At 40.3% G+C, this 72089-nt stretch overlaps 1 long non-coding RNA gene across 1 annotated transcript; it reads left to right on the top strand.

The window, feature by feature from the left end:
• Positions 1–17386: 17386 nt before the first annotated feature.
• Positions 17387–42992, top strand: LOC120514974. Its single transcript, XR_005630560.1, has 3 exons — positions 17387–17555; positions 38063–38118; positions 42978–42992. It is a non-coding gene; the product is annotated as an uncharacterized LOC120514974 (long non-coding RNA).
• Positions 42993–72089: the final 29097 nt, after the last annotated feature.

Below are 72089 nucleotides of genomic sequence, written 5' to 3'. Positions count from 1 at the left end.
CCAGTACGTATTTAAGGGGACAGTTGTCAACAGCAAATAACAGTGGTTGATATCTATGGAGAACTGTTTCTTCCCTGAGCTTCACTAAACTTCCTCTTTTCATTTCAGAACATAACCATGTCTCTTTTTTCTGTCCGGGACACCACCCCACCTTCAGTCATCTATCCACCCATTCGACATTTTTGAGATTTTGAAGCTTTTTTTTTTCTTCTATTAAATTCCTATTAAAATGTCCTTTCTTAGCAGATACCTACTGATCTGGATGTACCATCCTGCCAAATTTCAGCCTTTTAACTAAATGGGAAATAGTGTTTTTGTGGATGAGTGAGTGAGTTAATGAATGAGTCAATTAACATGGCACTCTGCATGGAGTAAGAGATGGATTTTGTATGAACGTGCTCCGAAATGGACTGAATACTGTCCAGCCTAGTACATGAAGCTACTTGGTCAAATTGAAGGCTCCTTGAAACACTGAAAAACATTTGGATAAATGATACATTTAAAGTTTATAAAATCAAATCAAAATCAAATAATATTCACATTCATCAATCTGTGTGGCAGGAAATTGATTGGGTAATTCTATTTCACATGAAAAATCAAAGACCGCTTGGCAGCTCATCCAAAGCAGTCCTAATCTGGGCTCCTTGTAGTGCCAGCCACAGGTAAGTTTACAGTTACATACAAGCTCTTCTACTTTCTTCCTCTTTATATCAGGAAATATTTAGTTTGCATTCATGCATATGGAACGCCATGTTCTTGTTTTTCTTGTCATTGATTGCTGTATCACTTGGTTCATTTACTTCCCATAATAACTGATTTAAGAAACAAAAATCCATTCATTTGTGATAATAGATTATGAAAACTTCCAAAGTTCACACGGCAGGATGGCTCCACTGGTGAGGAATGTGTGGGTTTGTTTGTGCCATGCAGCAGAAGGAAATATCTTATTTTAGAAGAGCTCATAGAGCGCTTGAAATTAAATGACTAAGTGTACATTTTAATACTGTTGATATGCGCCATTTCCCTCTATATTTTTTTGGAAAAAAATAAATAAAGCAGCTCCAAGAATGTATTTGGTGAAATGATTCAATCACACTGACACATCTCCTCCCTTCTCAAGAGCTGAATAACTCAGCAGGCTTTCTCATTAATAACTATTTTATAAGATGCAAATCTACATTGTGTGACTTAATAGTAAAGGAGTCAGACTGGCATCCACTAGCTTACAGGTTCAATCCTTACCTATGGCTTACTTTGTGAACTTGGGAAAGTCACTCATCCTATCTGCTCTCCAAGGAAAATAAATGAAAAAAAAATGTTACTACAGACAGGAATTGTCTTCGAATAGACTTCAGTATGACATATGCTATATGAAACTGTAAGCATTTGTCATCATCCGTTCCCCATGTTACATGCTTTATATCCTATCCTGAAATCCTGGATTAATCAATAAGCTTTTTTCCTAAACATAGTAGTAGTAGTAGCATTGTCACGGGTATCAAGTACTTCTGAGCACCGCGCCATGCAGCAGCCTTTTTACAGAAGGTCTGTTTTTTAGTTAACTTGGTGAACTTTTCTTTTTTTACATTTTTTTACAATCATTCATGTTATTAAATAACAATTTTAAGATTTAGTCTCTGGGTTGTTACTACAAGTTATTATATATTTTTTAATGAAATTTTAAATTGAGGGTATGCTTTGGCCCTTCTCAACTGCCTTTCAAACAAGCTGTGAACTTGAGAGATGCCATAGAATGAGCATAAATGGTCTAAAGGGTACCTTACATCTCCAACATCTGTGAATGTAAGAGACACTGAGGAACGTAATGTGCGATATATTAAATATTCCCATACTTAGCTGGTTGCACACCTTATCTGAGGCACAGCTTGTTTGAAGATGACAAGGGAGGAGATCTGGAGTAAGGATAAAGGTAAGGTGGAAAGGATTTAAAACTGGCTAACCTCCATATAATAAGGAATGTTCAATCCCTCTTTAAGTTGAAAGAACTGTCACATCAAATGGAGTTATGGCAAGTTGTGGTGCTGTGACTTTTTTGTTACCGTGATAAACTCTCTTAAACCTGATCTGGAGATTTATGTGAATGTGAAATATAAGAAGTGAGTACATTACAGTTTTGAAAGCTTTGATATGCAGTCTGAATTCATCTGCTTTACTGACTAGGAAGTGGTTGCATCATTCTGTTGATAAGTATTTTTAAACTCAGCTCATAAATGATTCACTCTGTTACCAATACTGTAAAGATGAGTTGTTCTGAATGCTAATTGTTAAAAAAACTGGCAAAACATTGGAAATCTCCTTGATACTGTACATGGAAATATCTTTAGACACTCATCTGTTTTTGAAATAGCACATTTTGCACTAGAGTGTCTACTACAGTAGCAATGTCAGTGCGCTATGTTTAATCTTGAGTGATATCCTGTAATTTTAAAACTCATGTTTTCCCCGTGTCTTCATGGGTTTCCTCCGGGTACCCCGGTTTCCTCCCACAGTCCAAAGACATGCAGGTTAGGTGCATTGGCGATTCTAAATTGTCCCTAGTGTGTGCTTGGTGTGTGTGTGTGTGTGTGCCCTCTGGTGGGCTGGTGCCCTGCCCGGGGTTTGTTTCCTGCCTTGCGCCCTGTGATGGCTGGGATTGGCTGCAGCAGACTCCTGTGACCCTGTAGTTAGGATACAGTGGGGTTGGATAATGGATGGATGGATGGATGGATGCCTATGTCAACACACTTACAGTTCAGTGTTAAACGTATTCTAACTTCTGGTAATTTTTCAGGTATTTTTTGTTGATATTTATGGTTTACAAAGCCTTAAATAATCTCGCTCCATCTTATATATCAGAATGTCTGACACCTTATATTCCAAATTGTAACCTTAGATCCTCAAATGAGTGTCTGCTTAGAATTCCAAGAGCTAAACTTAAAAGAAGTGGTGAGGCAGCCTTCTGCTGTTATGCACCTAAAATATGGAATCGCTTGCCAATAGGATTTTGCCAGGCTAATACAGTAGAGCACTTTGAAAAACTGTTAAAAACTCATTACTTTAACATGGCCTTCTCATAACTTCATTTTAATTTAAACCTGATACTCTGTATATTCAATTTATTATAATAACTATTCATGGTGGCTCTAAAATCTGTACTAACCCCTACTCTCTCCTGTTTTTTTCCTGGTTTTCTGTGGTGGCAAACTGCGCCACCACCACCTAATCAAAGCACCATGATGTTCCTACATTGATGGATTAAAAGCCAGAAGTCTACATGACCATCATCATCAAGTTCTTCCATGAGAACCCAAAATACAAAGAGGACTGTTTCATTTATGTTAGGTAGAATGCCCAGAGGGGGCTGGGTGGTCTCATGGTCTGGAACCCCTGCAGATTTTATTTTTTCTCTCCAGCAGTCTGAAGTTTTTTTGTTTTTTCTGTCCTCCCTGGCCATCAGACCTTACTTTTATTCTATGTTAATTAGTGTTGTCTTATTTTAATTCTTACTTTGTCTTTTATTTTTCTTTTCTTCATCATGTAAAGCACTTTGAGCTACATTATTTGTATGAAAATGTGCTATATAAATAAATGTTGTTGTTGTTGTATTTAGAATCATTTTATTATTTTGGGACCGTTACTTAAGTTTACATATGTTTGCCATCATTGAGGGCACCCGTTGTTAGGGCACATGCAGTTGTCATGCGGGTGTCCTTGAAGGTTATAACCCTGATTTATTCTTTTACGGTTTTCTGAGGTGGCGACCTGTACCACCACAACCTGATCAAGGCACTGTGATGTCCCTACATTGATGGATTAAAGGCCAGAAGTCCACATGACCATCTTCACAAAGTTCTTCCATGAGAATCCTGAATACCATGAGGACTGATTGAGGTCATTTATGTTAGGTAGAATGCCTAGAGGGGGCTGGGTGGTCTCGTGGCCTGGACCCCCTGCAGATTTTATTTTTTTCTCCAGCTGTCTGGAGTTTTTTTTTGTTTTGTTTTTTCTGTCCTCCCTGGCCATCAGACCTTACTTTTATTCTATGTTAATTAGTGTTCCCTTATTTTTATTCTTATTTGTTTTGTCTTTTTTCTCTTTCTTCATCATCTAAAGCACTTTGAGCTACATTGTTTGTATGAAAACGTGCTATAGAAATAAATGTTGTTGTTGTTGTTCCAAGCCGCGGATAAAATCCTTTTTGAATCGTGCTATGGAAAATTCTATGCGCATGCTAAATCCCTTGTGTATTGACCTTTGCTATCTCATTTTAACTCTGAGTTAGTCTTTTATTTTGGCTTGTTACGTGGCTTTTACTGACCTTTCTGGTTTAGAATCCTTTCCTGTTTTTCTCCTGGACACTCTCAAATACCATCCACTTTGCAGTCATAGCATTCAGAATGCTTTAGTCATGTATGCACCGCACCCTGTAAAATATTACTTCAAGTACAAAATACAGTTTTAACCAGTTAACAACTCAGAACGAAACTTTTAAAATTCTGTTTTTGAAAACAAGTGGAGAGCTGTCAGACATTCTGTCATAAGTATTGAGTGGCTTTGATATAAGTTGTTTTTAATTAGAAAATAAACTGATAGGGGGGAGATCAAAAACTGCAAACAGGGTGGGCATTTGTAGTAATGAACCAGTCATGTAGTTATTGCCATATCACCAAACCTACTCGTTATTAAAGCATTTTATCTGTGTGTTCTACACATGCATGGCTACACATGACTCTAACATTATTGTCAAGTTTGCTAACGACACAACAATGAGACTGCGGTGGGCTGGCGGCCTGCCCAGGGTTTGTTTCCTGCCTTGCTCTCTGTGTTGGCTGGGATTTGCTCCAGCAAACCCCCGTGACCCTGTAGTTGGGATATACCGGGTTGGATAATGGATGGATGGATGGACAACAATGAGAAGGCTTAGGTGGATGAAGTGGAGTTCTGTCACAGTGGTGTCAGGAGTAAGGTCTTTATCTGAATATCTTCAAGACAAAGGAGCTGATTGTGGACTTTGGGAGAAGACAGTAGAGGGACTACCAGCCCATCAGTATTAACAGCACTCTGGTGGAGAGGGTGGACAATTTCAGATACCCTGGTGTCCACATCACTGAGGACATAACCTGGTCCAAAACACACTGACACCTTGGTAAAAGAGGCATGATAACATCTTTAGCATCTCAGACGCCACAGGGTTTTCAGGTTCCTCTTCCAATTACTACAGAACATTTACACAGCCACCAATTAAAGTATTCTGCCTGGTTTGGGAACAGCATGCAACAGGACGGCAAGGCTCTAAAGGGAATGATCAGTGATCAGCTGAAAACATCACTGGATGTGCACTACCAAATTCTGATGATATCCACACCAAGCGATGTCAGACCAGGGCAAAGAAAATTATCAGAAACACCAAACATCCCAGCAATGGCCTCTTTTCCATGCCGAGGTCAGCTAAACGATGCTGCTGCCAAGAGAGAAACTGAGGAGGAGCTTTTTTGCACCTCCAATATGCCTAGAGCTACACAATACTTTATTGTTAACTCTCTTACATTAAGTTATTTATTCAGTTATTATCTATCACATATTTAAAAATCTATTTTTTTTTATACTTATAAAGTTGTGTTATTGTTATTGTCCTTTTATATTCTTCTTAAAAGCACAGTCTCTAGAGTTGAGCAACTAAGCATTTCACTACATAATGTACTGTATGCATCATTTTTATGTGACAAATAAAATTTGATTTGAGAAGTCAGAATCCAAAGAAAATAGAAAATTGTATCAATCAACATGTTTCATATTGAAAATCCTTAACAACTACAGGCTCCCACAAGCAAAATCAATAGCCCAAGATGCACATTCAGAAGAGGCCAGCATCATACAAGCATTTACTAGCTGATATGGAAGCTGTCAGACTACAGCAAGCTATGTCATGCAAAGCCATCCATCCATTTTCCAACCCGCTGAATCCAAAATCAGGGTCACGGGGGTCTGCTGGAGCCAAACCCAGGGCACGAACCAATCCTGGGCAGGGTGCCAACCCACCGCAGGGCACACACAAACACCAAGCACACACTAGGGCCAATTTAGAATCGCCAATCCACCTAACCTGCATGTCTTTGGACTGTGGGAGGAAATCCACGCAGACACGGGGAGAACATGCAAACTCCACGCAGGGAGGACCCGGGAAGCGAGCCCAGGTCTCCTAACTGCGAGGCAGCAGCGCTACCGCTGTGCCACTGTGCCGCCCTGCAAAGCAAATGATACACCAATTCTGCACAGTGGAAAGCACACAAAATAGAATAAGAACAGCAGAAGTACTTTTGTATTTTGTAAAATGGTGACTGTACTGAAAATAATACAGTATGTGAAGTGAAGCAAATTAAGCAACAGCTTGCAGCTAATAATAATAAAAATAATAATGGCAAAAATGCAAACTGCAACAAAACAGACTAATCTTTAGCCTAGCATAAATAAACACCAGTTTGTATTGTTATTTTTTTGTTTTTCCTTTATCCTTTTGGAGTATTATCTAATTTGCTTTGTTCCATTTGTCGCACAGTGATACCCTTATTTACTTCAATAGTGCATTGTCTTGTAATAACTGTTCTTTATCTAGCTCCTCTTGAACGAGAGTACAGCTTTATTTTCAAAAATGGACATTTTACCAACACTGAGGACGTTGTGCTTCCAAAAGGGTCAGGAATCTACAGAGTCTAAAGCCCCTACATTAAGTCACAGGCCCTTCCAGAGACTGGTGAATTTTGGGTTATCTGCCACCTTTTCACCTTGAGGTTTTAAGGACTGCTGAGTGCTGCTCTTCGTGCTTCGTAACACCAACAGGGTAGAGTAAATGAAAAATAGTAAATAAATCTCAATGAAAGAAACCAAATCTCCAAGCAAAATAACAATAATAATAGCAATTCAAAGATAATCACAGGGAGCAAATCTCCATAAGTGTAAAAGGAAAAAAAGCAGTATTAACAGAGGTAAACACAGATATATAGTATGCACCCTAAAATAAACTGTAGCAGTGAATTATTACATATGAAAAAAATATGATAACCTGATTTGTCTGGAGAATTTGGTCATTCCCACAAACTGAAATTGACAACACAAGACTTCAATTATAGACCCCCAACCCTGCACTCCAGATTCCAGTTGTTTAATGGCAGGACCTCTTCACCAGTTCTTGGTGTCCCCAGTCCTCTGATCCATTTTACAAAAAATTAATTTACAAGCAGCAGTTCCCTGTGACCCCAAATTAGGTAAGTGGCCTTGATTTAGAAATTGAATTTATGGAGTTTTACAGAAATCCTGTACAGAGGAGACTTTGCTGAGCCACTCTGCTTTAGGTAGAACAGCAAATCACCGGCCTACATACAGTATGTGTGGAACAATATGTTATGTCAGGTCAGGCAAAACAAGTAGCAGTTCAACAAATGTTATTGTATTCAGATGTGCTTAAAGTTTAAAATCAGACAATAATCTAATCTTTGCCTTCAGGTAATAAGATCGTCCCTGATATGAAGTGGCATCTTTTCTATACTGTAATCAGACATGAGCCTGCAGTAACTACCATAGATGGTCATCAGTCACATACTGAATTAACTAATGAAGAGAATACACAACACCGAATAGCATTGAACTGGAAAATTAGACTTGAAATGGTAAGTAAATTAATAAACCTGAGAAGAAAACTACTAATGCAAACAAAAACTTTCAAACACGAGCTAGAAAAATAAAACAGTAAACTAAGAACATTTGACTCATTTGTGCGCAGTTTCTCAGTTTAAAGTGTTTGCCAATTTCTCCAGACATTTTTAACTTAACAGAATTAAATGTCTGCACTCAATGTGAATTTACCATTGCTGTTTCAAGATTTTCTATTTTGATAACTAATTAATAAATCTAATTTATGACTTTGCAAACTGTAAATTCAGCATTCTTATTTGATTCCTCCTACAAAGGATGCCTAAGAATTCTAATTACATTAAATGTATTCGCATGTTAAGATACTTGTAGTGATTTTAATGAAGAAAGACACTTAAAGCGGCCTCAAAATAATTTATTACTAGAAATCATTAAATTATTAAACATGTGAATTAGCTGCTATTTTTACTGAAATTGCAGCACATTTGAACTTTAGCTACTTTAAAAATCTGCATCTTTGATTTTTTCAGACTTAGTTTGCTGATTATTTAGAAAAATGATACAGACTTAAAAGTTAAAAAGCAGCAGAAATATACTGATTATGTATACTTTGAACAAATATCCAGTTCTTTAGATTTTTGTAATAGTTATTCTACATTCCATACTTCCGCAATAGAAAAGAATAATTCTACAGTGTCACTTTTCTTTTCTTTAAGATTTCCTTTTTAAAATTTTAGTGAGACCAAAGAGTTTCATAGTTTGTTGCATTTGACCTGCCGTTGTTTGTTCTACAGTGTATGCCTCCATCTTCATTGATTTTTAAAGAAATCCTCACAGTACTTTATCCCTTGCTGTCCCTCACACTATCTTGAATTGATGCTGGAATTTATTATAAATTATACACCATAGGTTATCACGGTTCAGGGAACTACAACACATTGAAGGCATCATGCAGCCTGAAACTTGACAATATGTATAATTCATATGTTCAAAACAGAAACTGATTTCTTTCAATAAAGATGAGGAAAGACAAGCAGGAAAAGGAATTTTTTTAATGTTCAGATAATACCTTAAGAGTCCTTAAATATTCATGTATATTTTTTTCTGTTTTTTAATTTTGGGGTGACTATTATGATTGAATCTGGTAGGACTGATCCAAAAATTGGTAATTTCAAACCCAAAAGAACAAATTAGTGCAAACTCTTCTCTAATAGATCCACTCTAATCTCTGTTCTACCAAGACTGTTCACCTGTTTGGAAAGAACATTCCAGAACATGCTGTTTTATTACCACCAAAAACACATTGGCATGACACAGTGATGAAGGGTACACTTTCACTCCAATTGTGAGGATCACAGAAGGAAGAAATAGACGACTGCACACAGACTAACACTCCTCTTGATGGCCATCCCACACTGCGCACCTTGTCTATCTACAGGAAACGCAATCCGCCTCAACCAAGTAATCTCATTAGGTTATTTCATGAATGCATTATTTTAAGAAAGGAATGCTTTAAATTTGAATTCATTAGATTAACTATTTTGTTCTTTTCTTCAGTGTTTATGCCTATTTTTGGGCCTATGTTGTCCTCATTTTGTAGCACACTATATATAAATGATCTGGAGAAGAATATAATCAATGAGCTGGTTAAGTATACCGATAATACCAAGGTAGGTGGAAGGCAAGATCATGTAGAATCAGCTAAGTTCTTACAGTAATGGAATATAGGCTTGGGCAGATTTGTGGCAGATGAATTTTAATTTAAATAAATGTAAAAATAGTGTAGGACGTAGAAATGTTAAATTTGAGTATACAATGGCAGGTCTGAAATTTGAGAAGAACCCAGGAATCATAGTGGACCTATCATTATCTAGACACTATATAGACAGTGTACAGAAGGAGATCAAGAAGACTAATAGTAAGTTGGGTTATTTATCACCATGTATTGAGTACAAGTCAAGGGAGGTTATGCATAAGTTTTTCACACACTAGAGAGGCCTCACCTGGAGTACTTTGGTCATCATGTTACAAAAAAGACATCGCAACACTAGAGAAAGTCCACAGCAGAATGACCAGACTAACGCTGAGACTTGAAGGGATGAACTATGAGGAGAAACAGAAGAAGATTACTCTTTTTCATTTAAGCAAACAGGGATTGAGAGGTGATATCATCTTAAGTGTTTAAAGTTATGAAGGGAATTAATACTGTGAATCCCTGTTGTTGTTTTAATATAAATTTTTCAACAAGATCACAGTTTGCACACATGGAATATTACCAAGTAGTGTGGTGGAGAGTAGAACTTCAGGGGTCTTCAAATTTCAACTTGATGCTATTTTGTGGAATCTTGGTGAACAGTACCTGCTCTCATCGGTCTAATGATAAGTGATCCTCATCTGTGCGTGACAGCCTTTTAGCCAGTTGCAGCAAGGTTATGGGAACGCGTTTTTAAAAATGGACAGAGCTACACACTGAAAGGCACCAAAACTACAGTTACAATACAACTTTAACATTAATTGATGTGTCTTTATTCAGAAATATCAATAAGAAACTGAAATCAAAAATTTCCTGGAATTGTAAGAAGCAAGCAAAAATGACCAGGAGATAGAAAAAAAAAAAAAAAGCTGATCGTAAAGGAGAAAACGCTGAACCAAAGGTGTACATAGAAAACAAAAATAAATCTTAGCTCAGTCTCATTCTCCTTAAGGCATCACATACTGTGATCTCTGATTTTCAAAAATGTATTGTGCAAATTCTAGCAGTGTTTGTGTTTAAATATTAAACATAGACACTGAGATTCCAAATGTAACATTTATTTTTGTGTTTTTTGCACCTTAACAAAGTTTAAAATGTATTTACTCTTCACTGTGACGCCATTTTGTCTTTTCTCTCAGGTGCCACCATTTTGTGGATCCTGTTGCCATGGTGCGACCTCCGGTTGCTAGGGGTGTGTTCACAAAGGTCATGACTCTGACCTCATTAGGTCAAGGGTTTAAAGGTCAGCTCAAGCTACCATGTTCAGATAAGCCTGGAATTGCATTGTGAAAGACTGTTGGGGGTTTTCTCTTAGTTAACAATTCCTTTCTTTTGGTGTTTTTGATAAAAGATATTTTTTAGATTCTTCCTGGTTTCTGTTTTTTTGTTCTAAGTTCTGACCTTTGATTTTTTTGTAAAGTTAAGACTGACTTTTATTTTTGACTTGACTTCTCCCACTCCTTACATGAGAACATTGTATTTTCTTCCTGTATAATGGTACATCACTCTGACTAGAAGCAGTTGATATTCATTTGTGAATCTGAGGTTTCGAAGTCTGAAACTGCTTGAATTTATCTTAAAAATGCAGGGTGTGTTGACATGTGGCTTCTGACAGAAGGTCAAAAGCTTAGTAACTGCTGCCATGTGCATGGAAACGCACTAGTCAAATCCTCTGTCATCTGTGCTTATCTTCAGTGCTTGTGATGGCATCGTCTGTATGTATTATTTTATTTTAATGTTATACTTCACTATATATATATATTTGCAGTGAAAAGTAACTCTTTACTAGTTTATTAATAATACATGTGTAAGGCACAGTAATATACTTTTAGAGGATATGTTTGTTGTTAATATAAAGCCACTTAGCGTTTGTATCCTTTTTCTCTGTTTTAGTTTCACCCTTTTTAATTCCAATAAACCTGTGGATAAAGAAACGAAGTCTATAGAGTTTTGGATATGGAAAGGTGTTTATCTGCCTGTCAAAACACGTAGTCTGTGTAGAGGACAGAACAGTGAAAAGACGTGGTTTACAGCAAGAAGCTAGTACTGTATATTTGAACAAAGCGATGGAGGAAAAGAAGTCAGATACACTAAAAACCAGGTCCTATGCTGCAGGTTCCACAAGACGCTCGAACAGTTCCACTGAAGCAGCTGCTGTTATAGCTAGAGCCGAGCAGAAGCAGCCAAAGCACGCTTGGCTTATGCAGAAAAGGAAGCAAAAATAAAATTAGAGAAAGCTCAATTAGAGGCTGAAATGGACATGCTTGTGTTAGAAATAGAAGCTGCAGATGCTGCCAAGCAGACACTTTAGAGGCTGTTATTGATGGTAGTGAACACGTAGCTATAAACTTAAAATTGACACACCCCTCTTGACCCAGTACAGCGAACACGAGAATATGTGATTGAGCAGTCCAAGAAATTTGATGACGTGCAGTTAGCACCTGAAGCAAGTCTACTCACTCAGGACAAAATCAGACAGACTTACACAGCGGCAGCGCTTTCTTACTCTGTACCAGTCCTCCATCATAACGTAGACATGGCTGACCCCCACGTGACACTGCCAGTAACAGTAACAGCTCAGGAACCACAGTGCACACAATGCGCACCTTCCTTCTCCTTGAATATGGAAATGAATCCACGTGCACATGAAGCACTGCCTGTTGCTCACAATCCTTCACCTCCCTCAGTGCTCAGTCATGCCACTCCATACTCCCGACACGATGATCCAAATATAAGTGACTTTGTGAGATACCTTGCCCGTCGCGAACTGGTCACCACTGGTCTCATTCAATTCAATGACCAACCAGAGAGCTTTAGAGCTTGGCAGCGGTCATTCAGGAACACAGTTAGAGATCTAGGCTTGACAGCCAGTGAGGAAATGGATCTCTTGGTTAAGTGGTTGGGAAAAGAGTCAGCTGAGCATGCTAGACGAATCAGGGCTGTCCATGTTAATCAGCCAGAAAGGGGGCTCCGAGTAATATGGCAAAGACTAGAAGAGTGTTTTGGTGCACCTGAAGTAATTGAAAATGCTCTTTTTCGACGTATTGATAATTTCCCAAGAATTTCAAACAAAGATTATTCTAAATTACGCGAACTAAGTGATTTGCTTATGGAACTGGAATCCGCCAAAGCAGATGGAGGCCTTCCGGGTCTGTCTTATCTCGATACAGCGCGAGGCATCAGTCCAATAGTTCAAAAGCTACCTTATAACCTCCAAGAGAAGTGGTTGTCCTTTGGATCTAACTACAAACAGCAGTGTAATGTTCTGTTTCCTCCCTTTGGAGTTTTTGTGGACTTCATTGCTCGACAAGCTAGGATCAGGAATGATCCTAGCTTCAGTCTTTTGGGTCAAACGTATTCTGTTTGTAAAACAGACAACACTTCTTGGAAGTCAAACAAGCAGAAAGACATTTCAGTTCATAAAACCAATGTGTCTCCCATGTTGGCTCTCACCCCAAATGAACAGGATATTAAAAACAAGGATTATAATAAACAGTGTCCTCTCCATAAGAAGCCCCATTTACTCAGGAAATGTCGTGCCTTTCGAGAGAAGCCATTAGAGGAACGTAAGGCTTTCCTAAAGAGAATGGGATCTGCTTTAAATGTTGCATGTCAACAACACACACAGCTAAAACTGTAAGTACTCGAACACATGTTCAGAGTGTGAGAGCGACAAGCACATTTCTGCACTTCACCCAGGACCAGCACCTTGGACTCATAAACCAGACCTCTCGCCAGACTATGGCGGGAGGAAAACACCATACAACCTTCAGAAGTCACCTCTCGCTGCACTCAAGTCTGTAGGGTGGTCTCAGTGACAGATCCTGCTCTAAGATCTGCTTAGTCAAAGTCTATCCAACAAACCATCGTGACAGAGCCTTGAAAGTCTATGCTATCCTTGATGAGCAGAGCAACAGATCGCTGGCCCGTTCAGAGTTCTTTGATGCCTTCAACATCCATGGTCCCACCTCTGCATATTCTCTTAGGACTTGTTCTGGGGTTTCAGAAGTTTCGGGAGAATAGCCTTTGGCTACCAAATTGAGTCGCTGGATGGGAAAGTCAGTCTTCCTCTTCCTAGTCTTTTAGAGTGTAATGACATCCCAAACAACCGGTCAGAGATTCCGACACCTGAAGTTGCTCAGTTTCAACCACACCTGAAGTCAGTGGCTCACCTTATTCCAGAACTTGAAACAAGGCTTCTATTATGCTCCTACTTGGACGGATATCATTAGGGTCCACAAGGTTCGAAACAAGTGAATGGCCCACATGACGCACCTTACGCCCAGAAGCTCGACCTGGGATGGGTTATAGTTGGCAATGTTTGTTTGGGCAATGTTCATGTGCCCACGAGTGTGAACGTATTGTACACTAGCTTGACAAAGCAAGAATGCCCATCTATCTTTGAGCCATGCCCGAATGTCTTCCATGTAAAGGAGAAATATAGCCACTCTCAGCTTTACAATATTCCCCCGGCACTCTCTACAGGTAAACTTAAAGGCAATCAAGAAAACAAGCAGTTGGGCTCCACAGTGTTCCAACAGACAAGCGGCGACAACAAAGTGGCCCCTTCTATCCAAGACATTTTATTTCTGCGAATAATGCAACAAGGTCTCAAACGAGATGACAGCAACAGCTGGGTAGCCCCACTACCATTCAAGACACCTAGACAGCGCTTGCCTGATAACAAAGTTCAGGCTACAATCGCCTCTTGTCACTAAAACGCAACTTGGACAGAAAGTCAGAAATGAGACAGCATTTCCTCACGTTCATGGAGAAAATGTTTAAGAATGGTCATGCTGAAGTAGCACCTTCACTTAGAAAAGGAAAAGAGCGATGGTTTCTGCCTATTTTTGGTGTTTATCATCCAAGGAAGCCTGATAACATCCGTGTAGTGTTCGACTCCAGTGCCCAATTCAATGGAGTGTCGCTCAACAATATTCTGCTAACAGGACCCGATCTGAACAATACTCTTCTTGGAGTCCTCATCCGTTTCCGGAAAGAAGCTGTGGCCATAACAGCAGATATTGAACAAATGTTTCACTGTTTCCTCGTAAAAGAAGAAGATCGCGATTTTTTGAGATTCTTGTGGTTTCAGGACAATGACCTGTCCAAAGACATTATCGAGTACCGTATGAGGGTTCACGTCTTTGGGAATAGTCCCTCTCCGCAGTTGCCATCTACTGTCTTAAGCAGTCTGTAAAGGAGGGCGATCCTGAAGTAAAGCATTTTGTGAACCGTGACTTCTATGTAGATGATGGTCTGAAGTCTCTCCCTACAGTGGAAGCAGCAATAAACCTTCTTAAAAAGACACAAGACACACTCTCTGAGTCTAACTTGAGACTACATAAAATTGCCTCAAATAAGAGAGAAGTCATGGATGCATTCCCATCACAAGACCATGCTGCTGATCTGAAAGATTTGGATTTGAATCTGACCTTCACTCCTTACAACGCACCTTAGGTCTTAACTGGGACCTTAAGTCTGATACCTTTAACTTTGGGGTGGCCAGCGAAGAAAAGCCCTTCACTCGTCGGGGTATCTTATCAACTGTGAACAGCATCTATGACCCACTGGGTTTCATTGCTCCAGTCACAATTCAAGGAAAAGCCATTCTTAGAGAGCTTATGCAGCAGAATAGCGATTGGGACTCCCTCCCTGAAGAAAAGAAGAGATGTGGCGCACATGGAGGCACTCACTAAAGGATCTGAGCAGCTTTAGGATTTCAAGGCCTTACACGAAAATTTCCCCTTTAGATGCAACTCATCGTGAGTTGTGTGTTTTCTCTGATGCATCGATTAAAGCAATTGCTGCAGTTGCTTACCTCAAACTGACTGACATGGATAGAACCAGCCATGTTGGCTTTATCATGGGAAAAGCAAAGCTCACCCCACGTCTTGAACATACAGTGCCCAGGCTAGAGTTATGCGCTGCAGTCCTAGCAGTTGAACTAGCAGAGCTCATCTCCTCAGAGATTGACATCCACCTAGATACTACTACTTTCTACACGGACAGCAAAGTAGTACTGGGATATATTTATAATGAAACTAGGCGCTTTTATGTCTATGTTAGTAATCGAGTCCTGCGAATACGAAGATACTCTCATCCAGAACAATGGCAATACGTACCTACGGATCAAAACCCGGCAGATATTGCTACGAGGTTTGTCACTCCAGCCCACATTCTAGACACCAGCTGGCTACCTGGACCAAAGTTCTTAAAGCACCCTTCTCAAGGAACTTTCAAATCGAAGAACTTTCAACTTGTTAATCCTTCATTGGATACAGAAATCCGCCCTCAGGTTCTTACTCTGGATACGAGTGTGATGAGCGGACAACTTGGATCCCAGCGTTTTTCCAAATTCTCTAGCTGGAGATCACTAACTCGTGCCATTGCTCGACTTATTCATATTGCTCGGCTCTTTCACAAGAATCCTGAAGCCATGCCCAGCAGCTGCAGAGGCTGGCACTACTGTGATGCAGTATGCTCAGTTGAAGATCTCTCACAATCTAAGAGGATCATAATACGTTCAGTTCAAGAGACAGTGTATGCTCAAGAGTATACCAGTTTACAAAGAAAGGAGAAGCTTCCGAGGGGCAGTCCTCTTAAAACTTTAGACCCTATCATTGATGCACACGGCCTCATCAGAGTAGGAGGCCGACTCATTGCAGCAGAGCTTCCATATGATGAAAAAAGACCCCTCATTATTCCAGGGAAGCACCATGTAGCAAACCTTTTGGTCAGACATTACCATGAAAAATTCAGCATCAAGGTCGGCTATTTACAGAAGGTGCCATACGTACTGCTGGACTCTGGATAGTTGGTGGCAAGAGGCGCGTGAGCAGCTTAATTCATGGATGTGTTACGTGCGCAAGCTTCATGGGTCACCTCAGATACAAAAGATGTCCAACCTTCCAGCAGATCGTCTTTCCATAGAACCTCCATTTACAAATGTTGGCCTGGATGTTTTTGGTCCATGGACTGTGACTTCGTCGCACAAGAGGTGGACTTGCTCAAAGTAAACGATGGGCTGTGATATTTACCTGCTTAAGTGTGAGAGCTGTACATATTGAGGTTATTGAAACTCTTGACACTTCAAGTTTTATCAATGCTCTTAGACGTTTTCTTGCCATCAGAGGTCCAGTGAAACTTATCCGTTCTGATTTGGAACTAATTTCATCAGTGCTTGTAAAGAGTTGAAGATTTCCAGTAACATTGATAATCACACTATTGATAAGTTCCTTCAGGATGAGGGCTGTGTTTGGAAATTTAATCCTCCCCATGCCTCTCACATGGGAGGCTCTTGGGAAAGGATGATTGGGATAGCAAAAAAGATCTTAAATTCTATGATCCACCAACTTGGTCCTTGAAGTTGACTAATGAAGTACTTACCACCTTACTGTCAGAAGTAGCAGCTATTATCAACTCTAGACCTCTTGTTCCAGTATCTACTGATCCAACTGACCCTATGATTCTTACACCAGCAACTCTTCTCACCCAGAAAGTCAATCCTCTTTCTCTCCCTGCTGGCGATTTTGGGTTCAAAGACCTGCACAGACATCAGTGGCCAAGTACAGCACCTGGCTCAAACTTTTTGGGACAGATGGAAAAAACAATACCTTTGTTTACTCCAACCTCGTAAGAAATGGCAGTCTCCCCAACCAGACATTGAGCCTGGTAGTGTCGTGCTACTTAAAAATGATCATCTCAAAAGAAATGAATGGCCCCTAGGAATGGTCACGCAAGTTTTTCCCAGCGAAGATGGTAAAGTCCGTAAGGTGGAGATTAAAGTCTTTAAGAAAGAGGGGACAAAGTTTTTTATTCGGCCTGTCACTGAGATTATCCTCCTCCTTGCTCCTTCCGAAAGACCAATATAAATATGTTATAATTATTGACTGTTCAGTAGTGGCGTTTAATCACGCCAGACGGGGAGTGTTCTGTTACAATCCTTTAAAACTGTTTTGTATTAAGATTTGCAGTTTAGCTCCATCTAGTGGGTGTAGCTGGTATTTCTCCTCCCCTCCCTTGCTTTCTGTCATGTGAGGTAATCAGGAAGTTAATTTAAGAATCAGGAAGGCTGCTGCCATGTGCATGGAAACGCACTAGTCAAATCCTCTGTCATCTGTGCTTATCTTCAGTGCTTGTGATGGCATCGTCTGTATGTATTATTTTATTTTAATGTTATACTTCACTATATATATATATTTGCAGTGAAAAGTAACTCTTTACTAGTTTATTAATAATACATGTGTAAGGCACAGTAATATACTTTTAGAGGATATGTTTGTTGTTAATATAAAGCCACTTAGCGTTTGTATCCTTTTTTCTCTGTTTTAGTTTCACCCTTTTTAATTCCAATAAACCTGTGGATAAAGAAACGAAGTCTATAGAGTTTTGGATATGGAAAGGTGTTTATCTGCCTGTCAAAACACGTAGTCTGTGTAGAGGACAGAACAGTAACATTAAACAGCAAGACCACAGCCAGGCAAGGAAAGACACACAATGGTGGCAACTAGCCCAAAAAACAAAATATGCAAACTGGAGTGGGGGTAAAGAAAAGGTGTTCACAAAATACTGTACAGCATAAATTTACACAGGCACAGATACAAACAGAAGTGATAAAAGTTAGACAGTTCTAAAGTTACCAAATGGATCAGATTGGTCATATGGCCATCATAGCGTAGCTTTATTGCAGGTGTCAATAACAGTAGGTACAGGCAAATTTGTAGAAATCTGCCATTGAGTTACTACTTTTTAAATAGCATCAGGGGAACTGGAACGCTGAGGCCAGCATGTGGCGGAAAAGCCCAGGCAGCATCCATAACCAGCTGGGAAAGGAGAGCTAAAGGACAGAACTTTGCTTGCAAAAGCTGGCACAGTCAGCATGGCTACCTGCCTGTTTTAATTAACCCTTAATAAGTATCAACAGCACCACACTAAAAAAGGCAAACAGGAGAGAAGAAAGAAAATGTGTTCAGTAATTACTGAACAGAGTAAATGTGTGCAAGGCACACATGGAAACAGTAATATAAACTTTTAAAGCGAATAATTCCCAAAAACAGGATCTGTCCAAAATAAAAAAGAAGAAAAGTTCCGGTTATATAGAATTCTAAACTGGCCATCCAGGCCATGTCTCTGGTATCCCATGTTCACTGATGCAGGATCTGTGAAGTAGCAGCAGCATAAGCCACTGGGCCATACCCTGCCTTTAATATACTGTACACGGAGAGAATTGTCATGAAGAAGGTTTCTGTCTTTCCAGAGTGAATTCATTTTAACGTTTGCATTTGTATTCATGTTATTGTTATTACAAGAACATCACAGCAGTGTCATAGTGTGGTCTGTTTTTTTTTTTTTGTTTTTTTTTTGTTATATAGTGCCACCTTTTTGCGTAACCAGAGCCATTTGCTTGTGACTGTCATGTGAAATTAAGATCAAATGATGCCCTCAGTTACAACTCCCTGCCTATTTAGGATGGCGGTGCACATCTGTTGTTATCTTGGTCTTGCATAAATCCTGAAAAATAAACTGCTTGTTAGTATAATAAAAGAACCCCAAGGTGGTGTTTGGGCTTGAAGCCAAAAGTCCTACTTAGTTTTTGAATTGAATTACTGTTTTTGTGCTCCTGTTTTGGTCTCTCCTACCTGTACCCTGACTACAAATTTTGTCATTCCCAAAACAGAACCTTCCATCTCCTGGTATTTTCGATTTAGCAGAAAGCATCTCAGCCTTCCAGGTATTTACAACATTAATAGTGATGAAAAGGTACCATACAAAAAATATGTGCTTCTAGTTTACTGTAGTAGAGAAGTCTATCTTTGCTGCCTGTTTATTGTGGTCTTTTAATTTTCAAATGATTTTGGCAAATCGAACAAAGGCAGGGGAATCCAGGGAAATGCTGCAAGTCGAATGATAGGAAATTCTACATACAGCAACACTTTTTTAATATTCCAATATATAATAATACATCAGTTTTGGTATGATGAGATATGTAACGATTAAGTCATGAGCAGATGGCCTTAAACACTTTTTAGGAGGCTACATATTTAAGAAAGTGTTTGTGGGTCACATTGACTTGGATTAAATCTGACACTTGATGGCTCTTGACTGGTTCTTGTCTTTTATTGTTGATACACACAATATAGAAGTGACATCTTGCTGGAATACATTCCCAAGCTCACTGTTGTGCTAGAAGATGGTCAAGACTGCCATTTAAGGATGAGACAAGGATAAGATAAAGTGCCCATAAAGACAGAGTAACTCTATGGATGGTATTTTGGTAAAAGCAAAAGAAAAGAGGGGGAAAGGGTCAATCTGCAAAGCAGTTCCTGCTCTTTGTCTTTTTCAATTGTGGCATATAATGCAAATTAACAAAAATATACACAATAAAAATTGTAGCTGACATCGGTGAGCTTTGCATTTCTGGCGTATTATATTAAAAAATATATATGCAGGTGTTTATGACCCTCAATGCAACAGGAATCAATGTGGGAAAATTAAATTGTTCCACCAGACTCTCCAAACATGTTGTTGCAGTTCATCACACCCACAGCAGTTGAAGACTGCACTACTCACTTGCTGACTTATCAGTTTTCTTACAGCTCACTTGAGCTGCAACATCTGTATAATGGAGCTTATTTCCCAAAGCACTTTACTATTCTCTAGTGCAGCTGCAAATGAGTGTGAAAGTGCATGTAAGTCCAAGAAGTCTAAATTTAGATACAAGTATTTAGAAATTGAATGATTTACTGTATTTACAGATAAATGCAGAATATATTAAATGTTTTTCTTGTGTGTGTGTGTGTATCAAATGACAACTAAAGACAGAAGAGCAGAGGTCTACATATTGTCAAACTCTTTAGAAAAGAACTAAAATGGGGAGATTTACTCTTAGGACTTAAAGTGTAAAAAAAAAAAACATTAAGCATGCTTGGCTTAATTCTAGCTAAGTTGTCACAATATTGCCGGCAGATATTTTTGCCTGCCATGGCTTATAGTTTAAATACATAACATGAAATTTTTTTTTCCCAAACTCCCCTAATTTTTGTGTGACGTATTTACTAATTCCTTTCTTCATTGTTACTGTTGACTGTGAGTATAAGATTCACTATTTAACTAATAGAATTCTGGTATATAAACATTTTATTGATGCCTTGTAGACTTTCAAGGAGCTGTGCCACTATCTCCAAATACTCCTAGGAATTGCTCTAAATGTCTGACTAGGATAAGAATTCATCCTGCCTCCGAGTACGACATGAGAAGCAGTTATAAATCGTCCTACTCATACCCCAGGCAAGTAGTAGGAGGCCACATTTCAGAGTGAACAGCATTACGATTTGTTAACACCTCAAGTCTCAAATTAGTGGTTTGATGATGTTTAGTAGTTTCTCAATACTAAGGCTAAGGTTTGAATGCAAAGATAAAGCTACTACTCAAAGTAGCAGGAGAAAACAAAGGAAAGCATATGGTAGGATATTAAGCTAAGCTGCACATAATTGTTGCTTCTTAATAATATGAAGAAGAATAATACTGTAATGAACACCACAATGGAAAAACCAAGAGACACACACCAAGTGAGAATTAAGCATAATAATGCACATATTTGTTTAACAATGAATCACCTACAGCCATACTTTCAGAAGAATCACCTTCCTGTTGTTAGGGTTACAGGAAATGCCTTGTAAAGTAACAGCTACTGAAATTAACCATGGCTACTCCTGGACTCTTACTGAAATTGTGTTCACTCTTCCAGTGTTTATGATCATCTTCTAGACTTGTATGCTGTTGCTCCCTCCATGAACCCCTCTTTATATTCTGTGAGGCTCTATTTATCCAATGCCCCAAAAGACTCCACCTGACTTATTGAACCTTCTCTGGTTTGTAAACTGTAAAGTGAAAGTTTTAGGGGCTCATGGAATGCAGAGTTCAGTGTACCTTTATGACATTTCACTCTCAATCACCCATCCAGCGCACACTAATTTTCAGGGTAATATGTTGACTAATATAATACAAGTTTGTATCTGTGACCACATATGTATACTCATTCACACTTGGCAAAGATCGGTACGTGTGTGCTGATTCGCATTAATGCAGCATTGCTTTGACATTGCCTCACAAGGAGTCGTGAAGTAATGGTATACTGTAAATCCTTCTGTTATCTAAGGGCCTTCAAAGTTTGATGCAAATTTTGAGATGGTTGATTGTGATATATCTAAAGCTGCATTTTCCCAGTGACTAAACAGTAACGGTTCTAGCACTTTCATTCTGGGTAACAGTGCATGGCTTCTCCAAGTAAATGGATCAATTAAGTAACATATAAGATTTGTTACGAATATTACTCCATCTCTGTCAGATTAATACCTCAATCTAATACTTTTTTTTTACTTCATTTTTGTCCATTGACTCCAAAACAATCTTCCATTTCCAGGATGTATGTGCCTGAACGCCATCTTCTATCAGCTTCTATTAAGTCAGGATGGCTCATGAGCTCTACTATCCACCCATCCATTTTCCAACCTGCCATATCCTAACACAAGGTCACGGGGGTCTGCTGGTGCCAATCCCAGCTAACACAGGGTGCAAGACAGGAAACAAATCCCGGGCAGGGTGCCAGCCCACCACAGTGAGCTCTACTAAATCCAGGTAAATTAGGATAATTGATAAAATACTTTTACTCCTACTCTTAAGAGTCCAACCAGATGTGCATTACTCTGGGCTTTTTGAGACAGGATTATCTTGATGAATACAGACTCTGGTTTAGTCCACTAGGTGGAGGTCTATTACTAACTCTTTGGTCATTAGAGTAACATATGACTGACTTTTTATTTTATTTTTTTATATATAAATGTAATTGCCCCTGATGGTGCTATGACATTTCATGAGCTAACTCAAATCACAGGTATGAAAATGTTAACTTCAGAATATAAATTCAGAACCTGTTTCAATTACATTTAATATTTTTGTAATGCTTTTGCACCTTACCTGTAAGATGAGAATGAAGTGTCAACTTCAAATGTTTGACTGTCAGTGATCTGCACTAATTTCTCCAAGCATTTTAGAGCTTAATCTCGTCAACAAAAAAGAATTTGGTGAAGAAAAATGTCAAAAAACACTATATTTGTTTCTAAGTAAAAGAAGTAGCTGAGACCTCAATTTCCCAAGTGGCCTCCTTTACAGTCTGCTACAAGATAAGTGATTCTGCTTTCAATATTTTACACAAAAAGTGTTTCACAGCATCTTGTCATGACCACCGGGCATGGAAAAAAAGAAAAATTCTAAAGTTGGGTTGCTGTGCTTTTAGTGACAGGGAGATGAAGTGCAAATGAGAGAACTTAGTGCAAGAATCTGAAAGATTTTATTAGCACAAAAAAAGGAAATCAAACAGTAGAAGTATCCAGAGCTCAAAAGAACTTGCGTCCCCCAATTATGTGCTGTCCGGCAGAGTAGCTGTCTGCTTTAACTAGCTCCTATATGGGCATCACATTTGAACAGTACAGAAATATGAAATGGCAAAAGCCTTAAACAAAGACATTGAGCACAAATAAAGAAATGAAAGCATTTCCTAAAACCTCACAGAACATATTGTGCAAAATGCTTAGGCACAAATGAGAGAAAATGGTGATCATTTTTCAAAACTTGAAATAGAAAACTAAGAATAGGTCTGTTTTGTCTTGGTAGAGTATTATATTACTCTACTTTCCCCTTTTGTATCATTAATATGTTGCCTTCGTCAGAATGCCTCAAATCTCACAGACTTGCCACTGTTTATAAGGTATTGTAGTTTATAACTTCTCCCAACCTTCCCTTCTACATGTATAACCTCAGGCAATTAGGCAATTAGTAAAAGACAAGCAGGGGTTAAGTTACACTATAAATGTATTATTGGTAATACTCATAAAATAATAACAATATGCAAAGTACATTTGAATATTGGCAACTATACAACCTGATAAATGCTGATGTGTAGTTTCAGGTGGCACATAGACTTGTTAATTACTTAAAATGTCTCTAGTTAAGTCCTCATTTTTGGTCAGCTTTCTTCAGAATAGGCTGAATGCCGAGCTATGCTCTTCATTATGTTGTCCTTTTCAGTTCATGATGTGAGATGCTCCTTCATCAGTTGGTCAGTGAGAGACAGGGGTAAAGCAATCAAATTTATAGATTTTCTGTCCAACCCCTACAGCCAATAGGGTGTCACGGTGCTTAAAGGCTTCTAATACAAGCCAATTCCAAACAGCCATACTTCAGACCAATGGGGCATAGAATACCTTCACACCTGCCCCCAAAACCATGTGTTAAGGTGAAGCTTGCCAGCTAGGCAAGTCTGCTTTCCTGTGGGGGTTGATTAAGAAAGTCCTGCAGAGAAACATTTGCCAAACCTGTTTGAGGCACTTCTCCCAACCCTGTCGTAAAATTCACTATCCTGACTTAGTCCTAGGGAGTAAACATGAATGCTTCTCACTAATGTAACTCTAATATTACATTGCTTTGCCTAAGTTACAAATAAAAACATTCAATGTATGTATCAACTTGTATGCAAAATTTCACACCATAACAGGTTAATTAAAAAAAAAAAAAAATCTGAAGCACTGACCACTCTTCAGTCTACTTTTATAGTGTCCCAAAATGGCTGCCAAACCATGTGACCATGTTTGAATAAAACAGAACTTGTGTTCTACTTGACAGTTTACTATTTACAAATAGGAATAGATGTCTTTCTTTAAAAGTTCTTTCTAACAGCACTCATAGACTCTTTCAAAGGTCAAAACACACAGGTTGTTTAAAGTTTAAAGGGCAAAATCAAACTAATAGTTGTAAACAAAACTAAAATATATTTTTCCTATATCAAATGAGTGCTTAGGTGCTTTACTTTAAATTAATGTTCAAATAATACATTCCTGAATTCATGACATGACATGATAGCCAGCTTGGACCCCTGAAAACAATGAGATATTGCCAAAAACAATTTTTTTTTTTTTTTTAAATTCACAAAACACTATCAGATTTGCAGTGAAACATGACACATCTACACGTGTCTCCACTTGTGTATAAATGTTTATATTTAAATTAAAAGATTTTAAATAAGAGATCACGATATTTGTGTACTAATTAAGTGGCCACGTTGGAATGCCTTTACCCCTTTTATTTCACTGTTTTTATTCATAGTGTTCGGTTTCATCGAGTACCTTGCAGTTAATTTTGAAAAGTGCTTAGGAATTTTGGTGAGTTACTGTGTTTGTGGAATTTTTTTCTGAATATTTTGAACCTGTGCTCTGTTTTTTGACTTGACTTTGGATACTGTATGGGGACTTTGTACGCCTGGAAAACTTACTATTTTTTGGTTAAAGCAGTGATATAAAAAACAAAAGGAAGTTGATTGAGTAACAGAGTGGTGGAGAAACTCGGAAGTTCAAGTTCAGAAACTCGCAAAGTGCCCGAAATAAATAAGAAGTATTCAGATATCAAAGTCGCCGTGAAAAGGCGAGTCGTAGCCCACCATTAAAGTCACATAGTTTATTTTGTCATCAAAGTAGAACGTCAATCATGAATAATCCACTGCATCCACTTAACAGTGTCATCTCCAGACAGAGGAGTAGCTTCAGTGACAGACTTTTGTCACTGTTCTGCTTCACTGAAAGACTGAGGAGATCGTTCCTCCCCCACACTATGCGACTCTTCAATTCCACCCGGGGGAGTAAATGCAAACATTAATTTTATTTTAATTCTTTTCATTTTTATTACTATTTAATTTAATATTGTTTCTTTGTATCTGTATACTGCTGCTGGATTTTGTGAATTTCCCCTTGGGATTAATAAAGTATCTATCTCTATCTATCTATCTATCTATCTATCTATCTATCTATCTATCTATCTATCTATCTATCTATCTATCTATCTATCTATTCGAGTCTCGTGTGGATGCGTATTAAGGCACAGAGAAAACAAAAACCAAATGTCAACTTTAATCTCAAATTCCTCTTTAGTCACATAGTTTATTTTGTCATCAAAGTAGAACGTCAAACTTTATCTTGAAATCATTTAATTTACTAGTTTCTCAGATCCCATCGTAGTTAAAGTGGAACATTAAATGCTTTGTATTGTTTGTGTTCTTCTATGTGCTCTGTGTGTGAATCACTACAAGCTTCTTAAACTGGCCGACAGGACACAGAATACATTACATTCATGATATTACAGCTCTCTGAACAATTTAAATATTAAGATATATACCTGATATAATTTTCATGATAGGAATTAAAGCATGCATTAAACATGGGGACACTGTGGCGCAGTATTAGTGATGAGCTGGCGTCCTGTCCAGAAATTGTTCCTACCTCCCGCAAGATGCTTGCTGCGCTGTGCGCGACCTTCGATTAAATAATTTACAGCAGCAGTACTGTCTCTCTCAAACGTACTAGCCTCCAATTCCTGTCCTTCCTTTTCTTTTTCCAAGTAACCAATTGCCACACAATCAGCTCTGTAATAGATGTAAAGCCATCTGTTAGCTTAGAAAACTGAATCTTCAAAACTTTTATGGGAAACTGAAATCTGTTCATAGTACATATTTAATTATTCCATCTATCCATCCAGGGTTGCGCCAATTCCAGCAAGCATACAGTGCAAGGCAGGAGCAATCCCTGAATGGGATGACAGCTCCTCGTTACCGCTGCCCACCGTTTCTTCACATGTTTAATTATTAACAATATGCATTATTTAAATGAAGTTTAAAATTTCCCTGTATCATGTAATAAACATATTTTACTGCATTTCATCTGAAAAATGATATCAAGAGCTCCAAGAAGGTAGCGCTTGGAAATCTAAATTGACTTTAGAAGCCAGTCATCATCATATGTAAATACATGCTTTATAAAGTGGCTCAGATTGTGCAATATTATAACTGTAGTGCAAGTTTACAGTGAGGTAATTGTATTTATAAGTACAAACAGTTCTTCCAGGAACTCTTGATGGACTGATTGAGTGCATTTAGCTCTTGAGATGAAACTGTTTCTGAAGCATGAGGTCCCTACAGGAAAAGCTCTGAAGCGTTTGCCATACTGTATGGCTGAAGTTCAAATAGACTGTACACATGGCTGAGACAGCATGTGCTAAATGCTGTATCCCAATAATCCTTTTTCCAATCAGCTGCTGTAGAGCTGTGATTCTACACTCAGATACAGTGGGTTACTTACTCAGCGGTGCACTGAGAGTGATAACACTAAAGCAGCTATAGTATTTGGAATAGTTTGGCCATTCTGTGTACCATTATATGGTTACGGGTTTATTACAATCAGATGCCTTAAGCTAATAAATGATATGTGGTTAATTTCAGTGTATTTGATAAAGCCGTGCCAGGGATGTGAATCTAAAAAATAAATAGGAGCAGTAGCACTGCTTTGACACTGGGTGCTGCCAGTTCGCAAAACCGAGCGGAGAACTTGCATACGCCAGGGATTGACCTGGCATGAAAATATATCAAGACTTTACTTCGAGTTTACTTTTTATACATCGCAATGTGACCATATAACAGGCATACGCAACATTTTTGTGCATACATACCGTTTATACATGAGGCCCCTGCTGTTTGCCCTTGTATCTAGCCACAGTGAATTCCCCACCCACTAAGTGGAAATAATTTTGGAAGCATTTTTTGGGACTTTTATACTTTGGGACTCCTAGTTCACAACAGAGTTTGAGCCGCACAGATATTCCTAATATCCTCTGTTGCTTATACTCTGTCCCTAAGGCTCCAGAAAAAGCAACTGCTGTGGAAGACATTCTTCATTGTTACTCCTCTTCACCTAATGACTACAGACCAGTGGCTGTTGCATCTCATATCATGAAGACTTTTGAGAGTTTGATCCTGGACTAGAAGAGTTCTCATGTGGTTGGCCAATTGGACCCTCTGCAGTTTGCCTATATGATAAAGATTGGAGTGGATGATGCAATTGTCTGCTACACAAGGCTTATTTCCATATGGACAAAGCTGGTAGCACTTGTGAGGATTATGTTTTTTGATTTCTCCAGTGGCTTCAGTACCATCCAACCATCCCTATTAAAGGATAACCTCAGACATATACAGGTGGAGCAACCTATGGATGACAGATTATCTGTCAGGTAGATCACAGCTTGTGAAATTCAAGGACTGTGTTTTTGATATGGATGGGAGTAACACTGGAGCACCATAAGGAACAGTCCTGTCTGTACACCTCTGAGTATAAATTTAACACCAGGTCACATCACTTTCAGGAATTCTGTTTCTGCACAGAGCATAGAAGTTGGGGGGAAAAACTTCATTTCTTCAAAACTGCATCTCAGCATCAGCAAAACCAAGCAGCCGGTAACTGACTTTCACCATGCCAAATATCTTCAACACCTGCGGCCTCATGTATAATCGGTGCATACTCACCACTTCTTTTTTTATAACAGCGCATCTGAATTTTTTTGTGTGTATACACATTTCCACTTTTGTCCGTACCTAATGTTTTAGTGTGAACTCTACGCACAGCGTTATACAAAGTACATGAGGCCCCTGGTCACCATTCAGGGAGTGGATGTGGAGGTGGTGCATTGCTATAAGTACTAGGGGATCCACTTCAATGACAGGCTGGACTGATCTAGTAGCACAGAATGGGCAGGCCAGGTTTTTTCCTTAAGAGACTGTTCCTTTAATTCCTGTAGTGATATGTCCTATCACTCTGAGATGTCCAGTACTGTTGTGCCAGGTACAATAAAAGGGCCCTACTGAATCCATCCATCCATCCATTATCCAACCCACTATATTTTAACACAGGGTCACAGGGGTCTGCTGGAGCCGATCCCAGCCAACACAAGGGGCAAGGTAGGAATAAGTTAAATAAGAAGGCAGGCTTAGTTATGCATGATCTCTTGAACCCTGGAGGTAGTAGCAGAGGATGGCATGAAAACAAAACTTTGCACATTCTCTGACACACTAACAGATTACTTTCAGCCAATGAATTATTCAGCAGATGTACAGAACAAAGCGCCTTGATATCACACTTGCTCCATTCCCAGTGTTTAACCTTTCCTTCATAAACACAGGATATCTGATTGGTCTGATATTCCCTGTTTTGAATAAAATTGATATGATTGCTCATTTTTTTAAATGCATTCATTAATGGGTGTATGCTCTAAAGTGGTCTTTTCTACAATAACTTGTATACTGTTCTGTTGATGAAATGAGTCGTGTGTGTAATAGAAATATTTTTACAAAATAAATTGGGACACCAAGTAAAGAGTATATAACTATTTGTCCCCAAGGAGAATTTTTTTTCATCAAAAGAAGATCTTTAAATTAATAAAACACATAAATAGGTAGATAAGTAAATGTTATATACACACACATTTTGGTCTGGACACCAGAATGAAAATTAAAAGGAGAGAAAAGTTGTAGTAAATATGGAAATTTGGGTAACCGCAGCTTTATAAATATTAATATTCTTGCACAAGTATGGGATCAAGACCTTGAGATATTTTTATATTAAAAACGCTTTTCAGGCAGATCAATAAGGAGTACAACTTGCAACTGGAACTTGTTCTCATTATTTTCATAGAAATTTTGTTTGCTGTAATATTTCTCAGTTTTCAGGACTATATCCATTATCTACTTTAGAGAAGCTATTAAGTAATCCACAAGTAATTAAGTTCTGAGTTATATACATGTCTACATAACCCTTGTAACAATGGAAAGAGAACTTTTATGATCCCTAAAACAGATAATGAGGGGAATACCACTCTGACTAAAAAATTCCTCCGGAGTTTGTACTGGTTAAATTATAAACCATACACAGCTCTGCATACAGATAATTTCTAGATCCTACTGAAAACTGCATCCCACCTGCCAGAAGTGTTGCCAGGCTCCATCCTCACTTGGCCATATATTTTGGTTTTGTCTCCAATTCATACTACCGGACGTCTGTTTTTTACTGTGCTATCACTGACATTAGATATTAGTAGAATACGAGTTAAGTTTCTTTGTTTATGGTAATCGCCCTTTCTGAATGATCACTGAAATGTAATTGTGCTACATTACACAACTAGTAATCTTATCTAAACAGAAGATTCCTGCACTACAGTCAGTTCTGTAAGTTCTTAGGGATGCACTATAATATACTAGTTTGGGAAGGACAAACAAACTTCATTCAGCAAGATCAACCAAGACATGTTCTGTTTCATTGTACAGAACGAATGTGGAATAAACAAAACAGTAAACTACATATTTAACAGTTTGTAATAAAATGCAACTGAACTTTCTTGCATAAGCATCGAGCCAGCTACTCATATGAGAATATCGATGACAGAAGGCCAAACTCAAAGAGTGTCTTCAGCCTGTTTAGTCTTGAATGCTAAGATGAGGCTACTAAGACGAAGAGGAGAGAGTTCCAGATAGTGGATGGCACAAAGCTAAATAAATGTTTATGGAGAGCCATGTAGTGAAGATTCCTAATTAATAAAAAGTCAGGCTACAGAGAATTTCAAACATTGCAATGGCTTCTAAAGGGTCAACTGTGTGGAAAAGTACAGCAATATGTTTTCTTATTAAGGTTTTAATTAGCAACACTTAAACAGTTGGCAATAATTAAGAAACTGTTAAAGTTCATTAGCAGTTATAAATGTTAAACCTTCTATTCACGCCCTCTACTCTGCTGATTGCAACCTTTAGTCCATTCCTCATGCTTGCCTCTCTACAATGTATGAGCACCACAGTATTCTTTGTTCTCCCTGAAGCTTTGACACTCGGCTCATTTTGACAAAAAGTCAAGAATTCCTTTGCACTTCTAAGCACTTACATTTAGTAAGGCATTTGCTAATTCTTAATATTTTCTTTATATTATTGCTACACTGAGTGGTAAATTGAATGGAATTTTCAGGAAAGTAAGATTTTAAGGACCAGGAAAAGAAAATCTTTAAAGGGCCGAACAAAAGAACTGTCAAAATCCAGGCCAGTGACAGTACAAGAAAACCAACTGATAGTTTCAAAGTACAATCCTCAAAAAGGTAATAAGTCCTAAAACCTATGCTAACGTCTTTGTGTCTAGAAGTGGGGGTAACTCCTGTAAACAGCATGGCCATGGCCTTATAAAAACAAGAGTCGCACTTGTGACATTAACTTGTTACTTGTATTCTTTTTGGCATAGTGCTCTATGAGGGCTTCTTTTAATGACACTTCATTGATAAAGTGTAGTTATTATGGGTGGCACGGTGGCGCTGTGGGTAGCACTGCTGCCTCGCAGTTAGGAGACCCGGATTTGCTTCCCAGGTCCTCCCTGCATGGAGTTTGCATTGGTGATCCTAAATTGTTCCTAGTGTGTGTGTGTGCCCTGCGGTGGGCTGGTTTCCTGCCTTGCGCCCTGTGTTAGCTGGGATTGGCCCGTGACCCTGTAATTAGGATATAGTGGGTTGGATAGATGGATGTAGTTATTATTGTTATGAGTAAAAATTTCTTGTATTATAGTTTGTTGGTTTTGTAAAGAAATCTGACTTGACACATCTCCTACAAATAAAACATTGATTGAATGTACAATCAAGGATGTTTTATTGTCATTCCAGCATCTGTATGCAGAAATTAAATTCAGCACTTGGGTCCCGGTAATTGAATATGCACATGATAACCCCATAAGAACTTAATAGTAGGTACCCCATAAGTAGCTCCTTCCTCCCATAAACTCCTTGATAAAAGTATCACAGATAACACAATAAAACAGAGCAAAATAACATTAATACATAAAATAAACTAAGACAACTATAGCTAAAGAAATACTATTTCGGTGTGCCCTGTAATTAGCAGTAAGTAGTTTAGCTCATGAGACTACTGAAACAAAAATGCCACATAGTCGCACAGATTGTACAGTCAGAATTAGTGATGTTGTATTTATTAGTCTAATAGCATCCCAGTAGAAACTGTTCCTTAACCTGGTAGTGGTAGCCAGTAAGCTGCGCCATCTCCTGCTTGACATGAGGGGGGCAAACAGTCCATGTGCCGGATGAGTAACATCTTTCATAATGGAGGAGGCTTTACTTTTGCACCTGCTGGTGTAAATATCCTTGATACTTGGTAGGCTGCTGCCGATGATCCACCGAGCAGACTTAACCACCCGCTGCAGTGATGTCCTCTCTGCCTTTGAGAAGCTGCTGTACCACACCATATGTAATACAGGAGGTGAGGGTCCTCTCTACCACACACTTGTAAAAGAGGTCAGAATAGAGGGGCACAGACCAGCCCACTTCAGCCTCCTCAAGAAGCAGAGGTGTTGGTGCGCTTTCTTTACCAGACAGACTGTATTGGAGCTCCAAGAATGGTCATTTTGTAATATGCATCCCCTGGTATTTGACGCAGCTGATAATTTCAGCCTCTTCTGCATTAATGTAAAAGGGAAGACAAGGGGAAGTACCAGTCCACTGAAAGTCCATAATCATTTCCTTATTTTTTTTTTTGACATTAATGCTAAGGTCGAGTTCTTGTTTTCTACCCACCTTCCATAAGAAAACAGTAATTCTTATTTCTCAACAGCTACCAAATAACCAGCAAAAAAGTTATTAATTGAAATTCTATAGCAGATTCTTAAAGTGAAGATGTGAAGTACATGCGTTTCATAGCTTGTTGGTAGGTACTTATACTGACTCACAGGAGACACTAAAAGGGATGATAATGACTAGTAGATGCACGGAGTCAAACAAAAACAAGTCAAAATCAGAAGTGAAATTCAAACTGATATTTCCTAAGTACCAGAAACACTAATTAAAATCAAAAATAAAATACAGGAGTGAAATCCATCAATCAGGAAGTCAATAACAAAAAATCCTTTAGAGAGTCGCAAAGCTTTTAGGGTTACATCTGTAAAAACTGATAACCTGGAAATACCCGGGTCTTCCTTTTGTACCATCTCTCCTCTAATGTCAGAAGTGTTATACACTTCAAGGGATTCTGGAAAAGGTTTCTATGGGAACAGATGACACTAGAGTTCAAAAATGGCAGCATCCAAATTAAAACAAATATGGTTTTGCAGCAACACGTTAAATTATAACTACCAACTCTACTAATCTCAATCAAATTACATGGGTCAAAAAAAACCTTAACTCATTCAGGGTGGATGTCAACTTTTGTTAAAAGGAGGGGTTGACGGTAGTAATAAACTGTAAATGGTGACAAAAACCCGCCGTTAGGTTTTAGTTTGACTCTCTTTGCTAGAAGGCTAGTTAGCTTCATTGGTTTGACCAAACTTTAACCAATATTCCCTGAACTCACGTGAATAGTGAGAAGTAAATCAAAGGCAAAAATGGCATCGACATCTGGCAAGAGATCGAAGCGAATGTGTAAAGCAAAAGGACGACAGGAGTAAAGGACGACATTTTGCATATTAATCGCTGAATCGGACTCTGAATTGTCAGACTCTGATTTTGATGCAAGTGATTGAAAACCAATGTGAGGTACCAGCATCCACTGATTGTGGTGCTGAGCAGGTTAGTGTTGCTGATTCGCCTACAGTCCTGCAAAGACAACATGGTAGCCAGCCTGCCGCACATTCCTGACGAATTGGCGACCACAGCATGCAGCAACAGACATTTTATGTTGGTGTCTGTGTGAAACAATTACTTTGTGATTTTTTTTTTTTTCCCCAGAGAACTCGGTTTATTAGAAAAAATATTGAGCCCTCAAAGATTAAATTCAATATATAGGTAGCATATATCTATGTAGTAGTCGCCACAGAAAATTGCAAAACCTAACTAATGAATAGAGTACTGTTATGAAATCTAGTAGTCTAGGCATAGACAGTTCTAAATACACACATGTAAATGTAGTTTTAGAAATGTTTTAGAAAAGTTTAAACACATTCACAGCTTTTTTTTTTCTTCAGTTATCAATATTTTCCAAAGAGGTTAAAGTTAGGGCCATTTTAAGCATAGTTTGAGAAGTTATAATTTCATTATATATTATATCACCCTCCAACAGAATGGTGAAGTTTTTGGTGCTCACTTTCATTTAATGCATACTAAGTCTTAATATGTGTGAGCATTATTATGAATTATTAAACCATTTTGAACAAACCTCATACACCTCTCTTGGATTTGCTACCTTATCGTGTTGGAGAGGTTTGAGTGCCTTTGTGACCCTTGGAGGTATGTTGTCCAAAGCAGAAGACCCAGGTAGGTCCTGCCAAGGCTTATTGGTCCAAGGTGAGGGATCAGATAAAGCATGATTCAAAGCCCCTATTGAAGAATGCCACAAATTTAAAAGAGTACCCTCTCCAGAGCCAGGCCTAGGAAGAGTGTCAACAGATGAGCACCTGGCATCTGGGCCTGCCACAGGACCCAGTCTGGCAGAGCCTGAACACACAAAGTAGGACTGCCCTCCTATCGGCCCACCATCTGCAGTAACAATAGGGGCTGGGTGCATTGTGACCTGGGTGGCAGTCAAAGACTGAGGCCTCGAACCCAGACACGCAAACTGACTCTTAGGATGTGGAATGTCCCCTCTGTTCGTGGGGGGGGTGGGGTGGCCAGAGTTCACGTTCACCTGCTCTCTTGGTTCTGGAACCAAACCCCTCAGAGTCTGGACTGACCTTTACTCTGGAGTTGTTTGGGGGGAAAGGAATCTGGCAGGAGTGGGCTTCTTATTCAATGCCATGTTGGATTATGTCCTGGAGAACAAGAGGGCTTCCTCTGTGCAGCTGCATGGTAAATGGTGGAAAATGAGTGAATGAATGAACAAACCTTATACAACTATCAGAGACAGGTTTCACTGTCAAAAGCACGATAGACATATGCGCCCCGACAAAACCGCGACGGACAACTGAGCGCCGACAAACCCGCTAACTGGTTTTCGACAAATGCGCGCCGACAAAATTGCGAGAGAGGCCAAGAGTGGGACGCCCATGATGCAATTCTTCCTACATATGCAGGGCGTGATCTTAAGGACTATCTATCTGCGTGCCGTGCTGATGGCATGCCGCGTCTTATAATATTGATTTCTAAAATAAACATTATTATTTATGCTTTAAACTAGTAATTCATAATTAATGAAACTTTCATAATTTTGTTGGCTCGATTTTGACAATGCGTTTTAATCGGTGTTATTTTGTCGGAGCGCATATGTCTATCGCGTAAATGTCGGGACACACAGAGACGGCAGATACCTACTGAACAGTTTATAAAGCACTGCTGTGAACGGGTTATTTATTCCAATGTTGATAAAAGTAGACTGGATGTAAATCATAACATTTCCAAAACTATTTAAGAAAGTATCCTACAGCATCAAATATAGTCTTTATTTTGGTCATCCACGTAATGCCTCCTTTGAATAAACAAGGTAATAAAATTAGTCATTGCCAATGTTATCTGTTTTTTGGTTCCCCTTGGCCAGTTGCTGCTACTATCATAGTTTAAATCCACTTTTATTAGTTCCTAGTTATTGATGCTGATGTAATGCACTCCTTTGTGAATTTTCTTATTATTCAGGTATGCATGTCATTGTTTTTGAAATACAATTTGTGTATTCCACTTAATGGCCTGACCTCTCTAAAATATTCTTAATTTGATCCTCCTCTTTGGTGACTGAAACATTAGAATGTAGTGAAGCAAAGAAGCTGTTTTTAAGAGTAAAATTTCATTTCATTTTTTTTTATATTGTCTTTTCCTATTACGGATTTTGTCTTGAATTGAATTTCTACTTCTAATCCAGTATTTAAAAATAGGAACCAGAAGACACAGCAGATGGAAAGTCTAATCAGTCAAAGGAAACAGTAGTGAAGCAGCATCGTTTAAGGGGAAGGGACAGAGCAAATGTCAGAGAGCGAGTGCACTGACTGGTGAATTGTATCATTCTCTCAAATGCACCTTTGCCTCAATTAACTGAACATGTCTCTTTAAAGAGTATTATAGAAAAAAAAAGTAACCTAATTATGAATGTTTTTAGTAAGGGCATTAACTTGTTATGTGCGAGTTCTATTAGTTGGTAATATTAAACGTGGGAACACAGATGTTTCTGTAGCAGCCCACTTCAATAGCCATGGACACTGTGAGAGGGACTTTAAACTCACAGTGCTTATGGGCAACTTCAAAACACAATAAGCGAATGGAAAAGATTGGAAAGTTAAACTGATACTAAAATTCAACATGGTTTACATAGAGACAAGAGTTTTATAACAATATATGAGGATTGTTTGCATCTCTCGGACTATATCAGACAAACTGACTACAGATACACTTTATATAGAAAGACTCATCACAAAACTTCAAAGGATTTGCTGGACAGTTATCTTATCAAAATATAATGACTATACATTATTCTCCTCTCTTGCTAAATGAATCTTAGCCTGGAGAGGTCTATTCATTTTTTATGTTTAAGATGTCTCACTTAAAGGTTTTCCAGTGCTGTACCTGTCCTGGTTTCTTTATAAACACAGGGAATTCCAGTCTCTTTATTAAATCTTGCCTGAAGAAGGGACCTAAGTTGCCTCAAAAGCTTTCATATTGTAATCTTTTTAGTTAGCCAATAAAAGGTGTTATTTTGCCTGACTTCTCACTACATCTATAATGGCTAACATGGTACAACACCCTAGTACTACAACCAAGTATCTTAGAAGGCTTCTCAAAAGGTTACACAAGCACACATAGTCTCTTCTCTTGTTATTTTTGCCACTCCTCCCAAACAAGTTTTGTCCATCCTCCAGCCATGACTCCAACTCCTCTGGATGAAGCAAAACGGCTCATTTTATCTGCAAGAGTATTTCTGGTACCAGAAATGGTGTCCATATTAATTACTTCCAGGGCAGATGGAAGTCTGCCAAACTAATGGATTATACATCCCCTGCAGCACCTTCTAGCGGCACCCACGGAACCCAACAGGGCTGCTTCACAGAACTACAATTCCCAGCATACACTGTGGGTGTCCGAATGGGTACCGAAGCCCAGGGATGCTGCTTTCTGGTGTACTGAGGGGGCAAACAGTCAAAGCAAATTTCCTTCTTCTGTTTTTCAATATTACTAGTAAGTATCTTTGGTCCATCCCAGCCCTTCCACACAGGCATCTCCTGCCAGCCTCCTGGTCAAGGAATGGAGTTCATCTCCTTTCATCTTTATTCAATTAATTGGCCTCCAGATCCAGGTAGGGAAGCTTGACCCATCGCAGCAGAGATGCCTTTTTCCATTCCCAGCATCCATCACAAACGATTCAACACATACTGTAGTTGAAATTGATTTTAGTGAGGGTGACAAAGATGCTGCTGCTTCACAGATGCAGTCTATTGGCTTATTCATATGCAGGATAGGCTAACTGGTGATTCTGGGTAGTGGCCTGTGTGAGTGGGCCCTATAATAGACTGTGACTCACACCAGGGATGGTTCTTGCCTTGTGTTGCTGAGATGGACTCCAGCTGCCAACAACCATGAATTGGACTGAGTCAGTTTGAGAATTTTAAGTTATGGTTTTATTACCTTCACAGTATGAACTTCTTTAAACAGTTAACATTCTATCTATTAGATCCATTTTGGTATTTCTATAAAAGGAAGGGGACCAATATGGAAAAGAAGTGCACATGACATGGGCTTTCTTTAAGGAAGCAGAGTTGACTGCATAGTACAGAAAAGGCAAACAATTAGCAATCAAAACAGTTCGGCAAATCTAATTTACAATCAGTAAGTAATTAAAAAGTCACCACAAAAACATAAACCCAAAAATGCAATTGCTGAAAGAACTCTTTATTTAAAACATCTTTTGAACAATACACAGCATTCAACAAGCCTTTAAATAAGTTGGCAAACCTTCAGAGCAAGCCTTGTGACATCATACAGACTCACAAGCATGTGTTCGGACCTCATTAGTGTTCTGTCTTGCATCGTTTTATTGAACTTTCTGGTTGTTGTTTTTATTATTGAATGTACAGTAGTTTTGTTAATAATTTGCACTGTTTTGTTGATGGCAACACTACAGTGCACCAACAAAAGCATAATGATAAATCGGCACCAACAAAAGACAGCAGTGACAAATAAATATGTGCAGGAAAAATGTGTGTAGTGACAAATTCACTCTGCTGATGGACTGCTCTTTCCATTTTGGGCAGTCCCTGTGGCTAAAATACAAGAATTGAATTTAGTGGACACGTACAACAAATGATGAATCCTTTGCACATTAAAATCTTATTAGCTTTAAGTTGTATGCCTTGTGGTGACATTCCTGCTGCCTTTGAAGAGCTTGTGAATGCTTTAGTGTCCAGTCGACTGTTGAGAAGAGAGGCATGGCAAGGAATTAAACTGCAGAGGTAAGGCTGGCAGATGAAGGTGGTCACTCTTTGGAGAGCCTACAGAAAGACAAATGAAGGTGGGCATAGTCTGCAACCCAAAAAGAGAAGTAGGAGTAACAGTCTTCTTCTGCTGAAATGCCCCTTTTTCCTTAGTGCCAGGAACAAACGCAAGAAGCTCTGTACACAGTAACAAAAGTTGATTACAGTACTGGAATGGGAGAAGCCCTGGTACAAGTGTACTGCATCTCAAGAAGAGTATTTTGAAGGTGACTAAAAGGGAATTGCAGTACATTTTACATTTATTTTTAACAATTCTGAGAATTTGTGTGTCTTACCTTGCAAACAGTAATAATAATGATGAAGAAAGACCAAAGCTTACAGAATTCTTTACAATCCTGTTTTCTTTTCTCAGAGTTCTATGTCATGAACACCTGGAGAATGCGTCCTTTTACACAATCTATAAACCACGTAAGTCAAAGTGATCAGTGACATGGTGTGATGCTTGTTCTTTCAGGCCTGGCTGGACGACTTGACTCAGCAGCTCATTGGAACTGAGCTCTTCATAGATGTTTGACAAGCTTGGAATGCAAATCTAAACAACTGAATTGATTCTGCTCTGTAGAGTTTTATATTGTTTTAGTAGTCCAAATCATCATTTAAATCTCCTTTTTAATGTGTTATGATTTTCTGCGTCTTTCAAACTGGGCCTTCTTCTAAAACATTGCTGTAGCTTTAAAGATTTATTGAACAACGTGATGAATAATATTTTAACATCCTGTTGTACCTAGGCTACATTAAATTATGCTAGAATTTCTGACATGCTAGTCTATTGTAAAAAAAAGCGTGTATTCCTTGCTGGTATGGCATAATTGGAATTTACACTTTGGTCTGGGATGTGGGAGAGAAATCTTCTGACTAATAAAGCTGGTCTGTTCGCAGAGCAGATCACATAACCAGGGTCCTCCTACATTACTAGCCTGTGCTTGTATCATAGGTCACCAATGTGAAATCTCAGTGGGGTTCCAGATCATCACTGGCAGATGGGAGACTTTCAGCCTCCAAGTTATAACGAAGCAATATGGAAGAAAGCTTTCATTAAATGTCACAAGCTACATATAAAACAGAGAATTACACCCCAAACTAAAGCCTTCATTCCTTTTTGAGGGAGTTGTTGAAGCTGTCATTTTTTAAAATACAGCGCATAAGTGATTGCCTTTTAGTTTTACCTACACTTTTGTGCCCTCTGTTAAATGAATTTGTAAATAGAAAGTGATTAAAATACATTGTTTATTTTTTAATCATTATAAATTCATAGTGAAGTGAATAATTTTATTTTAAAGTGATCCCTGCATGCTCTAGCAAACTCAATTTATATATGGTTCAATATTTAAATATATAACTCATAGATTTATTTTTATCTTATACCACTAAACACTGCTAGACATACTTATATTTTTGTGCTTCAGATGTGCAGATAAGAAATCGTATCATGACTGAACTCCTTTGCTGAAAATCTGATAGCTATTCGATTGAGATAATAAAGTAGCCATCAGGGAATTTAAAGTTATGCTGAGACTTTTACGAGGTGAGACAGAAAAATAACTGGATTGGTCAAAAAAAAATATTTATTGATGAATTACAGCATTCTAAACATTGTCATCTTCTATATACTCCCTCTCCCGATCTCTACGCCACTCCATACATATCTTCCATTGATTGAAACAGTACTGGAACTACTTGCTTGAGGCTCTTCAACAGGCTTGCCGTTTCTGTCTTTACTTCATCCATCCGTTTTCCAAACCGTTTATTCCAAACACAGGGGTTTGCTGGAGCCAATCCCAGTCAACACAGGGCGCAAGGCAGGAACCAATCCCAGGTAGGGCACCAACCCACCGCAGGGCACACACACACACACAAAGCACGATTTAGAATCACCTAACCTGCATGTCTTTGGACTCTGGGAGGAAACCCACGCAGACACGGGGAGAACATGCAAACTCCACGTAGGGAGGACCCAGGAAGCGAACCTGGGTCTCCTAACTGTGTGGCAGCAGCGCTATTAAATACACAGTCCAATACCGCAAAGGACACACAAAAACAGTAATTAAATGGAGCCCAGAAATGACTATATACAATATTTACAGTGCTTCCTGAAAGTCCCAAATGAAAAAGTATACTGCACACAAACTAGTGAAATCCAAATATATACACAAAAGCAAAATGTGAAGCTGTCTTCCTCCACAGTGATCCAAGTCAGGAAGCTGCTCCTCCAAACCGTGTATAATACAGGATTCACCCAAAAATACAGCAAAAAGTGTATATACAAAAATAAACAGTGCACCACTAACCACAACCCAATAAATACCTCCACCAAAGGTAATCGAGAGATATTTATATATACATAAAAAAAAATTCACAAAAACAAAGCACAAGCCGTAATGCTTAGTAATTCAAAAACACTATTCTGCCGGGTACCTTTCTCCAAGACGAACTAGTCAGAAAGAACTCCCTCTAGAGGCCATGATTCCCTTTTGTTTTCAGCGCCCCTACGCTGACCCATTAAACCGGCGTACGTCATCCCTCCCAGGGTACGCGATGACGTGAACGCGTTTGCAAAAAGCGGCGTCTACTATCCCACATAATTACTATAAAAAGTCGAGCAGCCAGCGTGCGTGTGCACGCGCATAGCTGTTCCGGCTTTTAAGACGCGGACTGCACTTAATGCCTTAAGTGAAAGTAAGCACTTTCTATTATTTTCCTCCTTCCCCTGAGCTACAGCTCAGGCAACTGCGAACACGGGATCCCTTACTAGACCGCGGTAAACTAATATTAAGGCACTTCGCACTTTCTTTTGCACTTTTAGTGTTCATGAGGTCGTGGGAAACGCATGCAGGAGTGGAGGACCGACAATGCCATCCCGGCCGGTCAATGGTAAGGCTGCCTCTCCCCAAAAGACGCTAATATGGTCAGTGAAGTCGTCTGTCTGCACTATAAAAGAAAAGGGCAAGTTTCCTTTCTTTATACCTTTTTTTTCCCCCCAAACAAAAGCCTCCCTCTTAACACGGCAGAGGACACTTAACTAATTTTATTTAATTACTGGTAATGCCAGTAAGGCACATTACCACAAGACCTAGTCATTGAACGTCTTCCACATCTTCTTGTCCTTCCTTGAAACATTTGTGCGGCTCAAAAACTTGTTTGCAAGACAAACTGTTATCACCGTACAGTGTTTTTATCATTTCGCAAGTTTCTGTGGCCGTTTTGTTTAATGTCATGAAAAATTTGATGTTGATTCGCTGTGTAGCGATTGTTATGCAGATACTGACTGAGCTATTCACAGGATATACCTAGCCAGTCAGCGATTTGAGAGGGCGTGTAGGAGGGGATATACTGTACTGTAGTTCTATGATTCACGTCTGGCCGACCTCCAGACGGTTTTCCAGGAAAGCCCCAAGCCCAGTCCGGTTGTTTTTGTGTCTCACCTTGCATTTATCTGTTTTAGCTTTGTTTCATTCACAGAGAAATATTTAACTGACTTTGTCATCATTATGGCTTACTAACACTGCCACAGTGTCATTTTGAATTGGTTGTACTCCATAATTTTTAGATGTTTAAGTATATTTTAATAACTAAAACAATTTTAAAAAGTAGTTTCCTCCAATTTCTGAATATTTGCAAGCCACTTCAGTGTTGAAGAGTGCCAGAGGCCGTCCCAGGCAAAGGGGGACAACTAGTGCTGAACTAGTGAGATCGAGGTTTATCTCCTCATTGTCTTTGTTAAAGTGCTTTGAGCATCAATATAAAAGTTTCTATCTGTGGGGGAAAAAAAAAATATATATAGTGAGGTTTCTGAATTCTTTTAGGACTCCCCCTAAAACTCTGTTGTTCCTGTTTCAAGTTGAATAAAGCTGGTTTTGCTGAAGTGCTGAGACTCAGCCTCGTGTTAAATGTATGTCCGGTTGATTTTGTATGCGTATAGATTAGTAATCGTGAGTCCTTCCTTCTGACAGCGTTGCGATGTTCCTGTGTATGTGTTGCGATTTAACTGGGGCAATGTACAAGTAAGATTTAAGACCAGTACTAAAAGTGACAGAGAGCTGGTTGAATCTTGGCTATCAAACGAAAACGCCATTAACAGACATTTGGACATAAACCCAGCATATGCAAACTTAAGAAGAACATATTCATAATAAATAAACCTTTACTAACAATACTCCCCCAACCCCCACCTCATTACCCACCACCTTATTTTGCTATATATTGCTTTTGTCTCTTTTATGTCTAAGCATTATCCTCTGATGACAGCTCCTGGCAGGGGCTGAAAGCTCAGGAATAAAAACTACTTTATGATACGTGGTTCATTTTCTCCCTTTGTGGATCTCCAGCTGCAAATATGCAAACCGTATCACAGACCTTTGCCTCAATATAAATTATATATGTATAAATATAAAGATCGCAATCTCCAGCCACTCCCCTGTCTATTAAGGGTATGGAAGTGGAGATAATTGAGGAGTACAAGTATCTAGGGGTGCATATGAGCATTCAGCTAGACTGGTGCAGGGACCCACTGGCCATATACAAGAAGGGTCAAAGTAGGCTGTATTTCCTATGCAAGCTCAGACCTTTTAGTGTCAGCAGCACTATGTTGCGGATGTTCTAATACAGTGTGATTGCCAGTGCCTTTTTCTTCGCTGTGGCATGCTGGGGGAGCAGCATGAAAGTGGCAGACATCAGGAGACTAAACGAACTGATTCAGAATGCTTCCTCTGTGGTAGGAGAGAAACTGGACAGCTTGAAAACTGTGGCAGATCAGAGAATGTTGTCTAGGCTTTGGTCTATTATTCAAAATGCTAATCACCCACTTCATAGTGTTGTAGTTGGACAGAGGAGCGTGTTCAGTAGTAGACTGACTAGCATCAAGAGCTCCACTGAACATCACAGAAAATCCTTCCTCCCCACAGCCATCAGACTCTATAACTCCTTTTCCGGTCACTCACCCATACTTTAAGCTATTACCCTCTTGTTTTATTGGATATCCAGGTACATTTTTCAAGTACTTGAAATGTGCAACATGCTATCTGTTCTTGTGCAATAAATTGTCTTCTCTTCACATAAGAATAACCTTATTTGTTCTCAGAATGTGCAATATTAACTTAAGGTGCAACACTCTTCACCCTAGTTTGATACTCACATTTATTATACTTTATTTATATTTACATGATTACTTTATACTTGCTCTTAGTGTAACATGTCCTTTGTCTGTTGTTAAGTTGTAACATAAGTAATTTCCTTTGGGATTAATAAACTTTTCTGATACATATATATAGTGATAGATGGCCGGCACCTTATCCTGGCCAATACAGCCAGGCAGCTAGATGGAGCCCTCCCTGCAACATGGAAAATGGAGTTTGGCTGCACAGCCCTGTTGGATACCGTGGGTGCCGACAGGGGATTCTGCAGGGAGACACGAAGATTGTTGTTTCTGTTATAACCCGGAAGTACTCCCAAGTCATGGGGACGGAAGGACAGAAGTACTTCCGGGCTTAAGAAAATACAAGTCTTCATCTAACCGAGAAGTGCTATTGGATCACGTACACTGAAGGACAGGAGCACTTCCGGGCCATGGACTATATAAAGGATACTGGGAAGCCCAGCAAGCAGAGCCGGAGTTGGGAGGCAGTGTGATGGAGCTGCTGGGTGGAGAGGAGGATTATTGTTTATTATTGTTTTGATTAATGATTATTATTGTGTATTGTGGAGGTTCTTTCTGCACATTATAGAAGAAATTAAAATTATTTCTGGTACTTTTACCTGGTGTCTGGACGTGTTGACTGTGGATTTGGAGGAGCGACTGTTACATATATATTGTGGCATACGGCCGGGGCTGGAGCCGGGCCAGGACGCCCAGGAGGACCGGAGGAGGGCTTGTACGTCCTCCAGACCGCGAGGGGGCAACCGAACAACCTGAACAACCCTGGAGTGCAGCACTTCCACCACACCAGGAAGTGCTGGGGGGGAAGAAGACAGGGGACACACGGAGGGTTTCCGGGTGCACAGCCGGCACTTCAGCAACACTGGGGTGTGTCTGCGGAGGAGTGCCGGGAAGCAGCTGGAGCCCATCCGGGTTCCTATTTAAGGGGCTGCCTCCCTTCAGTCGAGAGCGGAAGTCGGGTGAAAGAGAGAGGGAGCTGGAGAGAGGACTGGAGGCAGGCAGGAGAAAGGCAGTTCAACTGTGTGGCCTGGACATTGGGGGATCGGTGCAAGAGGCACTGGGGGTGCACGTAAATAACTTGTAAATATTGTATATAATAAAGGGTGTGTTGGGTGAACTAATGATGTCCGTCTGTCTGTGTCTGGGTTCAAGTTCACTATATATAATATATAATATATATATATATATTGTAACAAACGGAGCAGGAGACAGCACAAAGGTTTGGGGTTCTCCGGCCCCGTATATTGTCTGGAATCCACAACAGACAGAAAGAAAATAGGTCAGTTTTAATAAACACAAAGTCCATAAGCGTGACGCCGAACCATGGCGTCCGCGGCCATTTTATTGGGGAGGAGCCGGAAGTGGAGGAATGCTGGGAGGGACCGTGAGGGAGGATGGGATGGATGACGTCAGGGCAAGATGGCGGAGGGAGGGCGGAAGTGCCACACTGCGGTCAACAGTCGGGTTATAGTGGAGGAAGTTCTTTTTTCCTATGAGGAAGCAGAGGGAGAAAGTTAGTACCCCGCCATTCCCTGCCGGCGAACACGTTCCCAGGTGCGCTCGAATCCGTCCGCGGCCTCCTACTCGCGCGTGCGTGACATGATCCCCCCCTTAGCCCAGGACCGTCAGGTCGGGCGGACCTAACCGAGAGGTCGTGAACCCGAGAGAGGGCATCGGCATTGGCCTGAAGGGTGCCTCGCCGATAAGTGACAGCGAACTTATATGGCTGTAAATCCAGAAACCACCTGGTGACCCGCGGATTCGACTCCTTGTGGAGGGACATCCACTGAAGTGCAGCGTGATCAGTCACCAGAGTGAATTCGTGACCCAGCAGGTAATAATAGAGATGGGTCACTGCCCACTTAATGGCCAAGGCCTCCCTCTCCACTGCCGCGTACCGGGTCTCCCGGTCCATCAGTTTCCGGCTTAGATACATTACAGGGTGCTCGACACCATCGACACTTTGGCTCAACACGGCGCCCAGGCCTGTGTCCGAAGCGTCGGTCTGGAGAATAAAAGGGAGCCCGAAATCGGGCGTCCTCAACACAGGTGCCGACGTTAGGGCCTTCTTTAGGTCACTGAATGCGTGTTCCGCCTTGTCGGTCCACACCACGTACAGGGGAGCGCCCTTCTTTGTCAAATTGGTCAAGGGTGCTGCTCTCTCAGAGAAACGGGAACAAACCGGCGGTAGTAACCCGCTAGCCCCAAAGAAAGCCTGCACCTGCCTCTTGGTATTCGGACGGGGCCATTCCAAGATGTCTTTAATCTTTGAGCACTGGGGTCGCACCTGTCCCTGTCCCACTAGATAGCCTAAATATTTGGCCTCCTTTAAGCCAAAAAAACATTTCCGGGGATTGATGCGGAGGCCGGCTCCAGCTAGTGTTCTGAGGACAGCCGAGACCTGCAATAGATGCTTCTCCCAGGTGCCGGAATAGATGACGACGTCATCCAGGTAGGCGGCGCTATAGGACTGGTGGGGCTTCAGCACTCTATCTACCAGACGTTGGAAAGTCGCCGGGGCCCCGTGCAGTCCAAATGGGAGAACCTTGTATTGCCAGTGCCCGCTAGGGGTGCTAAAGGCTGTTTTTTCTTTTGCGGATGCCGTTAAGGGAATTTGCCAATACCCTTTCGTCATGTCAAGAGTAGTCAAATATCGAGCCGTCACCCAGCCGCTCAAGGAGGTCGTCAATGCGGGGCATCGGATAGGCATCGAATTTGGAGACTTGATTCAGACGTCTAAAGTCGTTGCAAAATCTCCAGGAGTCGTCTGGCTTGGACACGAGGAAGATAGGGCTGGACCAGGGGCTATGGCTTTCCTCTATTATGTCCATGTCCAACATTCGTTGCACCTCTAGTTCTACCTCCGCGTGTTTTGCCTCCGGGAGTCTATAGGGCCTCTCCCGGACGATCACCCCGGGGTCCGTGACTATGTCATGGGCAATCAGCGAGGTCCGGCCAGGTGACTCGCTCACTACTTCGGGGATGGCGCGGAGTGTTTGGGTTAACTCCTGCCGCTGCCTGAGGTTTAGCTCTTCGCCGAGGTTAAGGGCAGTCGCACTCGTAAAAAGGGAGAGTGACCTATGGGAGCCGGGAAGCTCCTCCCTATCTTTCCAAGGTTTCAACAAGTTGACATGATAGATCCTCTCACTCGGTCGACGATTGGGTTGTTTCACCAAATAGTCGACGAGGCCTTTTCTCTCCTTAACCTCGTAAGGACCTTGCCAGTGAGCGAGCAATTTGGAGTGGGAGGTAGGAACGAGCACCATAACTCGGTCCCCTGGGCGGAACTCCCTGAGGACGGAGTTGCAGTTGTAACACCGGGCCTGCGCTGCTTGCGTACGAGTCACGTGTTCCTTTAGGAGGGGCCTAATTTTTGTGAGCCAATCGCGCAGTTGCGCTACGTACTCCAATATGTTAGAGGAGGGAAGGGGCTCCGCCTCCCAGCCCTCTTTTAGTATGTCCAAAATCCCTCAGGGTTGTCGACCATACAAAAGTTCAAACGGGGAGAAGCCTGTGGAGGCCTGAGGTACCTCCCGATAAGCAAAAAGCACAAGCGGGCGGAGCTGATCCCAGTTCCTGCCGTCCGCGCTGACTACCTTGCGAAGCATCTGCTTAAGCGTCTGGTTAAACCGTTCTACCAGCCCGTCAGTCTGGGGGTGGTAGACAGACGCTTTCAGGTGCTTTATTCTCAGTAATCTGGCCACTTCCCTGAACGTATCCGAGATGAAGGGTGTACCCTGGTCCGTAAGGACTTCCTTGGGTATACCCACTCTGGAAAATAAATTGACTAATTCCCGTGCGATGTTTTTAGTATTAGCGGAGCGCAGGGGAACCGCCTCTGGGTACTGGGTAGCGTAATCCACCATGACCAATATGTATTTGTAGCCACGGGTAGAGGGCTCCAAGGGTCCTACTAGGTCGACCCCTATTCTGTCAAAAGGGACGTCAATGAGGGGAATAGGGACGAGAGGAGCGCGGTCCCTCCTAGGAATTTGGCGAATCTGACATTCCGGACAGGATTGGCAGAAGTGCCGGACCTCCTCATTAATCCCAGGCCAGTAAAACCGGAGTTTAATCCTCTCCAGAGTTTTCTCGGCGCCGAGATGGGCGCCTAGGAGGTGGGCGTGAGCTAGCTCGCATACCTCCCGCCAGAAGGTACGCGGCACTAGCAACAACTTCCGCACCTCACCCTCGTGGGTTGCGACCCGATACAACAGATCATTCTCGAGGACAAAGAAGGGTTCGCGTGGTGAAGAACCGTCGGCCTGTGAGCTGTTAGGTGAAACCACCGCATTCCGGGCAGCCCGCAGGGAATCATCGTTCCACTGCTCCCTCTTGAATGAGGCCAGCGTGGATCGAAACTGGTGATCCAGGCTACCGAGAGGGTCTTGTGACCTGGGCACTGGAAGAGTTCCCTGGCTCGTCCCTTCCCCGGCTGGAGTCGTCCGGGTCAGGGCCCATCGCAGAAAAAACATCCCCCGAAGTGCCAGCACCACTAGGGCTTGCCCCAGAGCACGCGTGGAGACCGCGGGAGGGGCGCCTTGACCCCTCATTACTAGATCCAGCGAGGCCCCAGGAGTGGTAAGTGTCTTACCGCATGTTCTTTTCGACCAGTCATGTCCCAATATCACCGGATAGGGGGGCTCGGGCAACACAGCGACCGTCGGTTTGGTTAGGTCCCCCTTCCAGGTAATATAACACTGTGCAGAACGATACGACTTGGTCCCTCCATGCACACAAGTGACCTGCAAATGCCGATTCAGCCACTGTCACGGTAACACATAACGGCGAGCAACAATGGTTATGTTGCTGCCAGAGTCAAACAAAGCCACCACCGTGTGCCCATTTAATAAAACCACTCCCGTGTTTGGAGTCGCCAAGGGATGCGGCGGGGTACAGTACCTTTCGGTGAATGTCAGGGTGCAGTCCATCGGCTCCGCCGCAATGTTCAGAGGACAGGCCGGCAGCAGGTGGCCGGGCTCACCGCACTTGTAACAGCGCGGAGGGCCCGGTTTGTCTTTAGGCTTCGGCGGCGCTTCCGCAGCGTGTCGAGCAGGCTCGGGGTTGGCTGCCCGCCCCTGTCGGTTCCCACGGGCAGACCGTTCTGCCTCCCAAGTCGGAGAACCGCGAGCTGTCGCTCCAGAACCTCCAGAAGACCTGGCATGTCTTTATATGGTTGGCGCCGGACCTGCTGGGCGAGGGAACTGGGCATGGCGTTCACCAGGCCCTCGCAGGCCACCTGCTCCACGACTCTCCGAGCCTGGGGTCCTTCTGGCCGTAGCCAGCGCCCCATTTTGCCCCAGAACTCGAACGCCTGGGCATGGGCAGGCTTTTCAGGGGTGAACTGCCAGTTCCGCCACTCTACCGCCTGCTGGCCCGGCGTGATGCCGTAGCGGGCCAAGATCTCTGGTTTCAGGAGGTCGTAGTCCGCGGCCTCCTCCTCCGGAGGTCATATAGGCCGCCGCGCTGGTCCTTTAGGTAGGGCACCAGAATGGATGCCCACTCGGACTGCTGCCACTGTTCCGGTGGCCGTCCGCTCAATATACCGGTAGGACTCAACGCCGCCTGCCTCATCATAGGTACCAGCGGGGGAGGCTTTGGCTTGGGCGGGTCTTGCCTGGTTCGTTGTACCTCGGCCAGCCTGGCCTTCGTAGCCTCTAACTCCCGGGTGGTGTTGGCTTGAGCCTGCTGCAGGGCCTGGAGTTGGGCACTCATGTTCTGCAGCACAGTATTTAGGTCCTGTCCCTCAGTCATTTCAGGGAATCTTTGATCCTGCCGGCTACGCCAATGTAACAAACGGAGCAGGAGACAGCACAAAGGTTTGGGGTTCTCCGGCCCCGTATATTGTCTGGAATCCACAACAGACAGAAAGAAAATAGGTCAGTTTTAATAAACACAAAGTCCATAAGCGTGACGCCGAACCATGGCGTCCGCGGCCATTTTATTGGGGAGGAGCCGGAAGTGGAGGAATGCTGGGAAGGACCGTGAGGGAGGATGGGATGGATGACGTCAGGGCAAGATGGCGGAGGGAGGGCGGAAGTGCCGAACTGCGGTCAACAGTCGGGTTATGGTGGAGGAAGGTCTTTTTTCCTATGAGGAAGCAAAGGGAGAAAGTTAGTACCCCGCCATTCCCTGCCGGCGAACACGTTCCCAGGTGCGCTCGAATCCGTCCGCAGCCTCCTACTCGCGCGTGCGTGACAATATATATATATATACACTCACCTAAAGGATTATTAGGAACACCATACTAATACGGTGTTTGACCTCCTTTCGCCTTCAGAACTGCCTTAATTCTACGTGGCATTGATTCAACAAGGTGCTGAAAGCATTCTTTAGAAAAGTTGGCCCATATTGATAGGATAGCATCTTGCATTTGATGGAGATTTGTGGGATGCACATCTAGGGCACGAAGCTCCCGTTCCACCACATCCCAAATATGCTCTATTGGGTTGAGATCTATATGTGCACTTAGAGGGCAGCTATAGTATAAATAGATAGAACTTTATTCGTCCTCATTGGGACATTTTACATACCAAACCAGGGGTGGCAATGTGCTCTAATGCCTTCTGACTTCCTCCCTGTACAGAATTAAATGTTGACGGCCATTCCACTGCAGATGTTACTTCCATTTTCTGCCCTCCTGGTCCCGCCCATTCTTGCCTGGAATCCATATGATCTGATCTTTGACCATTTTGTAACAGTTCAGTACAGTTCTCCCATCTGAAAAGACTGAATTTTCATTGCTATAAAAGATCATTTTTCCTCTAATTTATTTTCATTATACAGTGACATAGATATGCCCCAAATCTTTTTGTGTGTTTGCTTCTTTTCGTATAATATATATATTTAAAAAAAAAAAAATATATATATATATATAAATTTCTGCTTTGCTTATTTTGATAAGAATGTCATAAAATGGATACATGGAAGTAAATATTCACCAAAGGGATTTTTAGGCTTTTAATTTAATAATATTCTGTAATTAGATTTCCAGATGGTACCGCATGCAACATACTGAAAGGTTGCAATTCCATGTTAATTTCCGTGATTTATCAGGGTTTGGATTTCTGTCCATTTAATGTGTGTCATTTCCTTATCTAAGTTTTTAACATTAACAATTCAGAGTTACTTATATAATAATGTACTGTTAATTCTTGCTTAAGTTTATATTCATTTTTCTGGTAAATTACAGTCAGAACAAAAATGCCATATGTTTGCCAGCAGATTTCAGGCTTATTTAAAAGCTTTTGTTCCTGCTGTCTCCAAGTGATTGAGTTATCCTAAACATTATCTTGCTGCTTTCTAAACATTTAATTAAAGTGATATACATTATTTGTAATTGCATGTTTGACTAAATTTTTAGTTTTGCAGTTAACTGTTTTGCTGAGATTCTTAGCTTTGGATCCTCATGTGTGGGGATGAAGGAAAAATTGCCCCATCTTTTTATTTTGAATTGAAAATAACCTAAAAAATATTTAGTTGGCCAGCATTTTTATGTCTGTTCCTTCCATCAATGAAAGTGACACCCTGTGGTGCAGCTGTCTCATCGCCAAGAATGAGACATTAATATTAATTCAAAACATTCAAGTTTCATAGGCAGAAGATTGAAGCACGAATGAAACCGTCAAAGCTACGCAATTAAAACAATAATCTAACAGCCTTTATCATACTGGCTCACACCTTACAGCAAACGTTAACTCTTTCTATGGGTCTGTATGAGCGGATTCACAATGTCCAGTTTAGTCAAGAATTCTGGACTTACCTGTGCCTGTGTCAAGCTGGCCAGTTCTTATTTAACTTGTTTGCATCATTTTTAGAGACTAGAGATAGATAGTACTTTGTTTGTCCCAAGGGGAAATTTAGCTTTTACAGATGCTTAAGAACTATAGAAAAATAATAAAAAAAAAAACAACCTCCCTCAATCACACATAAGAATTACAAAAAATATATATATATTTTTTTTTGGCTAATGATAAGAGAGCAGTTGCAATGAGGCACTGTAAGGTGTACTGTTGGTATCAAGGAGAGTTTCTTGACATATGTCTGCGAAGAAAGTGTGCCGTAGGGAGAATGTGCAGCATTATTCATAATGGCCATCAGTTTTGTCTTCCGTCTCTCCTCTGCACCGACCTCCACCAGGTCGAGAGTGAATTCCATACCTGAGCCATAGTAACTATTACAAAGTTACAGCACATTTAAATAATGTCGCTAGCCGCAATAAAGGAACACAGTCTCTGAAGAAAAGAGCCTGCACTACCCTGTCTTAGATAGTTCCTCTCAGTTACTAGACCAGCCCAGCTGGTCACTAATGTGGACCCTCAAGTGCTTGTAGCATTGCACCACCTCCACATCCACTCCATGAGTAATGACCAGGCATTAAGGCTCTTGGCTGCAGAGGAAGTCAATAAACAAGTTAACTGGTTTTGCTGATGCTGAGTTGCAGACAAATTTCTTTGCACCAAGAAACAATGTTCTCTACCTAACTTCTATATTCTGTCTCACCCCCCTTGTCGGTACACCCATTTAGTGCATAATCATCTTAGAATTGCAAGTGTCATGACCTGGTGTTATTTTTATAATCTGAGGTGTACAGAGCGAAGGGCTGTTCATAGTGATGCTTAAGTGTTGCCCACATCCACATCAGAAACAACGTCCATGAGCTTCACAAACTGCACTCTGCCGCACCTCAGACATCACAGGCTTATCCACATGCATATCTCTGAGTTTACCCCTTGGCAGGCATGGCTGGATAATATTGAAGGCGCTGGAGAACTCAAAGTCTAATCCTCACAGTGCTGCCAGTTTTGTTCAGATGGGTATAAGCCTCCTGGAGCAGACAGATAATTTCATCCCCCCTCCCAAATCTTTGTCAAATTTGCAAATTGTAGTGGGACTAAGGGTTCTTTCACAAGAGGACCAGCCAGTCGACAATCTTCATGATAAGGTACATGTGGGCCACTAATCTGTGGTTGTTGAAGCTGGTAACATGATAGTTAGATACTTTATTAATCCCCAAGGGAAACTCACATAAACCAGCAGCAGCATACTGATAAAAAACCCACAATATTAAATTAAAGAGTAATAAAAATGCAGGTATAACGGACAGTAACTTTGTATAATTTTAACGTTTACCCCTGGGGGGTGAAATTGAAGAGTCACATAGTGTGGGGGAGGAACGATCCTCAGTCTGTCAGTGGAGCAGGACAGTAACAGCGGTCTGTCGCTGAAGCTGCTCCTCTGTCTGGAGATGATACTGTTCAGTGGATGCAGTGGATTCTCCATGATTGACAGAAGCCTGCTTAGCTCCCGTCGCTCTGCCACAGATGTCAAACTGTCCAGCTCCGTGCCTACTATAGAGCCTGCCTTCCTCATCATTTTGTCCAGGCGTGAGGTGTCACTCTTCTTTATGCTGCCTCCTCAGCACACCACCATGTAGAAAAGGGATCTCGCCACAACCATCTGATAGAACATCTACAGCATCTTATTGCAGATGTTGAAGGACGCCAGCCTTCTAAGAAAGTATAGTCAGCTCTGACCTTTCTTGCACAGAGCATCAGTATTGGCACTCCAGTCCAATTTGTCATCCAGCTGCACTCCCAGGTATTTATATGTCTGTACCCTCTGCACACAGTCACCTCAAATGATCACGGGGTCCATGAGGGGCCTGGGCCTCCTAAAATCCACCACCAGCTCCTTGGTTTTGCTGGTGTTCAGTTGTAGGTGGTTTGAGTCGCACCATTTAGCAAAGTCCTTGATTAGGTTCCTATACTCCTCCTCCTGCTCACTCCTGATGCTGCCCATGATAGCAGTGTCATCAGCAAACCTTTGTATGTGGCAGGAATCTGAGTTGTATTGGAAGTTCAATGTATATAGATTGAACAGGACTGGAGAAAGTACAGTCCCCTGCAGCACTTCTGTGCTGCTGACCACAATGTCAGACCTGCAGTTCCTGAGGCACACATACTGAGGTCTGTCTGTAAGATAGTCCACGATCCATGCCACCAGGTATGAATCTACTCCCATCTCTGTTAGTTTGTCCCTGAGGAGCAGAGGTTGGATGGTGTTGAAAGCACTAGAGAAGTTCAGAAACATAATTCTTACTGCACCACTGCCTCTGTCCAAGTGGGAGAGGGATTGGTGTAGCATATAGATGATGGCATCCTCCACTACCACCTTCTCCTGGTATGCAAACTGCAGAGGGTCGAGAGCGTGGTGGACCTGTGGCCTCAGGTGGTGAAGCAGCAACCACTCCATGGTCTTCATCACATGTGACGTAAGTGCAACACGCTTGAAGTCATTCAGCTCATCTGGATGTGATACCTTTGGGACTGAGCTGATGCAAGATGTTTTCCAAAGCCTTGGGACTCTCCCTTATTCCAGACTCAGGTTGAAGATGCGCTGTAGAGGACTCCCCAGCTCCAACGCACAGGCCTTCAGCAGTCGTGGGGATACTCCATCTGGACCCATTGCTTTGCTGGCACGAAGTCTCCTCAGCTCTCAGCTTACCTGGGCTGCTGTAATTTTGGGTGCGGGGAAACTCTTTCTTATGCTGGTATCAGCAGAAGAATGGGTGGAGGGTGCAGTACTCTGAGTTGAGAGTGGGTTAGGGTGATCAAACCTGTTAAAGAAGTTGTTCATCAGGTTTGCTTTCTCCACGTCTCTCTCGATGGTGGCACCCCGCTTCGAGCTGCAGCCAGTGATGATCTTCATGCCATCCCTCACTTCCTTCATGCTGTTATTCTGCAACTTCTGCTCCAGATTTCTCCTGTACTGCTCCTTCACTGCCCTAAGCTGGACTCGGAATTCCTTCTGCACGTGCTTGAGCTCATGCTGATCACCGCCTTTAAAAGCTCTTTTTTTCTGGTTCAAAAGGTCCTTGATGTCACTTGTAATCCATGGCTTGTTGTTAGCATAGCAGAGTACTGTTCTTACTGTTGTTCTTACAGTTGTGCAGTCAACAGCCTCTTCAATGTTCTCACTATGTGACCCCAGCAGTATATCCCAGTCTGTAGTTCCAAAGCAGTCTCTCAGAGCCTGCTTTGCCTCAGGGGACCACTTCCTGAATGAGTGTGTAGTTGTAGGTAGCTCCCTCACTATTGGTTTTTAAAAACATATATGTAGCACATAGGTTATGAACTTTAATGTCTGAATAGAAAATACTTCTTTGATAAATGAGAAACATTGCAAACTCATACTTTTGCAAATTTTCAACACACTTACCATTACTGCATCTACACTACCTCTCCTGCTGTGCTACCATTCTGTCTGTTGCTTAAGAAATGTTCTTAATTCGTATTGTACTGCAGTTTTAATCATCTGGTATCATGCCCATTGCTGCAGCAAATATGTGAGTCACATTCATTTCTGAATACCACTGATATAAAGTAGCAGGATTTGGTGGGCTAGGATCTTTATAGTCCTTTGGATAGGACTTGGCTTATAATTTATTCATCTGCCAAGCAAGTTTTCACACCTGGAAAGAAAACAGGGCAGTGAAGCAAAACCTCACTGGTGCAAAGTACAATATATAGAAAACAGTGGACTCTCAATGTTCATCCTATGCGTTTCTTCAAAATCATTGTGTATCTCAATCTCTCTTGCCCAGCACTTTCTCTCTCTCTCTCTCTCTCTCTCTCTCTCTCTCTCTCTCTCTCTCTCTCATTCCCATAAAGCCTGCTTCTAGGATTCTGTCATTTCTAACCACTTTGCTTCCCTCTTGTCTGCTTTGTGGCTATCACCAATGGTAGACAGGCCCCCATTACCTGATGTGAAAATATTGTTTGTATTTTTGCAAATACTGCACTTGAAGGGAACTCTCAGCAATCCTCCTGCACCTTATCTTGGTATCCTCCTGTGTCTCCACCTCTTTTCCTCAGTGCTTCATCTCTCGATTTGACTTTGACTGAGCAGCCAAAGCAAAACTAACCAATCAGATTGCTCTGAGGGACAGACACACAAACACACACACAGGGCAATGTTTTGTTATGAAGTATATTCTTCCGTTGCAGGTTGTAAAAAAATCATTTTTGTTTCTGTGATAAATAACAATCCAAACTAACTCTACTAATGATTCATTTCCTCTCCGTTTATCAATGACCTGCTGGGTAACATAAGGCCATTCCACCTCACTCATTAAATCCCTTGACACTGACTCTGTGTCAGCTTTTTTTAATTTGTTTTTTATTTAAATCCAGCATTAAAAATTCTGACTTAGTGCTGACAATTCAAACAATATTCAGCCTATCTCTCACTAATATTTTCTGTCTAAAGTTCTTGAATGTGTTGAGGCTTCCCAACTTACACTCACCTAAAGGATTATTAGGAACACCTGTTCAATTTCTCATTAATACAATTATCTAATCAACCAATCACATGGCAGTTGCTTCAATGCATTTAGGGGTGTGGTCCTGGTCAAGACAATCTCCTGAACTCCAAGCTGAATGTCAGAATGGGAAAGAAAGGTGATTTAAGCAATTTTGAGCATGGCATGGTTGTTGGTGCCAGACGGGCCGGTCTGAGTATTTCACAATCTGCTCAGTTACTGGGATTTTCACGCACAACCATTTCTAGGGTTTACAAAGAATGGTGTGAAAAGGGAAAAACATCCAGTATGCGGCAGTCCTGTGGGCGAAAATGCCTTGTTGATGCTAGAGGTCAGAGAAGAATGGGCCGACTGATTCAAGCTGATAGAAGAGCAACTTTGACTGAAATAACCACTCGTTACAACCGAGGTATGCAGCATAGCATTTGTGAAGCCACAACACGCACAACCTTGAGGCGGATGGGCTACAACAGCAGAAGACCCCACTGGGTACCACTCATCTCCACTACAAATAGGAAAAAGAGGCTACAGTTTGCACGAGCTCACCAAAATTGGACAGTTGAAGACTGAAAAAATGTTGCCTGGTCTGATGAGTCTCCATTTCTGTTGAGACAATCAAATGGTAGAGTCAGAATTTGGCGTAAACAGAATGAGAAAATGGATCCATCATGCCTTGTTATCACTGTGCAGGCTGGTGGTGGTGGTGTAATGGTGTGGGGGATGTTTTCATGGCACACTTTAGGCCCCTTAGTGCCAATTGGGCATCGTTTAAATGCCACAGGCTACCTGAGCATTGTTTCTGACCATCATGTTCCCATCCTCTGATGGCTACTTCCAGCAGGATAATGCACCATGTCACAAAGCTCGAATCATTTCAAATTGGTTTCTTGAACATGACAATGAGTTCACTGTACTAAAATGGCCCCCACAGTCACCAGATCTCAACCCAATAAAGCATCTTTGGGATGTGGTGGAACGGGAGCGTCATGTCCTGGATGTGCATCCCACAAATCTCCATCAACTGCAAGATGCTATCCTATCAATATGGGCCAACATTTCAAAAGAATGCTTTCAGCACCTTGTTGAATCAATGCCACGTAGAATTAAAGCAGTTCTGAAGGCGAAAGGGGGTCAAACACCGTATTAGTATGGTGTTCCTAATAATCCTTTAGGTGAGTGTACAGTTAACTTCTAATAACCTGATGGAATCCTTTCGATTGAAAGTGCTTTGTTTTTATTAACTAATGATTTCCTCATGGCAAGCAGACTCTGGACAAATGATCATACTAATTCTATTAGATCTTAGTTATGCTTTTGATGCTGTTAATCACAATATTCCAGTGTCCAGGATGGAGAACACCCAGGGTTTCAAGTCCTACCTACATGACAGGTAAGAGTTTGTTTGTTATGATAGCAGGTCCAACTCGGCCCTGGTCACACAAGGAGTTCCTCAAAGCTCTGTCCTCGGACCCCTGCTGTCCTGTATCTACATGTTTCCCATTGATCATGTTATTTATAGCTTTGGACTGGGTTATCATTCTTATGCAGCAGATACCCAAATCTGTACACATTGCAGTTGACCCAGAGGGCATCCCTTACTTGGCCAGGATGCCATAAAGAAAGGATGAAATAAATAGGGGCAATACCCAGCCTGGACAACTTATAATTCCCATCCTAATTTCAATGCCCAAAGATGTCAGGAACCAGCAGAGGAGTAATTCATCCCCCACCATTATACGTGGCAATGTCCTTCATGTACGGTCCCATTTTGAATACCCGCAGGGCTGCATGGAAGCTGGGGACTGGGTTGGGTTGGGTTCCCGGGGGTATGGTAGAGGATGCTTCTGGGTGAGGAGCTCCTTGGCTTTCTTGTAGCCCAAAAGTTCTTCCGACTGGACACATAACATCACCAGCATCACCAGAAGTACACTTCGGTTCACCTAAAAAGGAGCCTGCTTACATAGCTCTTGGAGTCAGAGTTGGGAGGAAGTGGGCAACACTCCACTGGAGGACGAAAGGAGGCAATAATTGGCAGATTATTATGTTTATCTGTTGTATAATTGTGGCTTATTACTTGCAAGATTGAGAACAGATGCTTCAGAAGAATAAAAACCTGTGGTTTGTGGCTCTCTGGTGCTCCCTAATGGTCACAAAGTGTTAAAAGTGGATGCTCATCGGAGATTTCTCATCCTGTGGAGAAATTAAATACTGAGTTTAAGCACAACTCTTTAAAGTTAAACAGTAATAATCCAATCCAGTAAAGATAATCAACACTAAAGTTCAGTTTAAACAATAGAGCTCCTTTCTATTCATTCTCAGTGGTGATAAAATTAGACGATCTTCTGCAAGGAATCATGGTATCATTTTTTGATTTCCTCCCTTTTTTAACCCACATAAATCACTTCCAGCTTCACAGCATATCCTGTGGTTGGTTGTTCCTATCATTTTCTGACACCAAGAAGCTTGTCAATCACAATTCACAGTGAATGCTGTAGGCAAGTGTCCCTTCTAACCTGTTATGTGGCAGCTGCTGCTCAGTTCAGAACTCTACTGCAATGGTCCTCTCTCAGCTCGGCATAAGTGAGTGCATAATGCCTGTTCTGTTCTGCCTGGATCAAAATTCTGTCGTTAACCTATTCTTTTCCTTCTTGTTCTTCTTCCTCATCACTTCTATGTGGGGTCGATGAGTTACTGGTTTTGGTGTATTTTTTACGGCTGGTATAGGGCTATAAATACTATACTATTGGACTACATCAGTAACCTCCTGCAGCCCACTCCGCTCCACTGATAATGGCAACGACTTTGATCAGCTCATTTGTTCAGGATGGCATTTAACTCACACTCACTTTCTGACCCTTTCTCTCAGTTTGCTGACCAGGTGCTTATGATGATCTATAGTATCACAAATTAAGGTATTTTGTCATGTTTTTCCTGTAGTATTTTGTATTCTTTTGTTTCTTATTGTACTCCAGAACTTTGCATTTCCAGTGTTTTAATTTGCTTGTATCCAGAGCTGATTTGATTGTTTTCTGTGCTTTTATTCCTGTTGTATCATTTTGAATATTTGTGAACCACTTAGAGGATGGCAAGGGTGCTATGCAAATAAAATGTATTTTATATATGAATAAAAATGCTAAGGTCTTCTGTTTTATCATGCAAATACTTGCACACTACTGGAACACAAACCATAATTTTGGTCTTAATCAAAGCTTATGACCTGATCCATTCTGGAAATTATAAAAATTTCAGGTAGTGGTAAATTCGACAAAGTAACTTTGGTCTTGGGTTTATAACAGCAAAGTGATTGTAAAGCCAAGTGACATGGCAGAAAAATAAAGATTAACATCGGTTGAGTGTCAAGCAGAGGTACAACAACAACAACAACATTTATTTATATAGCACATTTTCATACAAAAAGTAGCTCAAAGTGCTTTACATAATGAAGAATATAAAAATAAAAGACACAGTAAGAAAACAAAATAAGTCAACATTAATTAACATAGAATAAGAGTAAGGTCCAATGGCCAGGGTGGACAGAAAAAACAAAAAAAAACTCCAGACGGCTGGAGAAAAAAATAAAATCTGCAGGGATTCCAGACCATTAGACTGCCCAGTCCCCTCTGGGCAGCCCAGTCCCCTCTGGGGATTATGTGGTGAATACCATAATACTAAAAGAGATTCTAAGCTCCGTCTGCTTAGTGCCAAATGCACAATACAAAATAAGAATGACAAAGACAGAGAAATAAGGCAGCTGATGTGGTAGAAATCAACATCTTAAAGAAAGAAACTTATCCTCTATCAGGACAAGTTTGACAAAATCTTTCTGAGTCAGTATTCAGGCAGCAGAAAGCTTGTCCATCTGCACCATTTATTTACCTTGGCAGTGCCATCACAGGGAATATCCATCACAGCAGTCTATTACAGAATAATCAAAAAATACAGGTAGAGTGTTACATTTATAGACAATTGAATTTGTATAACTGTGCACAATTAATACTTTGATAGGTCAAATGCATGAGGTGCTTTAGCATAGCGCACAACCAGCCTAAAATAAAAGTCTTTCTCCATTTTATCCTTGTTCTTCAGTATCCCCTGAATTCATCTCTTATTCTTTTATGAAAACTGTATATGTGCCAACTAGCAAGTGCATGGAGGAATATTACATCAGCCAGTTTCTTGAACCATCACGCTAGAATATTCAGATTTATTTACTTGACCATTTCAGCATTCTCTTCATGACATTTCTAATACAAATGTTGTGCACTGCAAACCAAAATACTTAACTATTGTTACCTCTAAATTATTCTTTCACACTGACAAACACAATGTCTCATAGGCATGCAAGACAAAAAGCCATGATACAGAATGCAAGGAGACAATCACCACAATTGGCAATAATTTGAAACTTTCGACCATATGAAGGAATTGCTTTTACATCCTCAGATGGATGTTACATTGAAGAACACTACTCAGCAAAATCGCATCAGCAATGTGACCAATGTCAAGCTGGATTTACATCATGTCGAAATAAAAAAAAAAACTTGTCAAAAGTTGCTCCAGACGAGCCAGCAGAAGTAATAAAATATATTATCACTTTGAAGCGGAACTGAAAGAGGTAACTATTTAGAAAGCATCATGCTATACTAAGCATCTTCAGGCACCACTTCATTTCCAAAACCAGTAAGCTATTACTTAAACACTCCCTCTGAAACTGCTGGTGCAAGTGCTAATATTTAATTTATTTCTGAGATTTTTCAGGTAAAGAAGACAGAAGTTCAAGGTAAGATGGTTATACTCATTAATCACAGTGCCGGAGAGTGGTGACACATTGGATGTTGATTAGCACATGCAAGTAAGAATTTTACTGTGCTCTCTAAATGTGACAGTAATGACCCTGTTATAATGATACTTTATCATCCTTTCATGGTGGTAAGATTCAAAATGTAAGTCTCTCCTGTTAATTAAATCATTTAAGATAATCCATTGATTGTTTTTTAACTGCTCTTTCCTTACCAATAAATGTGTAGTTAAGCACTAGGACTGAACTTAAAAAATGCCTGTGGAATATCCTGGGTGCTCTTGAGTTGTCTCCAAATTACAATGAATATAAACATATGAAATAAAGCACACGTGGAAGGGATACGGCCAAACACAATGAACTGAGGAAAATGGGGAACAGTAATGCCTCTTGGGACCTTCCAAAAGGAAATTAATTCCCAGTCTATTATAGAGGTGGAGTGGCAGGACCCTTTTCTTTTTCCTTTACTTTTTCATAACTTCTTTAACACACTACTTCTCCACTGCAAAGCGTGGGTATTCTGCTAGTATACTAATAAAAGGCAAAGCCCTCACTCACTCACTCACTCATCATCACTAATTCTCCAACTTCCTGTGTAGGTAGAAGGCTGAAATTTGGCAGGCTCATTCCTTACAGCTTACTTACAAAAGTTAAGCACGCGTAACGGTCATAACGGTTGACAACGTTCGCCACTTTGAACTTTCTTATTTATAGCTCCATCTTCACGAAATTTGGTAGGTGGTTTTCCTGCGCTAACCAAAACCGAAGTACGTACTTATTTCAGTGGTATGATGCCACTGTCGGCCGCCATATTGAAGTTTCCAATGTCACTAATTCTCCAACTTCCCGTGTAGGTAGAAGGCTGAAATTTGGCAGGCTCATTACAGCTTACTTACAAAAGTTAAGCAGGTTTCATTTCAAAATTCTATGCGTAATGGTCATAACGGTCAACAACGTCCGCCATGTTGAACTTTCTTACTCATGGCCCCATCTTCACGAAATTTGGTAGGCGGCTTCCCTGCGCTAACTGAAACCAATGTACGTACTTATTTCGGTGGTATGACGCCACTGTCAGCCGCCATATTGAACTTTCCAACGTCACTAAATCTTCAACTTCCCGTGTGGGTAGAAGGCTGAAATTTGGTACTTATTTCGGTGGTATGATGCCACTGTCGGGCCGCCATATTGAACTTTTCAACGGTCTTTGTTACTTATGGGCCCATCTTCAAGAAATTGGGTATGCGGGTTCTCAACGCTAACTGAATCCTACCTACGTACATATATACGTCCATAGCCTGCAGCTCGGTCACCGTGTGAGGCGGCATTGGGTCCAACACCTCCCACGTTGTTGGCTGCCTGCCTATATAAGGCCGTCCGTCACTCCAGTCTCTACATTCCCTTCCTTGCTTCGCCACGGGATTCACGTCTCCCTGCTGATAACTACAGCCTTTTTATTTAATCCACGGCTTCTCCACTGTTTTGTTGCTCATTTATTACGATTATAGTTATTGTGTAGGTATTTTAGACTTACTTTACATTGTTCAGGTACCCATTTCCTTTATCATTCCAACCGAACCCCCATTAACATGTCTATCGAGGTGATCACCATCGATCAAAGAACTGTCACTTACCGAGTGGTTTCCATGCCCTTGAGATGGCACCTGCCTTTTCCATTCTCTTTGTTACATATTGCACGGCCATATCAGGCTCACTCTTGATATCCGGAGGAACATTGTGTCTTATGTATTGAATGACTGGGACAGGTTCAAGGTGTGGGCTGATGACGGTACAGGAAATAATTATACTACACAGGAGCACTGTAAGAGTGAAATGCTTAAGCCCTTCACCTATGCATCTGCATGTGAGTTGATGGCTGCCGGTGAATTGTTCGTTTGTCGCTTTCAAGTGTACCAAAATGGCCAAATATTTTACACCTTTCGACAACCGCCAATGCCTCTTAAACATCTTAGATTGACAGGTGACGATTTCAGTAGTGGACACTTTGATGTTTATGAATGTTTAAACTCTCAAAAGCTGGATGTGTAGTTATCGATGAAACCGGTTGTATACTTACAACGCTTGACAGATGCCGAATGTCTCTTCAACACAAGTCCTACAAATACTGTCGTAATTGAAATAAACCATGAAACTCAAACCGATTATGACAGCAGCAATCCAAGCTCTGAGATCTGAAACAAGATTACTGTTCACATGGCCAACTGTACATTGCATGCTCAAGAGTAAGCTCAGCGCACAGCTTCATCATATTACAACTGGAGGGCCGAACTCACAATGTGGTATACAAAGAGATCATTAACAAATAATTATTCCTATATTTTCCCTCAGTTTAAAAAGGTAAAATTTTATTCTTAATAAAAATTTTAAGGCAGTACTTCGCCATCACGCTCGCCACTGCTAGTATACAGTATATATATATATATATATATATATATATATATATATATAGATATATATATATATATATATATATATATATATATATATATATATATATATATATATATATATATATATATATATAGAACCTCTTGCAGAATGACTTCAGGACATTTACCCAAATGCAAATCCATAAGCCTTTCTTTATTTTATTCTCTAGAAGTCCATCTATAAAACAGAGATGGCTAAAATATTACTCTTACTGCTAGGAATCAATGTGCTCTTTTTTGATCTCTGCTGGTCTTTATTGAGAGATGATGAAAGTATAGTGATAAGAGGCATTCTGAAATAAATAGCGCTGTCATTAAAAGAGCCTTTCAGAAATGTGCCAATCAGACAATTCCTATTGTTACATAAAAACAGGCCACATTGTAATGAAACCTGCACTACTTAAATTAAACATGGCTACATTATTGAAATAGGCGAAAATGTATTTCATAAAAACTAGATGACTTTTTTATTATATATACTTTCAGTTACATACATATGCACTTTTTCATATAATTATTTCATAATTGCCTTTTTATTTATTAATTTGGCATAAATTGTATTTCTTATGTTATTATTTAGTAGCAACAAAAAGTAAAAATGTGTTTTGTTAAGTGACAGAGGTTAAGTTTGCTGTTTTCTACATAGTCTTCAAGTTGCTTTCATTACCTTAATGCTAGTAACTCTTTAAGCCAAGGTATTTGAAACCAAAGTAGGAGAATGCCAGCTAATTTAATGTATCAAACAAAGCGGAGGGAGAACACAGACCCTTAAAACAGGACAACTGAGGTCACTATCAGACTATAAAGTCCAAACACAGATTTATTTGCCTGTTATGCCTTATCTAAACACTAGATACAGATACATTTGTCTCAGGTGGATTGGACTATGCTATATATATATATATATATATATATATATATATATATATATATATATATATATATATATACTGTATATATATATATATATATATATATATATATATATATATATATATATATATATATATATATATAGTCACACACGTGCGCATAGGAGGCAGCTAAAGGGCTTGAGTGAAGGCAGTTTTGAGGCATGCCGGGATGTGACAGAGTGCACTGACTCTTTTTCTCCCTTTCCTGTAGGACATTCTCGGGAGATTCCACCTGGCTCTCTTGACGTCACTTCCGGGACCGAGTCAATGGAAGTAGACCTTACCGGCTGAGGCTCCCCGTGATGTCACATCCGGGCTCGATCCAATGATTGAAGAATATGGGCCCGATCCTTATGACCTCACTTCCTGTCTTCCCCTTTAAAAGCTTACCCTTTTCCCCTTTTCCCTCAGTCTTGTTCTGGACTCAGTTGTATGCACTTCAGTGCTGATTATTTGATAAAAACAACTTTTGCAGCCGGGATATTATATTATACGGGTGGCTGCCCCAAACCTTTATCTGTTTATGTCTCGTTTTTGTGACTATATATCTATATATATATCTATATATATATATATATCTATATATATATATATATATATATATATATATATATATATATATATATATATATATATATATATATATATATATATATATATATATATATATATATATATACTGTATATATATACATACATAGTGGCAGATGACTGGGGCCTTAGCCCAGCATGATGGAAGGACCGAGTAAGAGTGTGTCCAGGATATTATCTCCCCGGTACACTCGGTGGCGGCCGTCCTGGGTTGCTACGGTTCCATGGATTTCCACAGGGCTTTATAGGAGTTTACTGCAGCCCTCTTGGGTTAGGTGGATGCTGCCAGAAGGAACAGTGGAGGTTGAAGAGTCCTGCTATATTGGGCTTTACCGAGCCACCTGGAGCACTCCCAGGAACAGAATAAAATGAGCCAGTTGCCACCACTCTAAGAGCCAGAGTCGGGAGGTAGAAGAGAACGCTTGCCAGAGGAGGAGTGCAGGCGATTGAGAGAGGGAGAGAGAGAAGAAAGGACTTTGTATTTATGATGGTTTTGGTGCTATTTGTACGATTTGGGAAACGTTCCCCTACTTAATAAACGTGTGCTGTGCCTTAAACACATGCCTGGTGTCGGCTTGTGTCAGGTTTGGGTGGATAGAGCATCCTGTCTGGTCACATTTATATACAGTATAAATAAATCTTAATAGTTTACATTTGTCCCTGATTTGTTCACAGCGAACACTGTCAAATCTAATATATAATGATCTCATGAATTATTTAATTAAATCACAATAACTAAACTAAAATATTACAAGATAAAAAATAGCCTCACAGTGGTCTTGTCCTAACATTTAACCCTGTGAGACCCACTTAATTCAGCTCAGGGTCTCAATGGAGCATGTGACCCTTGTACTGCTAATGATAATTGAAACACATTCACTTCAGGAAATTCTACACTTCATTGATTTTAAAATGTCATTTTCATATTGTCTGCTGAACAGGCTTTAGCTTTATATTTGGCTGTCAAGAGCAAATCTTTAAGTACAAAATTCTGAAGACCGTACCACCTCTTACATATTTTAGGTTAAGCTTGCAGCCCTGGAAATTTTCATTCCCCTGTGAAAGACTCGGCCAGAGGTGGCACTTCATCTCCACCTGTAAGCTTCTCCGCTTTAAAGTAAACTTTTTGCTTCAGACTTCTCTCTTTTTCCTGCAGTGCAGCAGAAACCAAGCCTCATTCCTAATTGATCTGAGGCAGAACTCACCTCTATGAAGGACTGTTCAGGATTTTTACTGTGGTGAAAGCTGTCGCTCACAGACTTTATAAAAAGTTCACATGAGGCAACACTTTTACTACTACGATAGTTAAACATTGTAAGCCACTTCGTTGCCTTTACCCAATTCAACTAATTACAGATTTCAAAATTCTGATTCTGACGTACAAAGACATAAATAGGCTAACTCTTCCAATACCTTGCTGTATGTTTTAATTTTCATATTTCACAATAAAACTAGCATAACTAGAGACAGGCCTCCATATAATCCATCCATCCTTGTGCTAAGCCTGTCCATCACGTTTTCCATTATGATTGATTTTTCTTTAATCTCAATATTTATAATAAAAATGAAAATTTGTTATTTTTAAGGTACCATCCGTCGAGCAATTGATGTGCCTCTTTATTTATGCTAACATTGTGTTACAATATAACGAGATGCTAACACTAAAAGATTCCCAATCTGTTTGCCTGGGAACCATGTTAAGTCTTCTAGACTTTGAGCAAATAACCTCTTTTGGCTTTGGTTGAAGCAAATGACTTTACTAGATCCAAAAGGACACACAATATTGTCAAACTCCTTAATATTACCTGGATAGTAATGGTTTACCACAGTTTAACTCAAGGACTGCAGGCTCCAAATTTTTTCTTTTTTTTTTTTTTTTTTTTTACACAACCATAAACCTGATTTAGTGCCACTGCATGATTTTATGGTAGACATGCTGGTTAAGTGCACTGTCTTAGCATTTTAATAACAAACCAAAGTTTAGCTAAAAAAAAACCCGGACAATAACGAATATCGAATAACTTGATTACCATTTCACTTATAGATGTGATCTTTATTAGAACTATAGAAACAGATTATAGATTAAATAAAAAAAGTGCACAAAGTGGCATTATCACGAATAACTTAATTACCATTTCAAGCTGCCATAATACTCCCATTGAACTCTGCCCTTCCGAGACCTTAAATGTGGTTTAACTAAATATTAGAGCATTAACCAGCCAGACTTTTTACATTAGCAATCTTATCACTGATAAGAAAATTGACTTCTTACATTTAGCGAAATGTGGCTCAACTCTGATGGTGTGGTTAATTGAAGCAGCTTCTCCGAATTACAGCTTTGTTCATTCGGTTTGCCAAGGCAAATAAGGTGCCAGTTTATCAAGTATTTACCCAAGCTGTGTAAGTGCCATTTTCCTAGTTATATAAGATTCAATAGATATTTTTCTAAGATAACAATGCATAATCTATGGGAGGTTCCTAAAACCCCCATAAGTAGAATTGTATTGGTATTTTCTTGCCATTTCTAATAGTTTTGACTAAACATTATTCTTTAGTTAGTGACAGCCTTGCCATGTGTAAGGTATAGAGGGCATACGGTTTTAAACCATGCACTTGCCCGCGCCTACGGGCTCTTTGAGTGTGTGAAGTAACTCGTAAAGATAACGCACTTATATAAGCACAAAGCCATACGCTTAAAGTGCGCAGAAGAAGAAATTAAGAACTTTTAAGTACAAAATAACTACAGTTTGTCAAGAAAAGTTAAGTTTATAGAAGATAAATTTTTCCTTCTTTTATCTTTTATTTTATGGTGTAACTACTTTTTCTTTTATTCTTGTGTGGATGTGGATTATTTGCCTTTAACTTTCACTAAATATTTTAAAACAAACTTTTGGACTGAGAGATTTCTTTCGGCACGCGTTTTACTCATGTTTGATCTTGCCTTGTACTTCGGCGGCTACAACCTGATTAAACTGTAAAGATGCTGGTTTTGGGATTTTTTGTGTCACTTGCTGTGGTTGTTCAAGGAGTGTCACAGTCTCTCATATTGGCCGTTTATATAACTCCAAAATATAATGTGTCTTTTTGAGGAATTCCCAGAGTATCTGTAATAATAACTAACTCTGACAGGTTCCTAATTATAAGCAATTTCAGTTTTCATGTGTGTGATGAAAACAAGAGAATTCCTGAACTTACAGCCCTGTTTTGATCAGAGTTGGCACATCAGCCATCTCATACATAAGGGAGGACACTCAATGGACTTAGTAATTTCAAAAGGATTAAAAGATGACGTGAGGCAGTGCATGGATATTTTTATTTTGGACTATTTTTGCTTATTATTTGATATAGAAATTCTGATGACTACAAATAATGAGAAGTGTATTGTTATAAAACATTACTTGGATACATCTGCAGCTTTAGTGTTTGCTAATATTCTAAACAATCAGTCCGATCTGTAGTGATTACATCAATAATGCTAATAGTGTAACCAATAAGGTGGAAATGTTAATGCTAAGGTGAGAGCTGCAGCTGACATAGTGGCCCCTGAATAGACTGTTAAGAATTCCGCCAGCACTATCATACCTTTCAAGACCCAAAGAGTGTCTGATTTATAGAGAACCTGTCATTAAGCTGAGCGTAAATGCAGAAACTGATACTCCACTATGAAATACTGAAGGCAAAAATAGCCGATTATAGCAATGATGTCTGCCTTGAGAAGCAGTCTTATTTTTCTAAAATTATCAATGCTAATGTTGGTAATCCAAGAGTTTTATTCTCAACTATTGATAGTCTTTTAAGCCCAGCTTGCTTAATGGAATGCTTCCTGAAAACTTCTAGTGGAACTTGTGAGGCTTTTGCCATATTTTTTTAAACACTAAATAAATAATATTAGAAATAATATAGCACAACCCCCCAAAGTTAATCTAATTGAACCTCAGTATGCCCTTTTTAGTGAGTTAATTTTTTTTCACTCAGATATGTCTTCCCAAACTATGTAGAATAATTTCTCAGCTGAAACCCTCCACTGTGTACTTAGTGACATAGTGAGACATCGTGAACTCTTCATTAGATACAGAGGTCTTCTTTGACTGTCTAAAGATGGCAGTTGTTAAACCTGTGCTCAAAAATAATCTAATTCTTTGGCAAATTTAGACCAATTTCTAACCTGCCTTTCTTAAATAAAATTCTAGAAAAGGTATTTATGAAGCAGCTAAATGATTACCTGATCCCACATTTTATTTTTGACAAGCTTCGGTCAGGTTTTAGAGCAAATCACAGTACAGAAACTGCACTGCACTAGGCTGTTCTTGTTCTCTTACATTTGAGTGAAGCATTTGACACCATAGAATGCAATATTCTTATAAATTGTCTTAGGCAATGGGTGGGCCTTTCCGTTAGCATCTTAAATTGGTTTTAATCTCACTTAACAGGTAGAAAACTCTTTCTTAGTTGTCGTGATTGTAGTTCGGAGACCTGTGATATTGTGTATGGTCTATTCTGGGTCCGCTGCTCTTTTCAATCTACATGCTCCCTTTAGGTCAGTTTATGTCAAAGCACAAGGTGAGCTACACAAGCTATGCAGACAACACACAGCTTTATTTATCAATAGCACCTGATGACACTGATGCTCTTGGTTCTCTGATCCAATGTCTTACTGTATTTCAGAATGGATGAGCAGTAACTTTCTCAAACTAAATAATGAAAAGCAGAAGCTGTAGTGACTGGCAAATATGGATATAGTGATGGTATTAGAAATAAACCTGATCCCTTGGGATTAAAAGGCAAAACTGAGAGTATTTAGGGGTAATCATTGACTCTAACCTAAACTTGAAATAGCATATTAACCAGATTACTAGAGCTGCATTTTTTTTCACTTAAAGAATATAGAAACGTTAGACCTGTTGTAACTTTACACGATGTTGAAAAATTAATTCACACTTTTGTTTTTTGTCTATTAGATTACTGTAATGCAATCCTAACTAGACTACCTAAGAAAACTGTAATTTTGCAATTAGTGCAAAATGCAGCAGCCAAAGTCTTAATTAGAAAAAGAAAATCTGAGTACATCTCACCAGTTTTACCATTGTGACACTGGTTACCTGTGTCACTTTACTAATTGAAATTCACCCGGCTAATATTGTGGAACATTTTTAAAAACTGATAGAAACTTTTTATTTTAATTTGTCTTTCCTGTAGCTACATGTTAGATGTATCCCTGATAGACAACATGGGCACAGAATTGTCAAATTCTTCTGCAATGTTTACTAATCTCTACTTTTCTCTGCTGTCTTTTCTTATTCTTCTGTGGTGGTGATCTGCTGGTGAGCCGCCATCACCTAATCGAAGGCTGGCGTCCCAGCTGTCCACAAGACCGACTTTATCAAATCCTCTTATATAAAGCCTGGAAACAAAGAGGAATGCATTTAGAACATTAATGTGAGCTGGGCGGTCTTTTGGCCTTAGAACCCCTGCAGATTTTGTTTTGTTTTTCTCCAGCCTAATTGGAGGTTTTTTGTTTTTCAGTCCTCCCAGCCTTCTGACCTTATCACCGGACTCATCCTTAGAGGTTTATATCATGACACTGTATATGAAGATGCTACTCTTCTGCTTAATATTTAGCGGTTTTTAAGATCATATAGATTTGGTTTTATTTCTTTGTTACTTATTCTTTAAGATTATTGCCTTATCACGACTGTTTTTCTGTTCTTGAAACTTTCTCTTTGACATCTTAAAGCACTTTGAGCTACATTGTTGCATGAAAATGTACTATAGAAATAAATTATGCCGTTGTTTTAAGTTTAGATAACTTTGTCATCTGAAAAACACACTCATGCTTCACAGTGGGAACAACACAGGCAGAGGTCAGTCAATCTCCCATTCTGTGTCTCACAAAGCCTTGGCGGTTGGAATCAAAAATCTGAAATTTAGACTCATCTGACCAAAGGACGGATTTCCACTTTTCTGTTATCAATTACATTTGTTGCTTGGCCCAGTTAAGTCTCTTTTTCTTATGCATGGCCTGTAGGAGTGACTTCTTGCAAGCAATTTGTCACACATGGGTGCCTGAGGATCACCTTCCAGGCTCGGACAACATATGCTATATCCCACCAGGACAAGAGGGGGCTCCAAAGCTAACTGTATCTTGTCTTTTTCTTTCCCTAGCTCTAAGAAGCCAACCATGGAGGGCAACCCAGCCATGTCCCCATGCAAGTAAGCTATCCCCCTTAAGGTCAGGGTGGTATAAAGCTGAGGGCTCATGGAAAATAGCATCTCAGTTGACAGAAGAACTTCATCCCACATGTACATCCCGAGCATCCAGAAGCAGACCTGCTTGAGAGAGCTGACTGTTTAGAAAAGCCGATGCACCACCACATGCTCATTTGTGTTCTATTGTTTAGATAATTGCACTAAGTGGGGTGGCCTGGCTGGCACCCCATATTTTCTTTGGTTCTCTTTGTCCTTACATACCACCTCCACCTTCGACAAATTCTACTATAAAGGCCTCTCTTATTAAGTCTTCACTAAAGAGTGGATGTTGGGACCTTGGAAGCATTTATTTTTGCACTGATCTGAGGTGTACTTAAGCACCAATTTCTGAGGTTGTTACACTGATGAACTTGTCATTTGAAGAAGAGGTTGAAGCAAACCCATACATCTAGGAGCATGCTGAGGTTGTAAACAGATTTACTTTTAAAATAAGGGATGGACGGAATCAGGCCAACACTTAAGCCCTACACTATTTCCACCCCAACATCCAAATATTAACAACACACACCAGGAAAATGTCCAAATTGATTAAATATATTCAGCCACACATACATATTAACTATTTACAAATGCAGCAAAGAAAAATAATAACAAAAATGCAGAACGAAAAATAAACCCTTCCGACATTATTTATTATTTACAGTAAGTGATTACTGTAACAATAGTTAACAGAAGGTAAGATGTGGCAGAATAATCCTCTTTAGTGAACTACTTACTGGAAACATGGATAAAGATCACAGTCCTACCACCAGAGTCCAGAAGGTGAATATCTTCTGAGGCACGACTCTTCACAAAGAGCAACTGCAGACAGGATTGGGAGAAAAAGTACCCAGCACTGTCTCTGTACCTATGGTCGTGGAAAATCCTCCTACACCATGAATGTCCACTTTAAAAAGGGTTTTAGGTACTGATGATGATGAAGTTGGTAGAAAAATGAATCGTCAAGAAGTCCTGCCACATCCTTCGGTTCCGGTTTTATATGTACAGTGCCTACAATTACAACCTACAAGTCCCACAAGCACCTCTGCATCCGTGCAAACCTGTTTAAAGATACAGACTCTGTATTTACACACCAGGAATCTGAGTGACCAGCGTTGTTATTAACATTTCACAATCACCAAACAGGACATACATATAAAAATGAGAACCCCCTACATGGCAGTGATATTGATATATTGATCCTCTCCCTACATTGGTACAACATCAGGGATTGCTGATCATTAAGGCAAAGGGGGCTGTTTTGTAGCATCCAAAATATAATTTCTTTTTGATTTGTACAGAACCTTTTTTTCCTCTGTGGTTCTAGAATAGTGTACTGTGTTAGCCATTATGGATGTAGTGAGAAGTCAACCAAAGTGACACCTTTTATTGGCTAACTAAAAAGATTACAATATGCAGGCTTTCGAGGCAACTCAGGGCCCTTCTTCAGGCAAGATGTAATACAGAAACTGGAGTTCCCTGTGTTTATAGAGACACCAGGACAGATACAACAGTGGAAGCCCTTTAAGTGAGACACCTTAAATGTAAAAAATTAATAAACCTCTCCAGGCTAAAATTCATTAAGCAAGAGAGGAGAACAATGTATAGTCAAGATCTTTTGATAAGATAACTGTCCAACAAAGTCTATTGAAGTTTTTGATGAGTTTTTCAATACAATGTGGGTCTGTAGACAGGTTTTCTGTTTCAGTCCGAGAGATGCAAACAATTCCCATATCTGGCCATTAAACTCTCGTCTTTATTCAAACCATGTTGTAATGTGTTCAATTTTAGCATGAGTTTAACTTCCCATTCTTTTCTCTCTTGCTGTGTTCTGAAGTTGCCCATAAGCTCTGTGACTTTAAAGTCCCTGTCACAGTGTCCATGGCTGTTCAAGTGGGCCGCTACAGGA

Source organism: Polypterus senegalus, chromosome 14 (genome assembly GCF_016835505.1).
Source record: "Polypterus senegalus isolate Bchr_013 chromosome 14, ASM1683550v1, whole genome shotgun sequence".
NCBI lineage: Eukaryota > Metazoa > Chordata > Cladistia > Polypteriformes > Polypteridae > Polypterus > Polypterus senegalus.
The sequence above is the reverse complement of the archived record's forward strand: the minus strand, read 5'-3'. Positions and strand labels throughout refer to the sequence as shown.